The 72089-nt window shown below is 42.7% G+C and overlaps 2 protein-coding genes and 1 pseudogene across 3 annotated transcripts in view; 2 read left to right on the top strand and 1 right to left on the bottom strand.

The window, feature by feature from the left end:
• Nucleotides 1-13822, top strand: part of TPK1 (thiamin pyrophosphokinase 1) — a 396830-nt gene extending 383008 nt beyond the window's left edge. For both annotated transcript variants that reach the window (XM_025380408.1, XM_025380409.1), the window contains one exon: nt 13036-13822. In XM_025380408.1, the coding sequence (XP_025236193.1) occupies nt 13036-13154 (119 nt within the window). In that variant the 3' untranslated portion in view covers nt 13155-13822. The remainder of the gene's footprint in view (nt 1-13035) is intronic.
• Nucleotides 13823-14805: 983 nt separating this feature from the next.
• LOC112621959 lies at nt 14806-14947 on the bottom strand (annotated as a pseudogene).
• Nucleotides 14948-40371: 25424 nt separating this feature from the next.
• NOBOX (NOBOX oogenesis homeobox) lies at nt 40372-62299 on the top strand. The gene is given in 13 exon segments (XM_025381103.1): nt 40372-40526; nt 48989-49098; nt 54609-54636; nt 54638-54731; nt 57299-57320; nt 57323-57380; nt 57631-58202; nt 58928-59130; nt 59371-59477; nt 59751-59836; nt 60055-60283; nt 60648-60952; nt 61659-62299. Coding segments are annotated over 13 exon segments (2271 nt in total). The 3' UTR covers nt 61961-62299.
• Nucleotides 62300-72089: the final 9790 nt, after the last annotated feature.

The raw sequence follows: 72089 nt of genomic DNA, 5'->3' as shown, positions 1-72089 counted from the left end.
TCTCTATCTCCTGACCTCGTGATCCGCCTGCCTCAGCCTCTGAAAGTGCTGGGATTACAGGCGTGAGCCACTGCGCCCGGCCAGTAAACAGTGATTTTTACCATTCAGTCAACCGTTTGCACAGAGAGAGAGAAGCCAGAAATCCGACTGGTAAGAAATTCTTATCCTTTTGCCGGCATGCCAGGCTTCTGGGTTCTCTTTCCCTGAGCGGCCCTCGTGACTGAGCTTGGCACACCATTGCGCTGGGACAAAGCCGCATCAGCAAGGAAAATTATCTTTTTCTGTTCTGGCCAGAGTAAACTATGTGTGACAAAAACATAGACGTTCGCTACTCTGATTAGCACCCAATATCAAACTGGCAAGGCTCAAATTTGCCCCTGGTTGGGCTCCATCATTGTTAATCCAACCTCCGACCAGGAGTTTCAACCTGTGGTCTCTGGGCAAGATGGTTTCCCTGAATAATAGAAAAGATAAGAAAGGGAAAAGAGAGAGAGAGAGACAAGCATTGCCTGAGGCAGGGTGGGGAAGGCTAAATGATTAGGGAGGCCAGAGAAAGACCCACCCATTGCCTCGACACTGAAAAAATGTTCAGGCAGCTGCTTCTAGATAGTGAAGGGACCTTTTCCAGCAGTCCCGTCATCTCTCAAGTTTCCCCTTCTAGGGAGGAAAAAGCTCCCCATGTCCCACTCTCCTGTACATGCCTAATTCTGTCACCCACAGTTATCAGCAAAGAGTGCAAGGCAGATTATTCCAAAGAAAATAGCAGTTGACATGTTGTAGTGCCAAACCCGTTCTTAGACAAAAGGGACTTTACTGAGAGCCCTTGTTTTTAAAATGTACTTCAAATGCATTGTTTTTCATTTGGAACATTCCAGTGTAGGTTATCTTTAGTAAGATTTTGTTGTTTCTTTAAGACTTCACTGCCTCCCAGGCCTAAAGTGTAAGCCAGAAAGAACTTGGTTTTCCAGAAACTAAGGATCCCATTTTTACCTAAAGTATTGGCCTTACGCTCAGGTTCTCTTGATTAACTTAGCCGGTGATTTTTTTTCCTAAGTGTAAGAAAAATGAAACAAAGGGGTATAACACAAAAATCTGATTGTTTCAAAAGCCACATTTTATAGCTCCTGCAATATTACTGCTTACTACCAGTTCCTTTCTGACCCAGCCAGATGTAAGAGGCCTCTAACTGGATCCAAGCCAGTTAATTCCCAGATCAAATCCATTCCTGGACCCAGGCCAGTTTCTGTCAGGACTCCAAACCCAGTTTGGATCAGAAGTTTGCTCAAAGAAACTCAGAGAGCTCAAAACACAAATCCGTGGAGCTCGGAAATCCAAGAGGGAGCTTACCCATGATCCCCAGCAGCTGTGAGAGATCAGTGGAGCTCCAGAATCCAAGGGGGAGCTTACCCATGATCCCCAGCAGCTGTGAGAGATCAGTGGAGCTTGGAAATCCAAGAGGGAGCTTACCCATGATCCCCAGCGGCTGTGAGAGATCAGTGGAGCTTGGAAATCCAAAAGGGAGCTTACCCATGATCCCCAGCGGCTGTGAGAGATCAGTGGAGCTTGGAAATCCAAGAGGGAGCTTACCCATGATCCCCAGCGGCTGTGAGAGATCAGTGGAGCTCCAAAATCCAAGGGGCAGCTTACCCATGATCCCCAGCAGCTGTGAGAGATCAGTGGCGCTCCAAAATCCAAGGGGCAGCTTACCCATGATCCCCAGCGGGGCTGTGAGAGATCAGTGGAGCTCCAAAATCCAAGGGGGAGCTTACCCATGATCCCCAGCGGCTGTGAGAGATCAGTGGAGCTCCAAAATCCAAGGGGGAGCTTACCCATGATCCCCAGCGGCTGTGAGAGATCAGTGGAGCTCCAAAATCCAACGGGGAGCTTACCCATGATCCCCAGCGGCTGTGAGAGATCAGTGGACACAGTGGGTCCTGCAGGTACCTTGCGTGTTCACTCAGCGCTGCTGGGGGTCGCTAGAAGCTCCACTTTGGATCCCGCTTCTGACACCATCTGATAAAAGTAAAACTTCAGCTGAATTAAATTTAAAAGAGTTCTATTGAGCAATGAACGACTCACGAATCTGGCAGCCCCTGGAATCACAGCAGATTCACAGAGACACTCTTGACTGGTAAATTATAAAAGGGCATGGATTATGTCTCTTTAGCTTATTTGTATAGATACCACCTGCAGGTTTGAGATTGATGTTAAGTAATCATACTGTGCTACCGCACATGTTCCTCTCTTTCTTCACTTTTCTATGCCATTTCTGTTTGTTCGATGTACTTGTAATAATCTCCGTTGACATTTGAAGGATAGAAGCAAATGCCACTTTAAAGCTTCCTTAGTGCAGATGAAATGATAATAATACAACACATTTTCAACACTTTCCTGGAGAAGTCAAAGCTCTTCACAGACTTTAACTCATTCATCTTCACAATAGCAGTATTAGAGATAACTGGGGACAGGTGTTATTGGCATTTTACATATGGATGCTGAGGTCACCTGAGGGACTTTTAACAGAAGTCAAAATATGACAGTGCAAAGTTCAAGTCTCTGTTTTCAGGGATGGCACTGAGGCCCACCGTACAAAATGACTTGCCTTGCTCTACAGCTGGGCAGCAACAGATGAGGATGACTGCGACTCAGTCATCTTTGGCATCTGCAGGTCATAATTCTCACCCCTGTGGAATGGTTTGGGGGCAGGCCAGTGTCCACAGGAGGCAACACCAAGACACAGGATTTGAAGGCAACAGAGCAAAGTAAATCAGTTCAGAACAGCCTGCGGACAGCCTTTCTCTTCTTTGAACACACGTTTAAATGTGATACTGACTTTCCACACTGAAAATTTTCATGGAGTTCTACACAGATCATTCACTTTACCACTAATAATTAATGCAAATAGGTCACAGTTTGTGGATTTGGACTGTGGTTCTTATTTTATAAGCCCAGTAAGCTTCTCTTTTTTTCTTAAAGCAGCTCTGATTGACTCTTTAACTGGAACATGGGGCGTTTTATGAGTAGAACATGCTGATGACATAATACAGTAGGGAATTCTCTTTAACAAATAAAAATAACGATTTTGTTTATTTTAGAAAGGGCTAAATGTTTGAAAGTGATGATCTTTGTAAACATTTTCTAGCTGGCATGATTAGTTTTGACTCCTCCAAGCAGCAGCATTTTCCTGGTCTAATTGTTTTTCGATCAACAGGCTGAGTCATAACACAGAAAATGCGGAGAAGGAAGAATAATTGAACATCAGAAGCCTTCTAATGTCTTCCAGCCCTCATCCAAGGGCAAGGGAAATGTGACTTCCAAGAGAGATGAAGATAAATGCAGCCAGTTTCAAACAGAATTATAATAGCCCTTCCTTGGACATTGAGTTCAAGGAAGGATTAGTTGTCAGGAGAGGGAGGTGATGAGTGTTCACCTTGGGAGGAGTCTTAGCAGATCAGGGTTTTGAGAGATAAGGCCCAAAAAGAAAGCACAGCTGATGGCTTGTTACCAGAGACATGCATAACAATAAGTCTCGCTCTTATCATTTTCACAAGCACTAAGAAGTTCTGGTAGACACTGCACGTTAATTTCCAGGGCCTCCTGCATCAATGAGTGGAAGTAAAGGCTGTCCTTGGTGAGCTTCAATGAGTTGACAAAGGAAGGGTCCTCACCACACACAGGCTGTGTGCTCAGCATCTCTCTCTATGCTTTTCCAAGAAGCTGCAGTGCAGATATATCATCGACTAGATAATTTCTTCCTGAATTTGGCACATTTTTTTTTTTCCAACTTGGATTTATTTTGATGCACTTTAAATCAATGAACATTTCTTAATGCTTTGCGATGGCATTACTTCAGCTTTCAGGGAAACCAAGGGTGAACCAAGAGGGAAACACTTCCCTTCATAAGTTGCTAGCCTTTCTGCCCAATTTTTTTCCCCAGATTGTAATGTGGAATTTTAATATTGAATAACTTCAAACCTGCAGAAAAACTGAAGGGACAGTATAGCAAAATCTGTATACCTTTCACTTAGATTCACCAAGTGCTAACATTTTTTTCTACATTTGCATTTATTTCTTTGTATGTTTACTAGGCCATTCTTGCATTGCTAAGAGACTGGGTAATTTGTAAAGAAAAGAGGTTTCCAGCTGCATCCATGTCCCTACAAAGGACACAAACTCATCCTTTTTTATGGCTGCATAGTATTCCATGGTGTATATGTGCCACATTTTNCAACTCTCTGATTATAAAATCCAGCTTGTGTGCTCAACATAACACACAAATGTCAAATCTTCAAAGCTCAACATAACACACAAATGTCTTGGAACTCTTTTTTTTTTTTTTTGAGACGGAGTCTCGCTCTGTCGCCCAGGCTGGAGTACAGTGGCCGGATCTCAGCTCACTGCAAGCTCCACCTCCTGGGTTCACACCATTCTCCTGCCTCAGCCTCCCGAGTAGCTGGGACTACAGGCGTCCGCCACATCGCCCGGCTAGTTTTTTGTATTTTTTAGTAGAGACGGGGTTTCACCGTGTTAGCCAGGATAGTCTCGATCTCCTGACCTCGTGATCCACCCGTCTCGGCCTCCCAAAGTGCTGGGATTACAGGCTTGAGCCACCGCGCCCGGCCAATGTGCCACATTTTCTTAATCCAGTCTGTCACTGATGGACATTTGGGTTGATTCCAAGTCTTTGCTATTGTGAATAGTGCCGCAATAAACATACGTGTGCATGTGTCTTTATAGCAGCATGATTTATAATCCTTTGGGTATATACCCAATAATGGGATGGCTGGGTCATATGGTACATCTAGTTCTAGATCCTTGAGGAATCGCCATACTGTTTTCCATAATGGTTGAACTAGTTTACAATCCCACCAACAGTGTAAAAGAGTTCCTATTTCTCCACATCCTCTCCAGAACCATCATTCTTAGCAAACTATCACAAGAACAGAAAACCAAACACCGCATGTTCTCACTCATAGGTGGGAACTGAACAATGAGATCACTTGGACTCGGGAAGGGGAACATCACACACCGGGGCCTATCATGGGGAGGGGGGAGGGGGGAGGGATTGCATTGGGAGTTATACCTGATGTAAATGACGAGTTGATGGGTGCTGACGAGTTGATGGGTGCAGCACACCAACATGGCACAGGTATACATATGTAACAAACCTGCACGTTATACACATGTACCCTAGAACTTAAAGTATAATAAAAATAATTAAAAAAAAAAAAAAAGAAAAGAAAAGAGGTTGAATTGGGCTTACGGTTCTGCAAGCAATGCAAGAAGCATCGTGCCAGCATCTGCTTCTGGGAAGGCCTCGGGAAGCTTTTCCCCATGGCAGAAGGCAAGGCAGGAGCAGGCACTCCCCATAGGGAAATCAGGAGCAAGAGAGAGATTGTGGGGAAGGTGCCATGCACTTTTAAATGACCAGATCTTGAGAGAACTCACTATCTCAAAGACAGCACCAAGCCACGAGGGATCCACCCTCCTAACCCAAAAACCTCCCACCAGGCCCTTCCTTCAGCATCAGAGATTACAATTCAACATGAGATTTGGGCAGGGACAAATCTCTAAACAATATAATATGAGAGTATGAGTGTATGTGTATTACATTCTGAACTATTTGAAAATAAGTTGGAGACATGATAATAATAAACACCTAAAATTCTTCAGGTTGTATCTCCTAGGAATGAGGTCATTCTCCTGCATAACTACAGTGGTATTATCTAATCCCAAAATGTAACATTGATGGAATAATAGTGTACAGTCCATATTCTTACTCCCCAAGTGTCCCAGTAGTGCTCTTTATGACTTTTTAAAATCTGGAGTCTACTAAAAAAACATGTATTTAGTTGTCATATCTGTTTAGTCTGTTTTAATCTAGAAAAGTCCCTTCACTTTTTTGGTCTTTCATGACACTGACAGCTTTTAAGAGTTCAGGCCCACTAACCTGTCATCTGCCCCGCATTCTGCATTTGTCTGTGGTTTCCCCATGATTCAATTCAGGTCAGGCATTTTTGGCCAAAAGTATTAATGGGTGATGTTGTATTCATCCCTAGCATCATAGCAGGAGGCACATGATATCAGTATGACCTTTTATTGGTGATGCTAAGGTTGATCATTTAGCTAAGATTGGACTCATGAGATCTCTCTGCTACCTTTTTTTCTTTTGAAATTAAAAGCAATACGTGGAGTACTACATTGGAACTGGGTTCTATCCTTCTCCTCCACATTTTACCCAGTAGTTTTAGCATCCATCCATTGATGGTTCTTGCCTAAACATTGGTGGCTGCAAATGGTGCCTTTCTAATTCTCTAATTCTGCCATTCCTTCCTTTAGTAGTTGGCATTCTTCTGTAAAGAATAGGTTTTCTTCTCTCCACCTGCTTTTGGCAATTCATTATTCAATATATTATAATGCCTCTCTCTCAGGATTCTTTTCTAATGCCCCCAATTAGTTCCAGTCCTTGTGTCCTTTTGACAGGTCTACATCTGTTTTTGAGTACTCGCTTGCTTTCTGGAACAAGATGTTTCAAGCTCACTCTGTACTTTGCCTGGTTGAGACAAGGCATCTAAATAGTCAGCTTTAAATACAAAGTGTGTTCCAGGGAAGCAATCAAGTCATTTGTAAATAGAAAAGAAAATTTTTAATTTGGCCTGTAGCAGTTGGAGAATCAAAGAGTGGTACAGGGTAGAAAGTGACATTGAGTTTAGACTTGAAGGATGAAATATGCAGAGAAAAGTCAGTTTGTTCCTTGAGGGAACATGTCAAAAATTTTCGTGGAAGCAGGAAATTCCTGATCTATTCAAGGAATAGCAAGTAGCAGAGAGTGGCTGGCAAGCAGGTAGGAAGTAGCCAGATGACAAAGGGCCTTAAGTGCCATGCCAGGATATTTGGGCCAGGAAGAGGGACTGTGTTTGCTTTGTTTTGAACATTTCATTATATGCAATTAAGGTTCACCCGTTATTCCTTCACAAGGGTTAGAGGAGTGGGAAGAGAAAGTAATAATTGGGAGAAAGAAGTACAATTAGAAGATTATTTGTAATTACAAGAAAAATTAGAAGATTATTTGCAAGTACAATTAGAAGATTATAGGTATTTTTTTGTATAATGACTTCTTTTCCTCTGAGTAGATACCCAGTACTGGAATTGCAGATCATTATTCTAAGTGAAGTAACTCAGAAATGGAAAACCAAACATCAGATGTTCTCACTTATAAGTGGGAGCCAAGCTATGAGGATACAAAGGCATGAGAATGATACAGTGGACTTTGGGGACTTGAGGGTCTTGGGGGAAAGGGTGGGAGGTGGGTGAGGGATAAAAGACTACAAATTGCATACAGTGTACATTGCTTGGTTGATGGGTGCACCAAAATCTCATAGATCACTACTAAAGAACTTATGTAACCAAACACCACCTGTTCTCCAAAAACCTATGGAAATAAATGAATAAATAAAATAAAAATAAATAACTCCTTCCCCCTTCAAAAAAAAAAAAAGGAAGATTATTTGCCACATGTCCAGGCAGGCAACTATTTATTCTATACCTTATAGAATGTAGTATATATTCTCTTGGTAATTTTCAATTAGGTTTGCTTGGATTTGGGATTTTTGGTTGTCCTTTCTATAGTTCCTGCTAGATAGTTCTCAGCCCTCAAGTTGAAGGGCAGAGGACTGAGTCTGTCTTGCTGCTGAGCACATGTGAAGTATTTAAGTGTTTGTTGATCCACTCACATCATGTTTAAATCACTCGAAATGATATTATGTGCTCACTTTGAATTTAATGTTCTCTTTATAACCTAGGACTCTGTGACTGCATATCTATATATGAAATGAAAATTAGTATCTGTATAATCAAACCAAAAAAAAGTTCCTCTGAAAAAAGCAGATAATTGAATCATAAATATAGTTCCTACTTCAATAACCTAGAACTGCACTGTTCAATTCGTATAGTAACCACTAGCTGTGTGTGGCCATTGAGTACTTAAAATGAGCCTTGTCCAAGTTGAGACATGCTGTAAATGGATTTCAGAGACTTAGTATGAAAAAGAATGTAAAAGACCTCAATTTTTATATATTGATGATGTTAAAATGATTTGGGGTATATTGGGCTAAATAAAAAAGATATTAACATTTTTCCCATTTTTACTTTTTTAAGGTGGCTATTAGAAAATTTAGATTTGTGAATTACTTATTTTTATTTGGCAGTGCTGAGATAAATAAATATATTTATTTTACAGATGGTCTCAAACTTGTATTTCCTGAGATTCTAATAGAAATATAAGTACACAAAAGGCATGTACTCCACAGCTTTACATTAGGACTACTTTGAATTCTTGACTTCAAGAAAGTGAAAACACAACATATTGATTTTATTTTTGAAAATTTTCAAGAGCAGCCATAAGTATAAATGCCATTTTATAAGAAACAAATTCATTAATAACATTTCCCAGAATTCATATTTTACAGTATAAATTAGCAATTTTTAAAATATAATCTTTTGCCTCATGTGTGTACGTAAAGGACCTTTTTTAAAAATATATTTGTCAAAAATTAAAATGGTAAAGACCTATAATAGTGAACTGATGTTACAGACAGTATAGTTTTCTTTTCCTGGTAATGAAATCTGAGTCATATTTTTTTAATGTGTTGCCATTTCTCCAAATGGGCTAAGAATCCTCAGAAAGTAAATGGTGAGTGTAGACAGTCATCCCATTATGCCTTAAATAGTTAGTGATGTCTAATATGTCTAACTTAACTCTCAGAACTTAACCTAATGTTCCAGAATAGTAGGGAGCCTTAAGATTCATCATAATGGGTTCATTAAGCATTTGTCTATATGAGATGTAAAGTATTCATTAAGTCTTAGAGTGATTTTTAGGCTCTCACTAACGCATCTCCTTAAGTCTCTGTCAAGCTGCCGAAAGACAGCTCTGTACTTCAGGAAAACAGACCAGCAGCAGGTCTCTTCTTTAGAGCTCTTCAAAGAATCACCTTAACCTCCCTTACTAACTTGTTAGTGTCTGACAACTTTTATTATTGTCATAGCCTGTGATTTTAGCCTCTCTGAGCTTCATTTTCCTCATCTCTAAATGGAAGATAAAACCCAGCTATGCTCTGAGTGCCTGGTGTACTGTAAGGACTCAGATCACATCTTGAATGAATGAGGATTATGCCCATCTCAAATAGCACCTCCCAGGCAAAGCTAGTTCACTCCATTTTTCCCTCAGGATTTATTGATTTTAGAAATGTTTCCATTGCCTTTTTAAATAATTTATTTATTTTTACAAAAGAACCAGTGTCAATCTACAGATTCTTGGGAAGCCAGGCCAGTGGGCGGGCCTCTAGGGATGCCAGTAGCCCCCCCCACTGTCAAAGGCTTAACTTCCCTCTTGAATACACAACCCATCTTGGCTGCCAGGAAGGCACCTCTGCCCTCCTTGGGCCGCCTCATGCTTCTCTCCTATCTACTGGGTTTGATTGTATATCTTTCTCTTTTACTACAATGTGAGTCCTCATTTTAGTGAGGGCAGAGAAACTCATCCTTAAACCCTAGTGCCTGGCACAGAATGAGACTTTAATATCTATTAAATAAATGCATATGTATATGCAGGCCAAGGAATCACCTGAAATGACGTTAAGTATTTCACAAAAGCTAGCCTGGAAAAGTTACGAGTGTACCTCATTCTACTTCTCAGCTGGCTATAAACTAATCACTTGAATTCAGGCCTTTGCTAATTGTTCAGCTCATGACATCTCTCTTTTTGTTAACTTTAAAAGACAAACCTGATCTATTTTATCGGCAGGATAACAAGAGAAAGCAAAGAAGATGGAAATTTCTTGAATATGTATCATATGTAAGATTGGCCACATAATCCATACAACTTCCCTGTGAAGTAGATATTTTCTACATTTTTACTGTTGATGACACAAGGCCAAGGAGTTTAAATAACTGAGTTTGTAAAGCTGGTGAATGGTAGAGCTGGGGTTTGAACCTAGGTCTAACTTATTAACTTCATCATGATGGAGTCATGCTCTTTGATAGAGAGATGCCTTTTCTATAAAAGCACCTGAGCAGAAAAGTCATGCAGGTGCACAGAGAATGAATGCCTCCCACTGTTGTTTTTCAGTGCCAAAAGCATCCGAGGCCTTGCAGAGTACTCCTTCACGCTTCCAGCTCCAACCAAGGAGCCACAGTTCACTAATGTACCTTGTGGAGGAAAGATGGGCAGGAAACCAGGGACAAATGGCCCCACTAACTGAAAAGAGTTGAATAATTGGTTTCTACCAATTTGCCGGCTCTTGCTTTGTAGTCCCCTGTCTTTCCAGCTTTAGAGAAAAGCTGGGAGGACATCACTGAAAACAATGGAATATGGAGTGCTAATTCTCATCCTTACCTTTGGGAAAGGAAACAGCCTGAGATAATGGATGAAAATTGTAAAATCTATGTTAATGTGCTTATCACACAAAGTATGGTTGCTTATAAGCTTGCACATAGATCCATAACTTTTATTTTTGCCTTTTGTTAAAAACGGGACTTGATCTGATGACTGGTTGTCTTTGAGCAACTATGGTTGGCTATAGTCTACTCTGCAAACAATGCGGGAAAAAATCCAAATCGGACTTTCTATAGTTCAGCCAGCTAAAGTGTTGATCAAATCCTCTAGGGTAGAAATGAAGAGGTAATTTGTTTTTCTGCTATCTGTACGCAGCTGTCTCTTTACTAGTTTCATGTACTTACGTCATGATTGGCCTTCAGATATTTGAGGTGGAGGAAATTCATCATAATTTCAAATGTTTTTCTTAAATTTTTTTTTTTTATTTTTCTAAGGGACACTTTAAGGTTTTGTCCAAAAATGATTCTGTGACTTGAAGAAAATATATTCCAAAATAATTGTAATGACATAGTAAATTAAAATTCATGACTTTGTCTCTCAACTTACTCATCTTAGTTTTCTATCATTTTTATTGTACTTTCTATAAAGTTAGAGATAATCCAAACCAATTATTATCTTTAATTAATTGTAACATAACTGGTCTTGTTGGAAGTTTAAATATTATCAAATAAAATAAAAACATAATTTACAAGTATGGCTAACAGTGGCCTTGCTTAACTCAAATAAATGTTTCTTTCCAAAAAAAATTGCATCGTCTTATGCCCAAATACAACCACTTTGATTATTTTCCCATTTGAAAATTAATTAGGTTACAACAGTGTCTTAGCAAACCCAATATGTATAATCTAGGTAGCTACCTCTGAAATTCTGAAATCCATAGTCTGGCTTCAAAAATCAGAAAATAATTTATATGCAGCTATAAACTTGAAGCACAATTTTGTACTCCTGTTCTTTGGGCCTAAGTAAAAACTAGGATTTTAATTGAGTTTCTTGAATCATATAATGTATGTGTCAAATTCAGGTGGGTTGTGCATGCATGGGTCTTCACAAGGGAGTTTCCACTTTAAAGTTGGCAGGCCTGCTGAAGCACTCTAAATTGCCTTCACCATGAAGTGGTGTAAAGTGCTCCCTGACTCCTTCCCTCTTGGCTGTTGGGAAAAGCTTGAAACCCTAGGCCTGGGATAGGTCTCAGAAAGTACTTGGTAAGCACCTAGGTTCCAGGCAAGACCACCATTCAAGAGAGGTAGAGATGTCAATTGACTTTGCTGTGAATCCCTCAAAGATCACCACCCTGATCTACCAACTATGTTTAACAGTGTCTAGATCAATACATATTTTTGTGTGTATCACCAGTGTTCAGAAACATCATCTCACAGAAGTCCTAAATGACTCAAGAGTTAAGAGCTTCTTATATTGAAGTTCATATCAGGGCAATATTCACATGAGGTTCACTCTGTATTACTGTGTAGTTTTACTTTTGTGTTTGCATTAGTAAAAACATTAACAACTATGAAAAATAGTTTGAGTTTTAATAAATAAGCTGTGTGAACTGGTAATACTGACAATAGATTATCTTGCAGTACCTTTCCTGAATTTTTAAATCGCCTTTTCAAGATTTCCTCAGAAAGATAGGAGGCTCCCTCTAGTGGGAAGTGAACATTGTAATTGATTGATTTCCCCCAAAGCAGTGTGTATAACTTCATAGGTTTTGTTTGAAGGCAAAGGACCCTCTTCTGACTCTGATAGTTTGGGCTCCATAACATTTGTTTATTTTTCTCTCTGAATTTTGGTAAAGAAAATAATATTGGTTACCAAGCTATAGGACAGTTGTGAGTTTAGAGTCATGTTATGAAGTGAATTGCTCCTGTATCAGCAAAGAGATGTGAAGTTACCAATCTGTGCCTAGGCATTAACTTGTTAGAGAATAAAAAATATGTATATGTATATATTTATGAAATATATAAATTCTAATCTTAATTCATAAGCCTTTTACTTTGATAAGTAGGTTAAAGGATTATCTTACCATCTCTTGCCCTCACTTTATAGCTGAGCTTAAGTGACTTGCTCAAGATTACACATTTGAAAGTCGGCTTTGACCTTTGAGTTTCTATTAATTTTTACAGAATGTAAGCTGTATTCGCTTTGGCTTTTCTTACTTTATGAGAAAACAATGACCAAAATCACATGCATTTTTTAGGTAATTTTCTATCTGTCTCATATCATTTCTACTTGAAGCTAAAACTATATCTTTATAGAGTATAATAACTTATATTAAATTTTAATTCTGAATTATCAAGAGAAACTAAAATTGTACCCAGGGAAGGAAGGAAGTAGCACATTACAAATACAGGTTTTGGTTTTGTAATTAGTAAAGGAAAAGAAAAGATTCTAATAAAATTTAATATTGAGAATGATATATAACCCAAAATGGCCAATAACCACTTCCAGGAAGAATGTTTACAGCAAGTTATAGAAATTTCCCATTTTAAAGCCATACATCATATATTTCACCTACTCCCCATTTATATATTTTTTATCAAAGTGTGTGCTTACTTGCTTTTTGGTAAGTGACAAAGTTAATCTACACTGGAGGAAGAAAAAGAAATAGTTACTAATTTTTTTCCCTTATTTTCTTACAGAAAATGATGTGCTTGCTTTTGGAACATTGGTCAGTACTTCCAATACCTATGACGGGTCTGGTGTTGTGACTGTGGAAACTGACCACCCACTCCTCTGGACCATGGCCATCAAAAACTAACCTGTCGACTGGCATCCATAAATGTGCCTCTGCCATATCTCATTTCTCAACGGTTCATTGCTCAATAAGAACAATTCACCTGGGTTTGCAGGAATCTAAACCTCTCTAGGGGAAGCCCACTGGGTTTAAAGATGTTAGTGTTTAAATAATACAGGTAACATAAATGGCAGATCTCAATTTTATAGTAGTGGGAAAGATACATGCTAAGAAAGCAAATAAGCTCCATTACATTTGGTTGGAACCTAATGGGAATCATTCCACTATACATTTCAGTACTGATTATTCTTCTTATGTTATTAATAATTCCATTTATCCTAGAAAATTGTTTTTAATTTGAAGCAGAGATCATTGTTGAGGTTCCTCTTGGGAGTCTAGAACATCCTTAAATGTCTAACAACAAGGGCTACCTCTGAGTACCTTTTAGTATTAGTTTTCTATATAAGATATATATTATCTTCTACTGAAAAAAAATTCCTTTCAGATTGGGGTGTTATAAGTGCATCAGGTCACTCTGACCTTATTACTGTCTTTGGTATTGTCTTTTTAAAATAAATCAGGAATCACTGACCTAATTGTCAAATTTAAAAATAGGTAGTTATTATAAGCAAAGAGAAATGATGTGAAAGATAAATGATGATTCATGGAGCCCTACTAACACATTAACCCCCCCAACATCACAACCTAGGTGGAAAAAGCTGTGCAGAGGAAACAAGCATAAATATCAAATTCGTTTCTGACATAGCTTAGACTGAAAAACTGTTGGTTCAAAGACCAGAAGTGTACTCACATTACCAGAAAATGAGTTTGTCTATGGGGATACATGAACACCATACACTAAGGAGCCTAACTCCAAAGCCTACGTTCTCATCCTAGTCTGATATTCACCTAAGTTTCCGGACCCCTTTCGTTAGCTGTAAAATGGAAGGGGTTGGACGGATGGTGTCTGAGGTTCTTTCCCACACTGAAATTCTAAATTTTGACACTTAGCAATCATAGGGCTGGTAATACACACAGTTACTGACTTAGCCTAAACAACCTGGTGCATCAAAATGTATTCACCTTTCTTTTGTAAAGAGACCATCTTCTGTCTTCTTTCCACCTTTCTCTATGTTTTATGAAACCAACTGTTGACATACAAATCATGATTGAAGGAGAACCTGTCCAATGTGTTTTATGTACACAAATCCCTATGTTGCTATAAGAAAAGTGACAGTAACTTTTCTTTTTGGTGCTATGACAGTGTGAGACTCACGTTGTCTGTAGAGAATGAAAGAAGCAGTGACCCACGTGACTGTGGCATTTTCGGCACTTGTCATTACTTTCTGCTTGACTGGAGGTTGAGACTCAGCCATGTTTCCATCTTCAGTTTCTGAAGACTAGTTATATATTCCTTACTCAAAATATATTCATAATATATAAAAGAAGTATATCTATGATTTTAAAATTTTACTACCAAAGAATGCATGTTCTATTTGTCCTGAAAATGTTACCAGTGTTAATAAATGAATACTTATCAAAAAAGAATATAGTTTCCTGAACCTTAGTAAATACTGGGGGACAGGGGATTAAAAAAAAAAAGCATTGAGGCTTATCTCACACTACCACCTGAGTATCAGGCTGTAGCCATTGGGGGCCTACAGAAGGAGTTCTCTTAAAACATAGGCCACCATTCCCAGTTCCTGCCAGGCTACTGAGGAATTAGGTGCTGGTTTTAACCATACACATGTTGACAGGCCCGAGGGCCTCTTCCATTCTTGTCAAGGGAAGTGCTAACCTCTCCTTTCATACAGCACTACGTGCTGGTTTTATTACAGTCAGCCCTCCATATCAGTGGGTTCCACATCCATACATTCAGTCAATCCATCATGGATTGAAAATATTTGTAAAGAAAAGAACGGTTGCATCTGTCCTGAACACATACAGACATTTTTCTTGTCATTATTTCCTAAACAATACAGTATAACAGCTGTTAGCATTTATATTGTGTTGGGGATTATAAGTAATCTAAAGATGATGTAACATACATGGGAGGATGTACATAGGTTATATGCAAATACCACATCATTTTATATCAGGGACTTAAGTATCCCATCCACGGATTTTGGTATCTGCAGGTTGGGGGTTGGAGAGGTTGTCCTGGAACCAGTCCTTGCAGATACCAAGGGACAACTATATTTCCCCCCTTCCCATTCCTTAAAACTACCTAAGTGTGTCTTTCTCTTTCTGTGCTACCCCACCGTGGCAGTGAAGTATCCACCTATTTTTATAACAATACAAGGCTGCAGATGGTGAGATCTCAGGTACACCCAGTGAACTATCTGAGCCTCCCAGGAAGTCCGTCTTCTCTCGCTCCTGTTCAGTTCAGATCCTGACCTGCAGCGTGTAGCCATAAAAGAGACTGCAGGTTGGGCCCTGCTGGGAAAGTGACAGGTGCTCCTTGACCTTCTGACTCCAGTCACTTTTTATTTCTATGGGTCAGATTTATAGCATTTATAAATTTAGTTATTGTCACCCCCAAATGTCATCAGTCTACCTAAATCACTGATTAGTGAAAACATGCTATGATCTCACTTCTTGTTAGAAAGCAGGGAAAATCTGAAAATGGCTACAGCTATTGCAGCCTGGTTAAAGTCACACATGACCATGCCATGTAATAAGTTATATGTGTGGTTCGAGGAATTGGGGCTAGAGGGGGGCATGGGTGAGAATCACTCAGAGCAAAGAAGCGGTGGACACAGCCTGGGGCATTCATACAGGTAAATGCTCACACTTTTGTGTCACGCTTCTATGTGTGTGGAATGCATTTTGCGTTATGCTTCCGTGTGTGGCGCAGATCTTGCCTACTAGTGCTGCTCAGACTTTTCCACAGCTTTACTTGAACTGTGAAAATAAAGCAGCACATAGATGTGGCGTGATTGTGACTGATGATATATGCCAAGTCAGTACGCAGAAAGAAACTGTTCTTCTCTCCTCTAAGGCTCTGTCAGTGTGAGAGGCGTACGGTCAGAATGGTGACTTTCAAACTATATTTACCGTGGCCCACTAGAAATACATCTGGTATACCTTGTGACCCAGTCCATAGACACACACAAAAAATAAAACATGCGTGTACTCCAATAATTTTATTCTCAATTGAAAAACATCCAGAACTATATTCTAGATTGGAAAAAGAGCACCTAAGGGCAGAGCAAAATGCATATAAGTACCTTTTTAAAAAAGTGTGTGTGTATATTGGCAAGTGTTTTGCATTGAACATTCATTTTTTTTCCCATAAATTTAGGACAACAGGAGTGTAATTTTAAAAACTCTTTCCCATCAAAGAATCAAGATATCCCATTATTAAAATATTTTTAAAATATGTTTCAGAATTTAAATGATTTCAATAAATTATTTAAAACTGGCATATTTGAGCAAGAATATATCTGGAGATATTTCACCTTATTTGCTCATAATTTAACCAAGGTCACACACAGAACATTTTTCCACTCCTGTTCTTGGTGTTTGTTTCACTGCCTTTATCACCAAACTAATAATAGTTTCTATTCTTACATGCGTGTTAAGAGGAATAACCTACCAATGACAGCAGGTTCAATGTGATCCTATTTGGGAATAAAACAATCAACACAACTCTCTTAGGAAATAGGCAGGGGTATTCGATTATTTAAATTGTCTTTAGAGCATTCTATTCAAAATAAAATGAATTATCCTTATACCTGCGGAGATTAAAATTGAAGCTACAAGGTCAAGCCTTTCTTGGGAGTCACATACAGATTCGAAAATTCCTGGCGTGTACAGTACAAGTTTGCCCTTCCTTGCCCACAGCAGATTTCACTTATCAATCATAATTTTCTTTTCTGATGAGCCCCAGCCTGAGCCTCAGAATCTATCTCAAAACAGTTCTCCAGGCAGCCTTGATCAATGAGTCTCCATTGGGTTGGCATCCCTGGAGGCTCACAGCGTGCACAAAACAGCTCTGGGTACGACCCAGGAAAGAGGTCCTGGCAACATCACTCTTCTTCACAGGTCATGGGAAGTAAATAGATCCAAGGACTGTTCTCTAAGTGCTTAATTCTACCGCCAAAAGCAAGGACTTTCTACACAACAAATAAAAACTAACTACATCCCTGCAAATAACTTGAAAAACGTAAGCAAGGCCCTGAGATCGCCAACAGTTGAAAAGTAGGAAATTTCTCACAATGGACCCATAGCTGGTCCCCGAGAACCAAGAAATCTGAGGTGTATACAGAGTCCAGAGGTAGAAAAGCGTTTTTAACTAATAGTCAAAGGAACTGATAAATGTAGGGTGGCAAATCATACCATAACATTTATTTTTTAAAAAAACCTAAAGTCTAGTGAATATTTAATAGCCCATTTTGGTTTTGAACAATAAACATGGGAAATGAGAATAAAATTAGGCAAGAATAGAGCAGAGGTTCGTCTGAATGGCATAATTTTGTTAACCATTAAACAGTATGAACCTTCTACTAGAATATGAACCCCTTGAGGTCCTTGACTGTCATCTGCTGTATCTCCTATTTCTAGAGTAGGGCCTTGTCTGTAGCAAGTGAGCAGTGAGTATTTACTCCACTGGTGCAGTAACTAAAGTCCCCACTAGTACCCGTGCTGAAGGAATATACTGTACTGCTTCTCTAGTCCCTGACAACTATTGCTGTTTTCTTTCCTTGTTCCCTAACTAACCAAGATTTAAAGTAGATACAGACATTCCCTGACTCACAATGGGGTGACTTAGGATTTTTCAACTTTACAATAGTGTAAAAGCTAGAATTCAGTAGAAATCTTACTTCGAACTTTGACTTTTCATGTAAAATTCTTCATAATAACTTTATTATGATAGGTTTGGGGTTAGATGATTTTGCCCAGCTGTAAGGTAATGTAAGTGTTCTGAGCACGTTTAAGGTAGGTTAGGCTAAGCTATGATGTTTGGTAGTTAGGTGTATTAAGTGCATTTTTGCCTTATGATATTTTCAACTTAGGATGGGTTTATTGGGATTAACCGCGTCATAAGTCAAGAAGCCTCATGTTAATGTTGCCCTTGAATGGGTTCCTCAGTCTGAAAGATAAATATCCTAAACCTAGTCTGGTTAGATCTGGTTGTATCCTTCCTTGTTCACATATCTGAAGAAAGTGATGTGCCAAGTTCAAGGCCAGGCCTAAAGGCATGGTCCAGGGCAAAACATTCAGTTAGTAACAAAGGAAAAAATCAAAAGGCCAAGCAATTTTAAGTTGCTCAAAATGGCTAGCTAAGGGAACATGAAAGCCAGGAGACAAGTAATCAGATAGGCTTAGAATATTAGTGTAAGCTAAAAGAGTCAAAGTAAATAAGAAGAGGACATTTATTTTTTATTTTTTTTTATTATACGGGTTCTTCCTGTGTTGCCCCAATTGGATTCGAACTCCTGGACTCAAGGGATGCTCTTGCCTCAGTCTCCAAAGTAACTAGGATTACAGGCACGTGCCACCATGCCCAGCAAGTGAAGAGCGTGTTTAATTGACTTCATTTAACAGGAAAAATGGAAGAAGTAAGAGGTTAAGAGAAAATTTTCAGAGTTAGAAATCTTGTAGCTGGAGTGATTTCTTGATTTGGAAGTTCAAGGCATGACCATGGCTGTCAAGAGTTGAGGTGGATTCCAGACAAGAGTACATGTGATTTTCAAATACTCTGAGACCTTGGCATTCAATTCGAATACTTTACTTGTGTTTAAATTTACTTGTTCTACAAATTAAACCTTTAACTTGCATATGAAATTAGCCTGAGGAGTCTAAAACCATAACAAAGAAATGCTCTGTTATCTGCAGCTGAATTCCCTATGCTAAATCTTGTTATTTGTGATTCAGATTCAGTGTTTTCAAAGAAATAAATTTCACTGTTAACTCACTTTTGGAAAATTACTAAGGCCACAAAAAATGTATCCAAAAAAGTTTTTTTTTGTTTGTTTTTTTGAGACAGAGTCTCACTCTCGTTGCCCAGGCTGGAGTGCAGTGGCAGGATCTCGGCTCAGTGCAACCTCTGCCTCCCAGATTCAAGCAATTCTGCTGCCTCATCCTCCCTAGTAGTTGGGATTACAGTCACCATACCCAGCTCATTTTCTTTTTTTCTTTTTTTTTTTTTTTTTTTTTTTGAGACAAAGTCTTGCTCTTGCCCCCCCAGCCAGGCTGCAGTGGCGCGATCTCGGCTCACTGCAACCTCCACCTCCGGGGTTCAAGCGATTCTCCTGCCTCAGCCTCCCGAGTAGCTGGGATTACAGGCGTCCGCCGCCACGCCCAGCTAGCTTTTATATCTTTAGTAGAGACAGGGTTTCATCATGTTGGCCAGGCTGGTCTCGAACTGCTGACCTCAGCCTTGGCCTCCAGCCTCCCAAAGTGCTGGGATTATGGGCTTTTATTTTTGACAGGGGTCTCACTGTCACCCAGGTTGGAGTGCAGTGGCGCGATCTCAGCTCACTGCAACATCCATCTCCTGGGTTCAAGTGATTCTCATGCCTCAGTCTCCCAAGTAGCTGGGACTACAGGCATTAGCCTCCATGCCTGGCTAATTTTTTATTTTTTTGTAGAGATGGGGTCTCTCCATGTTCCCCAGGCTGGTCCTGAACTCCTAAGTTCAAGCAATCTGCCTACCTCGGCCTCCCAAAAAAGTTATCTTTTGTTTTATTTTTGAGTTAGAATTCTTATTTTATAATAATTCTTTTTTGATTGAGTTAGAATTATTATTTTATAGTTATTCTTTAAGTTTCGGGATACATGTGCAGAATGTGCAGGTTTGTTACATAGGTATACGTGTGCCATGGTGGTTTGCTGCACCCATCAACCTGTCATCTAGACTTTAAGCCCCGCATGCATTAGGTAATTGCCCTAATGGTCTCCCTCCCATTGCCCCCCAGCCCCCAACAGGCCCTGGTGTGTGATGTTCTCCCTGTGTCATCTGTTCTCACTGTTAACTCCCACTTATGAGGGAGAACATGCAATGTTTGGTTTTCTGTTCCTGTGTTAGTTTGCTGAGGATGATGGCTTCCAGCTCCATCCAGGTCCCTGCAAAGGACATGATCTCATTCCTTCCAAAAGAGTTACCTTTGGATCACTTTTATTAACATATGTGGTTACTCAGCAACTATTTGTAGAATGCACAAGAAAACTTTCTATGTAATATTATGACATTCTACTCAGCTCTCCCTTATAGAAATTCTCATGCTTTGTCCTACCACAACTTGCTGAATAACCCCAATAATTTTAGTGTCATAGGTTAGGAAATTTTAAAAACAATCATTTTGAAGTAAGGAGCCTCCCAGTATTAGAGCTATGGGACCAAATGTATGAAAGACATAGAATAAGGGATTCCTTCGAATAATATGTGAGTTTTACTTTTTTTGCGCTATAGAAAATACATAAGCACCCATCAATACTCCTCTCTCCACCATATCAACGTAATTTATTTAAGAAATACCTTTCACTCTACCTTTAGTTCCTTATTCATGAAACAAATGTCCTAGGCCCCAATGCTCCACACATTATGCTCTTTTATTGGCATTCCTTAAAATTCAGGGAAGCCTACATGAATAATGAGATGGAGAGAAATGGTGTAGAAAGGTGTTGGGATAGCTTTTAGTCAGTGAATTTATTAGGCATATTTTAAAGTTGACCTTTTAATGCAAGTTTTTATTCAATTCTATTGCAAGGAACTGAGCAGCATGGCCAGTTGGAATATTTGCATGCCAGCGGCATTGAGCAGTGAGTTTCATGAGGAAGCCATGGATTAAATCATGAAGAAGCCAATATATTATTTCAAGGCTTGAGAGATACAGGAGTGTTTTTTTTGTTGTTGTTTGTTTGTTTGTTTGTTTGTTTTGAGACAGAGTCTCGCTCTGTCACCCAGGCTGGAGTGCAGTGGTGTGACCTCAGCTCACTGCAACCTCCGCCCCCTGGGTTCAAGCGATTCTCCTGCCTCAGCCTCCCGAGTAGCTGGGACTACAGGCGCCCGCCACCACGCCCGGCTAATTTTTTGTATTTTTAGTAGAGATGGGGTTTCACCGTGTTAGTCAGGATGGTCTTGATCTCCTGACCTCGTGATCCACCTGCCTTGGCCTCCCTGCCCTAAATTTTAAGAAGTGGATATGCAAATCATTTTCATAATTTCTTCTCTAGATACTCTAGTAATTATATACCCATATAAATACATTAATAATGTTAGTCATATTGAGGCCATTGTTATTCATTCCTGTTTTGAGGATGAAAACTTTCCACAAGTTGCTGTAAGTCTTAATCATTCTTTTGGGTAGATGTATCATTTATAAGAGCCAAAGCTTCACAGAACTAAAATCAAGTAAATAATGTTAGCGTTTAAGGGGATGGGGTAAATGGATTGACTACAAAGAATTAGAGAAATTACAGAAGCCTCAAATTACTAAAGTTTCCAATTATTCATACTTTAGCCTCCTTAAAAAAATTCCATATATCAGAACCTTTTTGTTGACTCTGTGGGAGGCACTTTTCATCTTCACATAAAAAAGACTCTGCTAACAATTTTTCCATTCAACAACAACTACAGAACAGACCCATTCCCACTAGACATGGCAAGCTCCCGGCAACAGAAGTGTTCAGTCTAAGGCTAGACAAATGCTTGTGGGGATCTGGCCTCTAAATTAATCTCCAAGGTTCTGTGTTGAGTAACTCCCCAGGAAATCTAACATTTTACAGCTATATGAAGTTTGAGGGAAAGGGCAGATGTATCTGCTTCCTTCTAAAATTGTGCTGATTAGCTAAAATCATCACAAGCAACCTTAACTTTGTACTTTTTGTAAATGCATTCTTATGGCCTCACTGAAAATTTACCAATACTGCATCTACTGGTCAGGTTTCTAAGTAGATTTATGACTGAAGCGTTTGCTCTCTGTAAGACTATGGATGCAAGAATGTAGATAAAAACGAGTTTCACTGGGTAGATGAGTTCCACAGTCCTTGGCAGGAAACTAACCCTGGCCATTTCATTAGAAGTTAACTTTCAATAAACCAGACAGTCCAGTTACATGGGATATTCCAGGTTGACATGTCATTGTCCTTACACGCAAATTTTAGTACCTACTGTAAGACAGACATTAGGGTATAAGGATGCCCTCACAGAACTTACATTATGGTAAATGAATAGGAGACAAACGAGAGAAAGGGGCCAGGAGTCAAAGAGGCATGGGAAGAGAAAGAAAAAGAGACAGAAGTACCTGGGAACACAGACGGGGAAGACTGAAGAAAGTGCAAAAATGGGGCATTCACTGTGGGCACAGGAGATAGGGAAAGAAGAAGAGAGTGGAAAGTTTGCTTCCCTTTTCTAAACCACTCAGAATGACAACATTACCTTAAATCATTGTTTTGTTTTGTTTCATTTTCAGACGAAGTTTTGCTCTTGTTGCCCAGACTGGAGTGCAATGGCACAATCTCGGCTCACTGCAACCTCTACCTCCCGGGTTCAAGCGATTCTCCTGCCTCAGCCTCCTGAGTAGCTGGGATTACAGGTGTTTGCCACCATGCCTGGCTAACTTTTTGTATTTTTATTAGAGATGAGGTTTCACCATGTTGGCCAGGCTGGTCTTGAATTCCTGACCTCAGGTGATCTACCTGCCTCGGTCTCCAAAAGTGCTGAGATTACAGGCGTGAGCCATCGTGCCTGGCCTACCTTAAATTATTAACACCAAAGTTGCTATAGAAGTGGAAGACAGTCTTTTATGCATCCAGTAAAAAGGATATTTGTGAGACATTTGTAATAGACTAATATTAAGAGCATAAAGGATACAGTGCATATGTACATTTTGATTACATGTATGTAAATAATAGCCAATACTGGAAGAGAATATATTTAAATTTTTAACATGGTTGATTTTGAATAATGATATTGTAGGTAAGTTTTTTCATTATAAATCTATCTACATTTTTCTATATTTTGTAAAAATAGGTGACATGTATGTTTATAAATCAGAATTTTTAAAAACAGTTGTATTTGATTTAAAATATTTAAAATATATGTAAGAAAAAAAACCTCAGTAAATTATTATTCAAACATTATGAAGACATGAATTATTATTCAAACATTATGAAGAAACAGAGAGGCTCAACGAGGCCCACAGAGGCAGACAAAATCTGATTCTCCAAGGCCCTCATGAATAGAAATGTGTAGACAGGCCACGGAAGAAGGACAGAGAAATAGGCAGGGAGCGCAGAACAGCAGCCAGCACGAAGACCCTCATTGTCTGACTCATTCTGCAATTTCTCAGACATTGAGATGGCACTAATTCCCAAGCACATGTTTTTTCTTTTTTATAAAGTTTCAGCTTTTCCTTAAATCATTTATTCATTCAACAGACAATCATTAAGCACCTGTACAAACTCCATTTCAGTTAGAATCATGCTATTGCTTGTCCCCTGGACTCAGACTCACCAGGAAAAACCCTATCACAATCCCACCCTCTCCCTCTCCAGCACCTGAAAATTTCTGTGGGGGAGGTAAAAAAAAAACAAGGCCGGGTATGGTGGCTCATGCCTGCAATCCCAGCACTTTGGGAGGCTGAGGCAAGCAGATCACCTGAGGTCAGGAGTTCGAGACCAGCCTGACCAACATGGAGAAACCTTGTCTCAACTAAAAATACAAAATTAGCTGGGTGTGGTGGCACAGGCCTGTAATCCCAGCTACTCGAAGGCTGAGGCAGGAGAACTGCTTGAACCCGGGAGGCAGAGTTTGCAGTGAGCTGAGATCATGCCATTGCACTCCAGCCTGGGCAACAAGAGCGAAACTCTGTCTCAAATACATACATACATGCATACATACAAAAACAAAACATGACAACTATGATGTCTGACCTCACTTAAAATTGCATGCACACATCCCAATACACCTTTTTTAAGTGGGTCTTTAATGATGCCTGGCAATTCTACTGCATATCCCCAAACAATTCATTCTCCCATTTTCTTTGTTTCTATTTCATGGCTGCTCCTCTTCCTCAGACTTTCAATACCTCTTCCCCAACTCCTCACTTCCATTTGGTGACCTAGCTTCCAACTTCTCTGAGAAAATTGTAGCAATCAAAAAAGAACTCAGACTCCATCCCATTCTCCACCCACCAGCATCTGCCCCTGCCACCTTTCCTTCTGTTACCATAGATGAACCATCCACCGTTCCCATCAAAGTTGGCCATCCACTTGTGCACAGTTCTCCTTTCTGGTCCCTTCAGGATCATCCTACAACCTGCCCCTCTCTTTCCTACATCATGGGGTTTTCCCCCCTTTCCCCTGGATCATTCCGATTGGCATAAAAAGTACTTCCTTAAATTGCTTTATTGACCCTACCTCCTTTATCAGCCACTACCTCATTTCTTTATTCTCCTTTGCAGTATACTTTTAAATGTTGTCTAAGTGCACTGTAGTTCCAATTCCCCTCCTGTTTCTCTCTTAAACCCACTCCAAGGATGCATTGGCCTCCCCATTCCACCAAAACAACTGGGTGCTGGTGAATCCATGTTGCTGAAGTCAGTGGTCAAGCCTCAGTCCTCATTGGACTTGACATGTCTCATCAATATTTAATACAATTATCACATTCTACCCTTGACTCCCAGGACACTAAACTCTCCACTCTCCCACTGTTATTCCTGTCTCACTGGTCAGTCTTCTGTACCCTTCGCTGGTTCCTCATCTTTTCCCCCAGCCTTTTAACATAGGACGGCTGCTAGGGAAGGCCTCGTTCATTTCTTTTTCATTGTGTCTGCTCACTCTTAGTGGTCACACCTAGTACATATGGTCTCCAACAATGTGTGCATGGAAAGTCACATACTGAATCTTCTACTTGTCATCTCCACTCTGATATCCAATGGACTTTTCGCACTCAGCATGTCCAAGACTAAACCGGTACTCTTCTCCCAAAAGCCTGTGTCATCTCCTACTTCCCCATCTCAATTGCTGGTAATCCCGTCCTTCTCGTTTTCAAGCCCAAAACCTTGGATTCATTCTGATTTCCTCTTTCTCTTGCACTTGCTAGTTCTGCTTTCAAAATGGACTTTGACTCCTTCTTGCTGTGTCATGATCACGCTGGTTCAGGTCACGTGGTCTCTCTTGTGAATTACTGCAGTGGCCTCCCGGTGGTTCCTGCTTCTACTCTGAGCTCCTTCCTGACCGTTAGCACAGTGGCCACCTCCCGTCATGCCATTTCTCTACTTAAAATCCTGCTTAGGATTAGGAAGAAAGGCAAAGTCTTTACAATGAACTAAAATAGCCTAGATGGCCTCCCATCACTTCTCTAATCTTATTTTTTGCCCTCCCTCTTCTCACTCTGCTCAAGCTTCATGGGCCTCCCTCATGGGCCTCCTTATTCCTCAGACACAACCCTTGCAGCCTTGGTCCTAGCTGCTCTCTCTGCCTGGAATGCACCTCCCCACATGTGCATCTAGCCAGGGCTCTTGCCATTCACATATCATTTTTCAAACCTCACTTTCTCAACAAGGCCTCCTCAGAGCTTTGTATTTAATAAAGAAATAGGCCCACTAACCCAACTCCACCCCACCATACCCCGGCACTTTCAATGCCCCTTACTTAGTGTTGATTTTATTTTTTCCAAAGAATTCCTCACCTAGCATCCCACATAATTTACTTATTTATTATGTTCTCTCTCTTCCCCTTGCTAGAATGTAATCTCCATGAGGGCAACGATTTTTGTTGTTTTCACAGACGTTTCCCAGGGCTCTAGAGCAACATGGCAGATGCATTCCTTCATTCAACAAACACCTGCTGAGAATTTTCACGTGCCAGGCAATGGGAACTGAGCGCAGAATAAAACCATCATGCTGTCTGTCCCTTTAAAACCTCACAGTCTGATTCTTACTGAGATTTCCTGGACACCTAACTTTTAAAATATCTATGGGAAAGTGGAAAAGCACCAAGAAGAATTGCATCAGCCACACTCACAGCATACTAAATGCTCTCTTCAAACCCTGAGATTCTGCTGACTGAAATAAACACCAGAACTGTCCACTTGGGTTTTAGGCTTCAGTGCTATCTCAGACAACTAAGTGTCTACAAACTAGGACTCCAAGGTTCCTCAATCTGGTACGCAAAAATGTATTTGCCTTAATGACACTAGATAGAATTAATGATGGGCCGGGCACGGTGGCTCAAGCCTGTAATCCCAGCACTTTGGGAGGCCGAGACAGGCGGATCACGAGGTCAGGAGATCGAGACCATCCTGGCTAACACGGTGAAACCCCATCTCTACTAAAAAAATACAAAAAACTAGCCAGGCGTGGTGGCGGCGCCTGTAGTCCCAGCTACTTGGGAGGCTGAGGCAGGAGACTGGCGTGAACCCGGGAGGCAGAGCTTGCAGTGAGCTGAGATCCGGCTACTGCACTCCAGCCTGGGCGACAGAGCGAGACTCCGTCTCAAAAAAAAAAAATTAATGATGAACAAAATAAAGCAAATAAGATACTATGTCTTTCTCACCCCAGGATTCTAGTTTCTCAATAATAATTCTAGCATCTCAATAATTCTTCCCCTAAATTAAAAAATTAAAAGCTTTGAATGAAAATATCCCCATTAAAAAAATTCCCCTGACATGGTAATCGAGTCTTATGCTTTAGCCAATAATTAGCTGGACTGAAATTTTTCCATGCCCATTTTTCTGCAGTTCTGGCAGCAAATTGATAACCCCAGGCAATTTTTAATTAGCACCCTTTAAAAGTGGTTTGCTAAATTAGTCGACTCTGAAATCACCTCACCCAAATGATTAAGTTCAAATTGCATTTCAAATCCATCACCTGTTTTGACTGTATGAACATACTATCAGGCCAGGATGGTTAATTACAATGTTTATGTGTCTGTGTGTTCACACACGCATAGCACAGCATGCAGCAAATGCCAGCTGGCACATCCTGACGCTGCTGTTTTTAGTGTCCTGCCGGCCTTTTGGTGTTGACATTTCTATCACCAGCAATCGTTCTGGCGCCTTAATCCTGTGGAGACAGTATTTAAAGATAACTCTCCTTACATCCAAGTAAATCACTTGTTATCTTGAGAAAACCTAGGGCCTACTTTAGTGAGGCCTTGGTGGTAGCTATGCTCAGCTGGCCTGACAGCTGTGCTAACTCAGGGGAGGCCACTCCGTCCTCATACCTTTCACACCCAAATCATATTTATGAAGCACCTATTAGTAAGTGCATTCAAATTATTTAATTCTAAAGACTAGGAATGAGGTAGTTTTTGTTTTGTTTTGTTTTGTTTTGTTTTGTTTTGTTTGCTTTGCTTTGCTTTGCTTTTTTTGGGATGGAGTTTCACTCTTTTGGCCCAAGCTGGAGGGCAATGGCATGACTTCAGCTCATTGCAACCTCCACCTCCAGGGTTCAAGTGATTCTCCTGCCTTAGCCTCCCAAGTAGCTGGGATTAGAGGCACATGCCACCACGCCTGGCTAATTTTTGTATTTTAGCAGAGATGGGGTTTCACCATGTTGGCCAGGCTGGTCTCGAACTCCTGACCTCAGGTGATCTGCCTGCCTCAGCCTCCCAAAGTGCTAGGATTACAGATGTGCACCCCTGCACCCAGCTGAGGTAGTTTTAACTCTGACTCATTGATGAGAACATGGAACAACAGAAGGCTTAAATAATTCAACCAAAGTTAGTGACAGAGTCAGAACAGACTTCTGGTTACCTGACTACAAGTCAATTGCCACCACCTAGTGCCCCCATCATCTCCAGTCTCCATTCCCCCAACCATCTCCTTGTCTCCCTTTCTCAAGTTCTGTCTCCCTCTAATCATGTTTCTACCCTGCAGCCAGTTCTTAAACCACGAACCTGCTTGCAATACTCTTTTGCTTACATAGCTTACCATTGACACTGGCTAAGGTTCAAGGTCATCCTGCAAAGCCTTGTGTCATCTGTCTTCTGCCTTCCTCTTCCATTTGCTCATCACACTCCAGCCACGCTGACAACGTGCAGTTCTCTAAACTCTCTTTGCTCTCTCAAGGCCTTTGCCCAAGCGAATCCCTCTGCCTATGACCCAGTGCCTACCCCTGCACTTTCACTAGGGTTATCACTGGTTCCTCCAGGCAGCCAGTGGGAAAGCTGAGTCCAGGCTCTTCCCTTGGCCTCTCCCAGGGGAAGGCAGGCTCCAGCATGGCTCTCACTGAATCTGGCACAGTGGGAGCTGCAGCAGCATTGGTGCCCATACCTGACCTGACTAGGCCCATTGAACTGGGCCTTTGCCAATGCTGGAAGACAAGGTAGACAGTGAGATTCCGTGAGGGGACAGCAGTGATGGGACTCTTCATGGAGCCAGCAGCCAGTGGCCCAGGAAAAGGAAGCAAGGAAATCTGGGAAGGGTATAAATCTGATTCAACATATTGTTATATGGTCATTCTACAAGATCAAGATGTCTTACTTATTGTTCCACAACCCAAAGAAAGTAGATCATCATTTTCCTTTTTTTTTTTTTTTTTTTTTAGTTTTTTTTTTTTTTTTTAGACATTGATTAGAAAAAAGAATCAACTTAAGGAAAATCTGTCAGGTACTTAGCATTGTTAAAACTTAACTTGCCTGCTTTTCCATTCTACTTCTTTACATGCTCCTTGCTTACAGGGCTATTTTCTGATAAAGGGAGGTGAGGATTCCTTCCTGTTGTAATTTGTTCCATGAGATCTGTTCTAAGAGTGGGTGGTTTCTAGGAGATTTCACACCTGGCTTGGAACTGATGGGACGTGTGTTAGGTCCAGCTGGCAATAAGAATCTTAATAATTCTGGCCTCAAGTTTATTCTCGAAGTCTAGGTGAAGACTGACACAACCTCAGAGCTGGAAAGAACCCTCGAAGACAAAGACTCTGGGGCCTGAGTCTTACTTGGTTAATGAGCAATCATATTTGCAGATAGCAGGTACATGCCCTAACACAACCACAATTATAAGTCTTTAATTCCTTTAAGGTAACGGAACTATTTTGGAATATCTTAAGCATCCGAGCATACAGTTAGGTGACTAATGACTTGAGTCTTATGTGTTTGACATTGAAATGAACATACTGCAGAATTTCCCCCACTAGGTGGCAGCCAAACCTTACTAAACTATGATGTGTATATTCCACATGTATACAAGTAGTGTGTATATTTTCACTGCTTGTTGGCCAAGTAGACAATGTAAACGTTACATCCATATTTTCAGCTCAGTTCAGTGGGCCCACCATCTGCAGACCCTATGGACGGTATCCTAATGGTGAAGTACTGAAAAAACGGGGGATTGATACAAGCGGCATTATTAGGGTACCAGGGCTAAACAGCAACTCTGGGGTAGCTATTGGCAGTCCAGCCTGAATTGGGTTCATGTCTCAGATAATCTTCATTTAGCCATTGAAGTGGGGAAAATCAGATAGTGTACCATTGACACAGTCCTAAATACAAGACTTTCCGTTAAATCCCAGGCACCTCAGTTCAATAAATCCTACATTGCATGTTGGCTTTTGTCAGCCTCTCTTCTAGATACCAATGTAAGAAGGTCATAGCTATTGGGGGAAAAAATAGACTCATACACAATAAGGGAGTAAAAGAAAAAGAAATTATTCTTATGAACCATTCGTCTTCCCTTCCCCAAATAAACTCCTTGAGCAAACTACAGAAATGCTAACAGCAAGAGGTCAATGTACTTAATTCTTTCAAAAATCACGATGTGTGATGGCCAGACAAACCACCCAAGGGTTCAAAATAGGGAAGGAAAGAAAGATGTTAGTTCATGGTAGCATAATATTACCAGAGATATTACTGTTGTTCTCAGTGGGAAAACAAATATGTCAATTTTATAGGGGAATGAGGACAGAAAAAGCGGTTCTTTCCTTCACCATTTACTCCTCCTTTTAATCAAGGGTTGCCTGCCCAGTTCCCATCTCCCTGAGTCTTCTCTGAGGATCCCACATGTAAGTCTGCAAGGGAGAACAGGACAGGAAAGTTTGCTGATCAACTATATTACACTGTGTGTGTGACTGTATGTGATTTGTGGGGAAAGAGACAGGGGGCGCACTCACTGTCCCCACCCTTAACGAAGAGCAGAAACAGATGTCTCCTTGAGACAGCTGATCCAAACAGATGGGAAGCAGGATCACATGAGAAGCGAGGTTTTGAATGGTTTGCTCAATACACGTGTTCTCTCTGATGTGAGGAAAAGTTTAAAATGAGAAAAGGTAAATAATTAAACCATAGCACTATACCTCATTCCCACACTCAGATTACCATTTACCACAACATTCTCTCTCAGTGTATCTAAATATGATTGCAAGTGCTTCCCACACAATGCTTCAAGCAGCCCCTTCTGGTCGATTAATCTATCAGACTTAGCAGAAAAGTTGAAAACTATTTCCCAAATACCAGCTCTAAAGATCAACTATACAGAAGACTCTTTTTGTTCCAGAACTATCCAATATGGAAGCCACTACCATATGTGTCTACCAAGCACATGAATTGTGGCCAGTGTGACTTAGGAATTAAAATTGTATTTAATTTTAATTAAAAGTTTAAATTTAAATAGCCACATATAGTGGCTACTGGGCTGAACACTGCAGATCTAGAACGTTTCCATCATCACAGAAAGTTCTACTGGACACCAGTCTATTCCACAGCCACATCAGAAAGCTCTCAGTATTTACAGAACTCACAATTAGAACTTGGCTTCTGGCCAGGCACGGTGACTCACGCCTGCAATCCCAGCACTTTGGGAGGCCAAGGTGGGTGGATCACCTGAGGTCGGGAATTCAAAACCAGCATGGCCAACATGGCGAAACCCTGTCTCTACTAAAAAATATAAAAATTAGCTAGGCATGGTGGTGTATGCCTATAATCCTAGCTACTCGGGAGGCTGAGGCACGAGGATCACTTGAATCCAGGAGGTAGAGGTTGCAGTGGGCTGAGACTGCACAACTGCACTCCAGCCTGGGTAAGAGAGCAAGACTCCATCTCAAAAAAAAAAAAAAAAAAGACCTTGGCTTCTTCATTTGAATATACCCTTGCAAGCAGTCTTGCAACTTCTTTATAGATTATTTTATTAGTAATAACACCTGAAACAAATTAAATGTGATCTTTAACTCTCATGCAACAGCATGTTGAGAAACTCAAACTCAGTGATGTTTGGGGCACAAGAGTCTTTAGTGCAGACTGCTGCTGAGATGCTCACTGTCTGAGCCCACATCATTCATTCACAGATGGGCAGTGTATTTCATTATTCTAAGCCTAGGCCTAGCAATCCTTCTTGATACACCTCAAGAGCATGGATCTCAGAGTTAATCTCCTATTCCCACCCCAGGCATTCACACATCAGACAGAATTTTATTAACCAAATAGGAAGTAATGTGTAAATGGGGCATGGATCTTTACCATTCACAGATTACAAACACACACACACACACACACACACACACACACATACATACACACATGAAATAGTCATGGGGGGAGATTTGCATATGCCACCCATGCTACCCAGAGCCCCTTGCCACTAGCCACGTTCAACCTCACAGTATTCTTCAACATCGCCATAGCAAACCCTTGGGCAGCATCTCCTTTGAGCTGTTTGCAGACAAAGTTCCAAAGACCACAGGAAACTGTCTTGCTCTGAGAACTTGAGAAAAAGGATTTGGTTATAAGGGTTCTTGCTTTCACAGAATTATTCCAGGGTTTATGTGTCAGAGTGGTGACTTCACACACCACAACGGCACTGGTGGCAAGTCCATCTGCAGGGACAAATCTGATGATGAGAACCTTATCCTGAAGCATACGGGTCCTGGCATCTTGTCCATGGCAAATGCTGGACCCAACACAAATGATTCCCGGTTTTTCATCTGCACTGCCAAAACGGAGTGGCTGGATGGCAGGCGTGTGGTCTTTGGCAGGGTGAAAGATGGCGTGAACCTTGTGGAAGTCATGGAGTGCTTCTGTTCTAGGAATAGCAAGACCAGCAAGAAGATCATCACTGCTGACTGTGGGCGAATCTAATAAATTTGATTTGTGTTTTACCTTAGCTACCAGACCATTCCTTTTGCAGCTCAGGAGAGCACCCCCTACCCTATTTGCTCTCAGCATCCTATAATCTTTGTGCTCTTGCTACAGTTCTTTGAGTTCCATATTTTCCTTATTCTCTTCCACATCTAGCCAGATTGCAGAGTTAAGTTTATGATTATGAGACAAAAACTAACAAAAAAAAAAAAAAAAAGAGAGAGAGAGAGAAAGAAAGAAATGGTGTGGTGAACTTACCCCTTTTCTCACTGCAGATAAACTATCCTCCAGGTTTGGCCCATCAGCCTCTTCAAAGCCCTTACCTTTTTCCTCCACACTGTGATTCAAAGATTTGAGGGAATGCACTCCTCTAAATCTGCTCTAGGGACAGCAAAGACCATACTGTTACCATCCCTGGTCTTGGGTTCAAATTACTGCTTGTTAGGTAAAGAAAATGTTGGTGTGTGGGGTGAGAGGGTTGAGTTGTCCACAAAGAAATGATAGCTTCCATTCTTTCTGATTTGTTTATAGCAATGATGCTAAAATACAGATGAACACCTTAATAAGTTATTCTTCCAGATTGATCCGGTGTTGCTATTTGATAAGTAGCAATAGTATCTAACAACACATCCACCCAGCATGTAGCATTACATTGTAATATTGTAACATTATAATATTAACTGCCCTGATTAATGAAAATGATTTAATCAATGCAAATGGTATGTCTTCTTCCAAACTCAGCTGTGACATTTTGCCACTGACCATGCAAGGTTTCAAGGAAGAGAATTTTAAAGTGGCTTCTCCATTTAGAATGTTCTACTGTTCACGCAAGGCAGCCTACTCTTCTCCCTTGTCCAGACAGATTTGACCTGTCCAGATAATCTGAACATCAACTGTACCACTGTGTTAGTATTTAAAGGTTATATGCTGCTCAAGACCAACTTTTCTTCTAAAAGCCCTGATGCTGCAATCTCCAAGCAGAACTGGGACTAGCTTTGCCTCCTTTCATTCATTGCCTTGTATTACATATATAAAGGCCCATTTCCTCACCGAGCTGTAAAGGCCTTTGAGGGCAGAGCCTAGATTATTCATTGTTATTTGCCTTTCTTCATTTTCCGTACCTGGCCCCTACATATTTCTTGAGTGTTTTCTCTCATTCATCTGGCTAACTCCACATCATTTTTTTCTTTTCTTTTCTTTTCTTTTTTTTTTTTGAGTGCATGGGAGCGGAGGGGGAGTGGGGACTTCTTGATGCACCCAGCCCCTTTTGCTTAAATTTGCAAGAACTGATTTTTTTGACTGCACCCTGAACCCCACCTGATGTAGGCAAGGACCACCATATGCCTTCAATGCTTAACAGAGTGCCTAAGCTACCATCAGCACCAATTCACAAGAAGGAAAGTGTACTGAGTATTATACATAGTAGGAACTCAACAAATGCCTGGTTGTTAGGATATGAGACTTCTACTATCAGCCTTCTTTATTTTTTTCTTTGCTACACTAGAAGGATAAGATGCAAATAGATCCCTCACTTTCTGAGCATTTGTCCTTGTGTTCTCAATGAAAGGGAAACTAAATTTTTGTCATTAATGATTCAGTATAAGAACAAGGTTTCAGGGAAATTGTAGAATGGAGAGAAAAAGCAGACAGCAAGAAGGAGCTTCATAAAAGAAAGATCTGTCCCTGCGCTGAGGAGGTGGGGAGTGTCAGGGAGGAGAAGCAAGGCCTCAGAGAAGAGGACTGTGCTGCTTCTACAGAGATAGGACCACCGAACCAGTTTACAGAATATCTTGTTTTCCCAAGCAGAGAGATCTCAGACCTAAAAAGAATGTGTAGACAAGGAGAGCGGTTGTCTCTGATGATCTATAAGGACAAATAACAGACAAGTAGGTGGTCTCTCCTGTATAAGGCCCAGGACCCTAGAGAACCCCTCAGTATGACATGCCCAATTTCTAATTAGACTGATTTGGAGAACATAAAGAAAGATGTTAGCCTGTAATCCCAGCACTTTGGGAAGCTGAGGCAGGCGGATCACCTGAGGTCGGGAGTTTGAGACCAGCCTGACCAACATGGAGAAACCCTGTCTCTACTAAAAATACAAAATTAGCTGGGTATGGTGGCACATGCCTGTAATCCCAGCTACTCAGGAGGCTGAGGCAGGAGGATCGCTTGAACCCAGGAGGCAGAGGTTGCGGTGAGCCAAGATCGCACCATTGCACTCCACCCTGGGCAACAGGAGTGAAACTCCATCTCAAAAAAAAAAAAAAAAAAAAAGATAGTATTTCTCACGTATCTGAATATGTGAACCTAGATTCATATATGTTATTAAATAAATTGGAAGTGCTCAGGATACGTTCCCATATTATTCAGCTTTGGCATTGAGCTGTTGGTGGTACTGCTCTGACTGACCATGAAGAGCAGAGCTTTAGTGCACAAATGCAAGGGAGCAGTGAGACTGTGTATTCTTACAGGCTGCCCAGGACAAAGCTAATCCTCGCTCGAGGTCGAGAATAGAGATGATGTAGGCTTCTTTCTTTGGTGTTTAACATTCTTGTAAGTCTAAGGACAAATTTACGACGTAGAGTCCTCCCAGAACAAATGGTACTCTCTCACCTCTGAGCCTCCAATGATTTACTACCATCATCTTCCAACTCAGAGTTCAAAGAATCAAGGAAATTGAGGCCTACCTCTTCACCTTTTAAATTAAAATCTACAAAGAAAGTTTCAAGGTGAGAGAAGACATAAAATCATATCAATGTATAAAATACAAGACAAAGAATATGTTCTAATCTTCTTAATAAAACACTGTCAGTGTAGAGGAAGGCAGTCTCCTTATTCAAGCATATCCTTCTAACCTCTCGCTTACCGTAAAGACAGAAAGTAAAGCCATACTTTTAAGCCAGGCTAGTGAACAATAGAAGAACCCTCAAAATAATTTTCTATGGATTGTTGCACGGTACAAAACAATCCTTTAAACCATCGCGCTTGAAAAGAAAGATCTAAAGGAGATCATAAGGGCTGGATCATAATGTGCCCATACTGTGCCCAAACAAGAGAGTAAATATTCACTGCAGGTCACACAGAACATCCCTTGAGCAGGGCCAGAAGGGCACATTGACAAATAATTTGACTTATGGCATGACCTGTGCAAATCTGCCCTAGTGAAAACCTGTTGGGTTGCAGAAACAGAAGTCTAGTCAAAGTATTACTGTTCACTATGATGAGGATTCAGGCCACTTTTGCATCAGTCACCTATTGCTTCTAGTCAGTACCCATTCTAAATGGTCAGTACCTGTGCCTTTCTAGTTATCTTTTTCTTTTTCTTTTTTTTTTTTTTTTTCTTGAGACAGGTTTTCACTCTGTCACCCAGGCTGGAGTGCAGTGGCATGAATATGGCTCACTGCAGCCTCAACCTCCTGGGCTCAAGTGATCCTCCCACTTCAGCCTCCCCAGTAGCTTGGACCACAGGCTTACACCATCACACCTGGGTAATTTTCTTATTTTTTGTAGAGATGGGGTCTCACCATGTTTCTCAGGCTGGTCTTGAACTCCTAGGCTCAAGTGATCCTCCCACCTCAGCCTCCCAAAGTGCTGAGATTACAGGCATGAGCCACCGAGTCTGGCCTCCAGTTATCTCATACTGTATCAACCAAAGCAGCCACATAAAACTCAATTTCTGGAAATACAGACAAACTCCAAGGGATGCAGAAGGTAGAAGGTAGTTTCCCTGGATCTCCCTGATGCTATCGCCACAGAATAGGTAGAGAGGCCTATAAGAAGTTCTGTACTGGTGATGGTGGGACAGATAGAGTATAAAGTTAGTAATAAAGATGGCTTGAACGTAGTCTTTGCAATAGAGAAGACATACTGTTTTAGGGAAAAGATTGGGAAGACTTGAGAGATACAGCAGAGAAAACATTGGCAAAAATTTGTAATAGATGAAAACCCTGTTTCCCAAAGAGCACAGCCATTATTAGTTTGAAAATTTCCTGGGCCACCTGCTGAAAATGACAGACTCCTGGGCTTTCCTTCAGAAGCTCAAAAATCAGCATTGCAGAGGAGAGAGAGGAAGTCTAGAAAATCTGCATTTTTAACTCGTTTCTCAGGTGATTCTCAAAGAAATAGTCCGAGAAGGGGAAGACGGATGATGTGCCTGGTCATTATCCTATGTGAGTTTATCCTATGGAGCACCCAAGAGGATGCCCCTGAATGCATTTGGAAAAACAAGTGTAGATGATAAGAGCTGGAGTTAAAGATCTGGGATGAATCAGAATTTTCTGATAAAATGGAGGCAGGCAATGACAGAGAGAGAAGTTACTTGTCTATATATTCAATATCCAAATACTCTCCTATTTTGGAAGAAACTTTACTGTGTGGATCTTGGTGGGAGCAGGGCCCCACCCCTCACTATGGGAGAAGCAGCCAGTTATTCCCTCCCCCTACCCTCTAGTGACCAGGATGTAAACACACATCAAGGTGAGGTCAATTAGATGCTTCCACTCAGGACTTGGTGTATTGAACTGGAGACTTAAAGATGCAAAAAGAGTTGAGATGTCCCAGCAACCACCACTCTAGTATTAAGGTTCCCATGGTAATGCCCTACCCAGAATCTTACTGGAAGAGGAACTTCTCTTCTGCTGAGCCATTTTCCAAGTCTGGTTTTTCACTGCTGCCAGAATCTATGAGCTACTTATATATTTTTCCATAAATTCTCGTACTGCCTCAGTTTATACGATTTGAAGAACCCTAGGGGACAAAAACAGACCCATAATAAATTCCTCTGGATATTAAAAAGAAGTACAAATATATGAGACAGAGAAAGCACATTCAAAAAACAAAGAGTCAAAGAGTTTCTTGAGATAAGGATTCAGGAGAGCACAATACAGAAATTAATAAAGAGTTCACTGAAGAAACCGATGTTCTAGGGCTGGCCATTTCCTTTTCTCTCCTCCCAGATTACATTGATAGTATTTCTATTTTTAAGAATTATCACACAATATTATAATTATTTCTCCCAGTAGACTATTGGTGCCAACAGGGTAAGAACTGCCACGTATTCCCTGATAAATCCACAGGCCATTTCCAAGTGTTGTCTGCACACAGCATGTGCTCCAGAAATTCGTAAGGGAGGCAGTGAAGAAAAAAGGAAAGACTGAGCCTTGAAAAAGGAAAAACAGGTGGAATGGCAGTTCCCCTGGGCCTCCCTGAGATACAAACTAAGCCAACCTGTCGGGTTCCTCTCCCTCCTGCTGAGATGTCGCCAAAGCAGTACCTGGGTTCCCACCATGACCTCTTCCTCCTTGGGACATGTCTTTGCCCCTTTCAAAGATACTCGCCTCTCTCCTCCCCACCAGACACTTTAATATCATTTACACTAATTATGCAGCGGGATAGATTATACTTAGAAATATAAGACCCCTTTCAGACAGCCGGAAAAAGCCAGAAAGTGGAGGAAGAGCCCCTTCTTTCTAGTGAGAAGAGGCCAATGAAGCAGAAGAGTGCATGCTCATAACTTCCATTCTTGGCTTTCCAGAATGTGTTTATTGATGTTAATCTGTTCTTGTTCTATCACTGAGTACTAGTTATATGGGCAGCAGAAAACTCATCTTCTTAGCTCTTAGATCTGCAGACCAAGAAGAGCCAGGTCCTAACCTGATATGGTAACTATTGTATAGCATTCAGTGATCCTGGAATGGGTGCCAGATGCATTGATCAAATTGAAGTTTTAGGTTGTCTATGGAAATTGGGAATAAGGAAGTGATATGGTTTGGCTGTGTCCCCACCAAAATCTCATCTCAAATTCCCATAGGCTGTGGGAGAGACCTGGTGGGAGGTAACTGAATCTTGGGAGCAGGTCTTTTCCATGCTATTCACATGATAGTGAATACGTCTCACAAGATCTGATGGTTTTAAAAAGGGGAGTTTCCCTGCACAAGTTCTCTCTCTTTGCCTGCTGCCATCCACGTAAGATGTGACTTGGTTCTCCTTGCCTTCCACCATGATTGTGAGGCCTCCTTAGCCGCATGGAACTGTAAATCCAATTAAATCTCTATCTTTGTAAATTGCCCAGTCTTGGATATATCAGCAGCATGAAAATGGACTAATATAGAAAATGAGCAGAGTGGGGTGTTGCTGAAAAGATACCCAAAAATATGGAAGCGAATTTAGAACTGGGTAACAGGCAGAAGTCAGAACAATTTGGAGGGCTCAGACGACAGGAAAATGCTGGAAAGTTTGGAACTTCCTAGAAACTTGTTGAATGGCTTTGCCCAAAATGTTGGTAGCAATATGACAATAAAGTTCAGGCTGAGGTGGTCTCAGGTGAAGATGATGAACTTGTTGGGAACTGGAGCAAAGGTGACTCTTGTTATGTTTTAGCAAAGAGACTGGTGGCATTTTGCCCCATCCTAGAAATTTATAGAACTTTGAACTTGAGAGAGATGATTTAGGATATCTGGTGGAAGAAATTTCTAAGCAACAAAGCATTCAAGAGGTAATTTGGGTGCTGTTAAAAGCATCCAGTTTTATAAGGGAAGGTGAACATAAAAGTTTGGAAAATGTGCAGGCTGACAATACAACAGAAAAGAAAATCCCATTTTCTGAGGAGAAATTAAAAACAGCTGCAGAAATCTGCTTACATAATGAGGAGCCAAATGTTAATCCCCAAGACAATAATGGAGGGAAAACATCTCCAGGGCATATCAGAGGTCTTCACAGCAGCCCCTCCCATCACAGTCCTAGAGGCCTAGGAGGAAAAAATGGCTCTGTGGGCTGGGCCCAGTGTCCTTGTGCTGCGTGCAGCCTAGGGTCTTGGTGCCCTGCATTGCAGCCACTCTAGCCATGGCTGAAAGGGGCCAAGGCAGGACTTGCCTGTGGCTTCAGAGGGTGCAAGCCCCAAGCCTTGGCAGTTTCCACATGGTGTTGAGCCTGCAAATGCACAGAAGTCAAGAATTGGGGTTTGGGAACCTCTGCCTAGGTTTCAGAAGATGTATGGAAATGCCTGGATGCCCAGGCAGAAGTTGCTGCAGGACCGGGGCTCTCATAGAGAACTTCTGCTAGGGCAGTGCAGAAGCAAAATGTGGGGTCAGAGTGTCCACACACAGTCCCCACTGGGGCACTGCCTAGTGGAGCCATGAGAAGAGGGTCACCATCCTCCAGACCCCAGAATGGTAGATCCACTGACAGCTTGTACCATGGACCTAGAAAAGCCACAGACACTCAACACCATCCTGTGAAGGCAGCCAGGAGAGAGGCTGTACCCCGCAAAGCCACAGGGGCATAGCTGCCCAAGATCATGAAAACCCACCTCTTGCATCAGTGTGACTACAATATGAGACATGGAGTCAAAGGAGATCATTTTGGAGCTTTAAGATTTGACTGTCCCACTGGATTTTGGACTTGCATGAGGCCTCTAGCCCCTTTCTTTTGGCCAATTTCTCCCATTTGGAATGGCTGTATTTACCCAATGCCTGTACCCCCATCGTTTCTAGGGAGTAACTAACTTGCTTTTGATTTCACAGGCTCATAAGCAGAAGGAACTTGCCTTGTCTCAGATAAGACTTTGGGTTGTGGACTTTTGAGTTAATGCTTAAATGAGTTAAGACTTTGAGGGACTGTTGGGAAGGCATGATTGGTTCTGAAATGTGAGGACATGAGATTTCAGAGGGGCCAGGGACTAAACGATATGGCTTGACTGTGTCTCCACCCAAATCTCATCTCAAATCCCCACAGGTTGTGGGAGGGACCTGGTGGGAGGTAACTGAATCATGGGGGCAGGCTTCCCATGCTGTTTTCTTGATAGTGAATAAGTCTCATGAGACATTTTTAAAAGGGGAGTTTCCCTGCACAAGCTCTCTCTTTGCCTGCTGCCATCCATGTAAGATGTGACCTGCTCCTCCTTGGCTTCCACCATGATTGTGAAACCTCCACAGCCATGTGGAACTATTAAGTCCGTTAAACCTCTTTCTTTCGTAAATTGCCCATCTTGGGTATGTCTTTATTAGGAGTGCGAAAATGGATTAATATAGGGGGTAAATAGATATTCAGTGATCAAAAGAGCAGGCTGAGGCAAAGACAATACTGTTGTCCCAAATATTCCACTTTCTCACACATTTCCCAGGGCCCTTCCAATTAATCATGACCATAGACTAGTTCAGGCTAACAAAATATGAGCAGAAAGGAGGGGTGTCAATTTTCAATTTCCATTCTCCCAGTGAGGAATATGAATAAAGATCATCTTTTGGACCTGCAGATAGTCTTCAGGAAGAATGGAGAGATAGAGACAGAAGAAGTTGAGGCAGTTGAAAGGCCTTCATTTCTCCTGCTGGCAGGGCTGAGGAGGATGATGTGCTCTTCAGATGAAGGAGCTGTAAGATGGTCAGCTTGGGCCTTTGTGTACATGCAGCAGAATGCCCTGCTGACCAGTGATGGACATGTACTATGAGAGACAAATTAGCTGTGTTGTTTCAAGACTCTGGGATTTGAGGATTCATTTTTTTAAAATGCAGCATAACATATCCTGTCCTAGTCACACTGCAATCTTCTTTTTCCTCTTTCATAAGGTTCACACTGTACACATCTTTCATGGATGGCTCTTTTTGAACAAACAGTGTATTAGTTTGTTTTCACATTGCTGATAAAGACATACCCAAGTCTGGGCAATTTACAAAACAAAGAGATTTAATTGGACTTACAGTTCCATGTGGCTGGGGAAGCCTCACAATCATGGTGGAAGGCAAGGAAGAGCAAATCACATCTTACATGGATGGCAGCAGGCAAAGAGAGAATGAGCAAGACGCGAAAGTGGAAACCCCTGATAAAATAATCAGATCTCGTGAGACTTATTTACTACTATGAGAACAGTATGGGGGAATCCACCCCCATGATTCAATCATCTCCCACCAGGTCCCTCCCACAGCAAGTGGGAATTATGGGAATAACAATGCAAGGTGAGATTTGGGTGGGGACACAGAGCCAAACTATATCAAAGAGTAATGAATATTATAGTCCCAATCCTGCCTAAAATGTTGCAAAACAACATTACAGTCACTCTAAGCCACTTTGTACCATGTACTTTTGTCACTCCTTTAGAAAAATTCTTCAAATGTATTAGAGAAAGCTTTAAACTAGATTTGGTAAGAAAGTCTAGTGAAGAAAGCCCCTCAGACTTCAGGGCCAGATATCCATGATTGTTACATAGTCTCAAAGGCATATGCTTTTGTTTTGTTTTGTTTTGTTTTTGTTTTTAATGACACAGGGTACCCAGTTCTCCATCTTGTTTTATGGAAACTTGAGCATTTGTTGGTTTATAATCACACACATTCCTTGGTCTCAAATATCACTGTTTTCTCCTGTGCACAGAAAGAAGGACAGATCTCCCAGCCTTGGCCAACAAGTACCAAATATTCCACAGTGTTCTGAGTGTATCAGAGAAGATCTTTGCCATTTGAGTAAAATTAGAATTATGCTATAGGCCATGTAGGGCCCTGTATTGGGGACAGAGAATGAAGGGAGTAATACTCACCGGTTCTGGACATCTAAGACACTAGTTCTCTGATGTTACCAAATCTAAAACTCTTTTGCCCCTGCATTTGATGATTTGCCTTCCTCAGGGTAGTCTAATTTCCAACACCAAGCATTCAGAATCTTATAATAAACAGGAACACTGTACTGAAGTTATAATAGAATCTAATTTTAATGAAGACTATGAATTAAGGTCATCTTTTGGATCTGCAAATAGTGTGTTTTCAGGGAGAAATAAGAAATAAAATAAGTTATATATGAAAAGGGGGGTGCAAGTATAGAAGTGGAAGGGACATTGTCAGAAGGAGGCAAAGAGTGCAGGAGGGTAGGCAGGGACAGTGGAGGCACTCACATATACAGTGTGCATGTAGGTGGAGGTTTGCTCCACAGAAAAGCTATCAGCTATTCACTGTTTATGCCGTGAGAAGCAGGTAGGACACTGAGGGAGTTGGCTTACATACATCATCTCATTTAATCATCCCATTAGCTGATAAGACTGATATTTTCTGTTTTATATGAAAAAAACTGAGATTAAGACAAATGTGTTCAGAAAATCAGTGACCAAATTGCAGTGCAAAACTAAGTCTTCCCTACCGCAAAGCCCAAATTCTTTTCTTCAGCATTTGATAAATTATATTTTTTCAGTTTTATATATCGAATATCATTAATTTTCCCCTGCCAATATACAGTTCGTGTTGCGCCCTTCTCCAAGCTAAATCAGGTATGCCCCCTGCCCAAATTCTACATGGGATAAATCACATGATAACATGTGTAAAAGGACAATTTTGCATTTATAGCTACATGTGCATAGAAGAAGTCAAAACTGAGTGTTAGGTTCATCAAGACTGTTTCCAATCAGATGAAGTCATTAAACAACCATGGACTTTCAGCAAACCAACATCCCAAGCTGATAAAGGACTCAGAATTGTGAGTAATCTGGTATGTCAGAACCAGTGTACCAAAGTACAGAACACTTTGACTAATGGAACATGATTAAGCCAAACATGTGCAAACAAGAACTCATTTTGTTCCATTCAGAGACGGAGTTTTCAATCACTGCTTAGTATAACCACCTTGAAGCCCCTTCCTAGTGAATAGAGCCTTTTGATCCTCACCTTGACTCCCTCCTGTTAAGTATTCAGTGAATTTTGTTGACGGTATATACTCCTTTGTCTGGCAGGCAACTAAACTCAGGAGAGAGAGACAGACAGAGAGAGACAGAGAGTAAGGGAGTGTGTGTGTGTGTGTGTGTGTGTGTGTGTGTGTGTAGCATTCTGGTGGACGTTGTTTTATTCTGAGACATAACTGATTACGCTTCTCCCTCTTGAATAAGGAGGTGGGCTTCCAAAATGTTTGCTCTTTCCTAAATTGTTAGCCTTCAAGAACAGTTAAGAATCTTGAATCCCTAATATACATTATACCGAGACACATGCCCCAGGCAGTTCAGGGTATACCTGAGACATAGCTGTCTAAGACACCAGCTTCGATCAGGCCAGAAGTAGCTGATTCCAGCTCTTTCAGTTGAAGTTGACGCTTTGGAAGTGATTATATTCCCTTTATGGAACTTCCAAAGAACAACTCTTCCTGTGCTTACCTCTCCCAGACGTAAGTCACGGAACTCCACCATCTGTGAGAGAAAAATCCCAGCTATTGGCTATGAATTGTTTTAATGCTGAGATAAAGGCTTAGAAGAGAACCAGCACCTGCCCAGCATCCTCCGTGATTAACATAACACAGAACACCTGCTAGACCATGGCGGCTATTCCAGTCCAAGTTTTATTTTTTTAATCATTCCCACATTCCTCCAAATAAGCAAGCCAATACTATTTTCAGAAAGCAAGATTATGCACTGTGACAGGGCATTCATTCAGAAGTAGACATTTGCCAAGAACCTAAGTCAGGCGCTAAGCTTGGCTGGGAGATGAAAATGTGAATACGATGTCGAGGTTACTGCCCTTGAGGAGATGAAGACATCTCCATCAGGTGTGTAAGTCAAATAACAACACTCCATAATAGTATCCTAAGAACGTAATAAAATCATATCCTGTAGCAACTAACACTCAGGTCTGGTAAAATTTAACAGATATCCTGTAGCAACTAACACTTAGGTCTGGTAAAATTTAACAGAGGGACTGGTAATTGAGTTGGGTCTTGGGGAACAAGTGGAATTTGGAGAGATGGAAGATACAGGGGAATAAAGTCATTCTAGGCAAAGACAAGAGCATGTGCAGTGCACTAAGACATGAAAAAGTACGGATACGGTCAAGATGTGGCACGCTGTCTTGAGTTACTAGAAGTGGGTGAGGTGTGGGTAGGGGATTGTCATGAAGTCTGCTTGTAATGTACTAAGTATGCTAAACTAATGACTTTGAACTTTATTCTGTACACGGTGAAAAACTAGTCAAAATGTATAGTTTGTGGGCACTTCATCTTCCAGCCAAAATGGGCAAATAGACACCATATTTACCCTACCATCCAAACAATTAGAACACTTTACAAAATATGTAAAACAATGATTTTCAGATATTGGACAACAGCCAGTACAAAACAATCATTCTTGAGAAAAAGGAAACAAGATGAGCCCACAATTACTGTGGCTTATTGTCTAGAGGAAAGTTCCAGATTTCAGGCCAGAGGGTGGTCTACCTGAGTTGAGGATACAGAATTGAGAATTTGGGTGGGTACTGGGAAGGAGAACACCCAGACAGGAGCTGAAGGAGAGAAGGATGGAGCAAGAGAACCCTCAGATGGGGACTAATTACTGCATGTGTGTGAGGAAACTACCCTAGCCAGGAAAGAACCAATTAAAAAGAAAAGGTAAAATAACCAGTAAAGTTCACACAGGGCCAGGAATAGTTTGGATTTCTACCAGTCGGTATGGAAGGACACTGTAATTCATGGGGTATTGGGTGGAATATTTAGAATATATTGCTTTGGTAGTAGGGAAAATTAGCCTTAGATGGAAGCCTTCTTTATCTTAAAAAAACTTAAAAAGTAGGTCTTGAAAGGATGAAAGTACTTCCAAGTAACAGGATACAGAACAAGCACACAAGCACACACACACACCCTTACATACACACACACACACTCTCACACAGTAAATCTAGTAAATTCACAATGTTACAATGTATAGCATCTAATAAAACACATCCAGCCATGCAAAGAAGCAGAAAAAAAATGAGCCATAATCTGAACAAAAGTATTGATAGAACTAGAAATAAAAATAGTAGACAAGGACATTAAAGCAAGGACATTAGACAAGGACATTTCATCCATTCAGGAAGGTAAAGGAGAATATTTTCATGTTTAGACATTGAAGATATAAAACACCCAAATCAAACATCTAGGGATGAAAAAAGTTAATGTCTGAAATGACAAATAAACTGGATATAATAACTACAGACACTGAATAAGAAAAAATTACAAAACTTGAAGACATAGCAATAGAAACTCTCCAAAATGAAACATAGAAACAAAAAACATGAACAGCTTTAGGGAATTATAAGGCAACTTCAAAAGGCTAATATATGTAAAATTGGTGGCCCCAAATGAAGGGAGAGAGAGAAGGGTGGAAAAAAATATATTTGAACAAATAATGAAAAAATTCTCCCAATTTGATGGAAACTATAAACTCACAAATTCAAGAAGCTAAATGAATCCCAAACACAAGACACATAAAGAAAACTACACTAAGGCACATCATAAACTATTTAAAATCAGTGAAAAAGAGAAAATATTAAAATCAGCTAGAGACAAGAATCACCTGTGCAGAGAAACAAAGAATGGTGATAGCAGCTTTCCCTTTAGTGACAAAGGTAGCAGCTTTCTCTTTAGTGACAATATATAAGTTAGAAGAAAATGGACCAACATCTTTATATATTCAAGAAACAACAACAAAACATATCAGCATAGAATTCTATACCCAGCTCTCAGAAATGGAGACAAGATAAACACCAATCACAAATATAAAAGCTGAAAGAAATTACCACCAGATTTTTACTACAGGAAATCTTGAAGACATTCCTTTAACATGGAAAATGATATCAGGTGGAAATTTGGATCTATCCAAAGGATACAGCACTAAAAATGGTAAATATGTAAGCAAATGCAGAATACTCTTTTTCCTTATTTTGAAAATATTTTTTAAAGATAACTGACCATTGAAATAAAAAAATAACCACGTGTTGTGGGGTTTATAACATGTAGAAGAAAACTGTATAACGATAGCACAAAGGCTGAGAGGGGAGACACAGAAGTCTAATGTTGTCTGTAATCCCAGCACTTTGGGAGGCCAAGGTGGGCACATCACCTAAGGTCAGGAGTTCAAGACCAGCCTGGGCAACATAGTGAAACCTTGTCTCTACTAAAAATACAAAAATTAGCTGGGCATGGTGGTGCACACCTGTAATCCCAGCTACTCAGGAGGCTGAGCTGGGAGAATCACTTGAACCCAAGAGGCGGAGGTTGCAGTGAGCTGAGATCGCACCACTGCACTTCAGCCTGGGCAAAAGAGCGAGACTCTGCATTAAAACAAAAAAAAAAGTTTAATGTTGTAAGGTCTTATATTTCAATGAAGTGATTTAATGTCACTTTAAGGCACATTCTGATAAATTAAACATATATCCTATAAGTCCTAATGCAATCACTAAAAAAAATCAATGAATGTTATAAATCAATAATATATTCAATAAGCCAACAAATGAGATAAAATTGAGTCATAAAAATAACGACTCAAAAATTAGCAGAAAAGAGGAAATAAGAACAAATGTGACAAATAGAAAAAGAACACTAAGATCATAAATTTAAACTCAACCATATCAATAATTTTTTTTTTTTTTTGAGACAGAGTCTCGCTCTGTTGCCAGGCTGGAGTGCAGTGGTGCGATCTTGGCTCACTGCAACCTCCACCTCCTGGGTTCAAGTGATTCTGCCTCAGTCTCCCGAGTAGCTGCAATTACAGGCATGTGCCACCATGCCAGGCTAATTTTTGTATTTTTAGTAGAGATGGGGTTTCACCATGTTGGCCAGAATGGTCTCGATCTCTTGACCTCGTGATCTGCCTGCCTTGGCCTCCCAAAGTGCTGGAATTACAGGTTCAACAAATTTTATATGTGGTCGAAATGCCCTAATCAAAAGGTAGAGATTGTCAGACTGAATTTTAAAAAGCGAGATTCAACTATATGAAGCCTACAAAGCCATTTTTTGGTTGTCTGTGCCCATCTTTGTAGACTGTACCAGCCCTAATGGGCTGTAGCTCTAGCTGTTGCTTCTCTTCTCAGCCTCTGAAAAGCAATGGCCTCTGGTGACTATGGACTTTACCAAAGTATAGTGCAAGTCTCATTGTATTCCCTAGAACGGATATTGAAATGCCACATTTTATCCCTAGTTTCTGGATTCTTCAGCTCTCAAAATGGCCAACCCATATTTTCAGGAAGCATTCTAACTTAATGTGCTTACCAAATACCTGTAATGTATCAAATTGTGAACTTCCCAAAACTGCAACATGTATCATGAATCTGATAATCTTCTCTCTTCCAACTAAAAGGTCCACATTATTAGTTCATTTATTAATTCATTCAACAAATAGTTAACACTTAGAGCCCAGCCACTGTGCTAGATATGTCCTATACACAGGTATACATTGTTGAAACAAACTGGGATAGTTTCTGTACCCATGAAACTTAAAATATAGTAAAAGAGGTAGATTGTAAACAAATAAACATATAATTACATGTTGTGTTAAGAGTTGTAATGGATACAACAAGAAAATATCAGGAGGCAAATGTTAAGTAGATAATGTGGCTGAAATAATTGACATTGAGAAATATCATTTAAACTAAATCTTGCCTATGAACTAGTCACAAGAACAAAGAGAAGAGTTTGGCCAAGCACAGGAACAGTGTATGTGAACCCCTTGAAATGGGAAAACTTGATCTATTTCAAGTGCTTGAAAGATCTGAAGAGTCACCTGAGATGAAGCTGGGGTGGGAAACTGGAGCCAGATCACACAGGATCACAGCAAGAAGTTTTAATTTTCCTCTAAGTACACTAGAAAATCACTGATGCATACAAATAGGAGAAAAACATATGTGACTTAATTTACGTTTTTTTTTTTTTCTTTTCTTTTTTTTTTTTTTTTGAGACAGTCTCACTCTTTAGCCAGACTGGAGTGCAGTGGCACGATCTCAGCTTACTGCAAGCTCAGCCTCCCAGGTTCAAGCGATTGCCCTGCCTCAGCCTCCCTAGTAGCTGGAATTACAAGTGCACACCACTACGCCCAGCTAATTTTTTTTGTATTTTTAATGGAGACAGGGTTTCACCATGTTGGCCAGGATGGTCTCCATCTCTTGACCTCATGATCCTCCTGCCTCGGCCTCCCAAAGTGCTGAGATTATCGGCGTGAGCCACGGCGCCCGGCCTTAATGTACATTTTAAGACTTTCACATGCAAGTCTCTGGAAAATTGGTGACAGTGGGCTGGGAGTAGAAAAAGGGCAACAGGAATAATCTGGCAGTTTCTACAGACACTGTGTGAGAGAGAGAAATCAAGGGTGATTCCAGCTGGGTGGAGGATACAAAGATCGGGAGGACAGGAGGAGTGACAAGTTTGGGGGTGGGAATCAGGAATTCAGTTTGAAAATCAGGTTAAGTTTGAGAGATGTGTTTCCCTTGCTCAGGAGCCCACATCAACAGAGAAGCTGAAGAACTGGACCTTGGAAGAGGATCTCTAAGAGTTCAGATAATAATCTAGGTCTCCTGATTCAAGAATGCATATCCAATGATATCTAGTACATCTCCAGTTCCAAATATGGCTTCTTCCTCTCTGTTGCTCTGCTCTCCTTTTCCTTATGACTGCTCTGAATGAGAGCCTAACTGAGCTCCAGGTTGCCCACTCACAACCTACACTCCCTTGCACCACCTTAATAACATGTGCAGCATGCAGCAATGCAGCTTGTAAAACAGAAACGATCAGAAGCCCTTTGCAAAACAAAGGCCGGATCTCATAGCCTACCCAGTTTGATTGCTTCCTTCCAACCAATGGAATGACAGGTTTTGCAGGCCTAATTATTTGTCAGGTAATCAATCTAGTCTGCTATCATTGTTTAATCTCTACGCCTCACTAAACGCAAGCCTAATGTTTCACCATTCCCTCCTCCATGCAAAGGAAGTTGCTCCCAGCTTCTAACCCACACTACTGCTCTTGCCCTTGATTGACATCAAGCAAAGGAGATATTTAAAGACAAGCTCAAGTATCTTCAATTTTACAGATTTAGGATTGTCACCATAAAGTGAGCCTAAAGTTTGTTTCCCCAAAAGGATAGAGGAACCCGCTGGCCATGACACTGCTCTCCTTTTGACACTAACATCACCAGACCTGGAGGGTACCTGGGACACCAGAGACAAGGATGGCTTCGAAGCCCAGGAGGGTGAGCTCATGTCCTAGAAGCAACAGCAAAATTGTGAGCACCACACTCTGGACAGAAGACAAAGTTGTCTTCCCATACACTGAGGACTCTTGGCAGAGCACCCCCTTGGGATCCACTGACCTTAGACTCAAACATCAGAAAAATCTATCAAGCCACTGGTACAGCCCCAAGATACCGAAGGAGGAAAAAATACCTTGTTCAGGGACATTCTTGCCTCTCACTAAAGCTAAGCTGCCCTGCTGGCTGTCAACTTTATGACTCAAAATCCCAGAACTCTTCTCGAAGTTACCCTTAGCTGTCCACTTACCAGCCAGGCAGCCTGTCTATTCCTGTGAAATATACAACTTCAGGGCTTCTCACGGGCTTGGGACTATTAAAAAAAAAAATATATATATATATATAGAGAGAGAGAGACCAATAACCAAGTGGAAGAGGTGTTTATTTTTTAAAAGCCATTACGGGACAAAGATATAAGCTTTATTTCAAATTTGCCTTTTTAATTTTTTAAAATGTATAATATTTAAGTTAAAAAGATTGCTCCAACAGTTGGAAAATAGTTAAATTACAGTACTGCCACTCAATAAATTCTGAAGACTTCGAAACAATACAGAACTGTGCTTTTCATAGTACATTTTAAGGAAGAAATGCTTGAAGTTATATATGGAGTGTAATTACAATCATGAAAATCATATACAAAACAGCAATAATGGAAAAAATCCTGTGAGGAAATATGCCAAATTGTTAATAACTGATACTGTTGTTTGATGAGAAATATCATCTTTTTCCTTTCATTGTTCAGTATTTGCCATTTTTTCTAATAAATTTGCATTCCTATTATGAGACATGTTATTGTTTTACTTTTAGAACAAATTAGATATAAATTCTTCTACTTTGCCTACCCACAGCCCTGTTAAATATGTAGGTATCATTTAAATCTATATTTTAAAATTACCATCAAGCAAAGGTTAATAATGCTACTATACCAAAATGTTATTTCTGTGAATTATATTTAACCAAGTCCAGGAGAACCAAACTTGTGGTCAGAACACTAGGATCAACTTTTTTCCTGCTTTTTGAGATAATTGTAGATTCACATGCAGTTGTAAGAAATAATACAGGGATTCCATATTCCCTTTTCCTGTTTTACATCTTCTGTCACGCCAGTGCAATACCACACTAGGAAACTGACTTGATACAATCTGTGACCTTACTCAGATTTCACCAGTTTTCATGCACTAGTGTGTATTTAGTTCTGTGCAGTTTTATCTTGTGTGTAGACTTGTGGAACCACCGCTATAGCCAACATTCAGAACAGTTCCATCACTGCTGCTATGCTTTTGAACTCACAGCCACTTCACTCCCCTGTTCCCTAACTCCTGGCAATGGTCAACTTTTCGTCACTGAACAATTACCCATCCCCCATGCAGGATTCACTATGCCAGTATAGTGATGGATACAATCAAATAAACAGTGGAGGCTAGTGGTTAGGAGTGCAGGCAGAAACTACACTAACTGGGTTCAAATCTGAGGTGGCCACTGTCACTTTTGGAGAAGTATTAAACTCTTTATGCTACAGTGTCTTCAGTAAGATGGGGATAACCACATAATAGAACTGCATAGGGTAGTTAGAACTCAAGCAGTTGATACTTACAAAGCAAGAAGAAAGCACCGGGCATGAATAGCTGCATGTTACTATCTAAGAACTCCCAATCCAGTGGAGAATACACAAAGCCCTGATCAGTTCAGCCTGTGAGCAGTGATGTAATATAAATGTAAACACAGTACAAGGGGAGGCCCTAGGAGGGAGCAGTTAATTCTGGCTGTGGAAGGCTGAGCTAGGCTTCCCCAGAAAGGGAATATTTGGGTTGGGTTTTGGAGGATGAGTAAGACTTTGCCACGGGAAAAAAAAAAAAAAAGATGTTTCATGCTGATAAACAGCTTGATCAGTGACCCTGAGAAGGCATGGCCATTTCTAAGGGGTAAAAACTTGGAACAAAAATCTGGAAGAGTAGGGGAGACTGTGGGGGCAGGGGAGTGGTGGTAGCCAAACAGGAAGCCTGAGTGAAGGTTGGGGCTGGGTTTTGAGGGGTCCTTGTATGCCATGCTGTAATTAGCAATCGCGATTGCAATCCTGGAGAAGACTAGAATACAATAGAAAGAACAAAGTGCCTGCAAAAGTCAGGCACATCAGGAGGAGAGAATTAGAACGGATGTGAAAGTATGTTCTAAATTACAAAACACCAGCAGTGGCGATTAATTGCAAACACTAGCAGCAGCAGAAAAATGTTTAAAACACGGTCACCATTCTTGTTAGACGCACATTATCCTGAGTGTCTGGGGCAAAGGCATTAGAAGTTACAACGCTAATTCACGCCAGAACTTGTCCTCGCCCTGCCCGGCAGTTTCCACTCTAGCCAGGTGTTCCTAATTCCCTTCACAGGCAACCTGAAACCATCCTTTTCTGGGATTTCCACAGGAAGCCCCTGGGCAGGGACTTTGGCAGTTGCCAGTGTCTCTGCCAGTCTCTGGGACCATTCACTTTTTCCCTGTCATCGGTCCCCAGTATCTATCCAATCATCCGGCCATTTGCCCAGGCTCTGGCAGTGCTGGTCCCTGAACATGTGCCTGGCTCAGGCTTCCCTTCGCTCTCTCTGCCTTGGACATGTCATCTCTTCCTGGTGGTTTTCCAAGGGCCTTGACCTCCCATACTTGCTGTGACTATGATCTCCGGCCAGGGCCGGTGCAGATTTCTGCTTGTCTTTCACAACTTATTCTTGCCTTTCTGGTACTAAGTCTTCCAATGACCTGATGCTGCCTACACTGGGGTGTGGCCCACAGAACAAGAACACATTACCTTGTGGTTTTGCTTCAAAAAATGTTCTCAATCAGCCGCCTTCTTCTGGTTATTTTTCTCATTATAGAGAGAGAGGGAGAAGGAACCAAGAACACTTATTTCACTTACTCTTCACAGACTGAAAAAAATTAACTACTTTTTTTTAGTATCAGACACCTTCCTTTTTGTTCTGGTGTTCTCATATCTGTGAGGAAAAAAAAAGATTTTGGAAGAAATGGCTCTTGCTAAGTACATGGTGGTAATAGTATAAAGTCTGGCTCTGAAAACTAAGAAACCAGAAAAAAAATTAAAAATTTAAAAAATACCTCCCTGTCCTCTAAACAAAGTTGAGTTAGTCTATGAACTAGTCAGCTGATCACAAAGATGAAATGCAACCAAACAGGACTTAGGAAGAAATAGCCCCAAGTTTCCCTAAAACAATACCTTATTGTCCTCCATACAACTGAGCTGTCTCTTTGCATCTAGCCAGTATTTTAACCTCCGTGACAAACCTCCCTCATTTGAAGTTGATCCATGGAAGATATGACTTAACAGGATATATCAAAAACACAACACCTTCCCAACAAAACTCATCAGACATTTTCCCATGCAATGTACGTCTTAGATAAAATTCACTTGCAGCCAATAAAATTCTTCATGTAAATAAACAAAAACATCCAACTATATTATTTGTGGGGAAAAAAATCCCTCATTTCTATGTTTGGAAAAATGCCAATTTTTTTTTTTTTTTCTTTTTTGAGACAGAGTCTCACTCTGTCACCCAGGCTGGAGTGCAGTGGCGCGATCTCGGCTCACTGCAAGCTCCGCCTCCTGGGTTCCAGCAATTCTCCTGCCTCAGCCTCCCAAGTAGCTGGGATTACAGACATGTACCACAACACCCAGCTAAATTTTGTATTTTTAGTAGAGACAGGGTTTCACCATGTTAGCCAGGCTGGTCTCAAACTCCTGACCTCAGGTGATCTGCCCACCTTGGCCTCCCAACGTGCTGGGATTACAGGCATGAGCCACTGTGCCCAGTTGGAAAAAATGTCAATATTTTAAATTCCCTAAGTCCCTATGCCAATCTGTTGCAGAGTTAGAACCTGTATCTTTCACAGTTTGCGGAAGGGTGCCATATAGCCTATGGGGAATTTGGATCTTTGCTTTCTGACCTTCACCCTGGCAGAGAGGAGTCAGCCAGAGAGAGGAAATACAACATTAACAATGGCAGAGAAGGATGACTTATTTTCAGTTTAATGTGATAGGATAATCTGTTAAGAAATTAATTGCACCTCACTTCTCACTGCAGTAGACACCTCAGTAACGGACAAAAGGTCATTTCCTTTCCCCACACAGGCCCCTACCATCCCTTGCCCCTACTCCTATCCACAGGATAGTTTTAACTGACTTTGTTTTTGCAAAGTCTAAAAGTGTCTCAAACTCTGCAATGTACAAAAATTACCTGAGGGGCATCAAATGGATGTTTCTGGGTACCTCCTTGGACCAGCCAATTACGATTTCTGGGGATTGGAACCCCCATTTTAAACAAATTCCCTAAGAAATTCTGATCCAGGGGGTTTTAAGAACATTCTTTGAGAAACATTAGGCCAAAAAAGACACACACAACACCACACAACACCACTGAAATACCGCGGTGGGTAACACAGGGGAGCTGAGGATCCAGGGGAAAGATCCAGATCTCAGAGCTTGGCATTCATGCTGGCAGTCAGGGGTCACTGTCAGGTTTTAAGAGGGACTGTGATGTGGTAAACTCCACAGCTCATAGCCCACGTGTCGCCTTCTGCAAGAAGCTTCCATCCTAGTCCAGAAGGGGTTCCTGCTCCTCCATGCTCCATACTTTCATACTCCATAGCCTTTCATACTTCTAACTCACCACTGACCACACTATCCTGACATGATCATTTGATGATCTCCCCTCCACCGGTAAGCATCTGTGAGCAAGGACGTGCCTGGGTTCCATTTACCATGTCACCACCAAATGGTCCTGATTTTTCATCATCAAATGTTCCTGGAAGCAACGTCAGTGCCCCATAACTCCTTGCTCACTTGTCCTGGAATGCTTCATTTCTAGCAGAGAAACTGGGCCCCATCTGCCTGAAGGCCTCATGAAACAGAGGCTGTCCACGTTATGGAAGGCATGGAATGAAACAGGGGATGCCTGAAGTCTTGATCATATTCGAAGTTAGTTTACATTTTTGTGTTTCAGAAAGAACTAAATCTCTCACCATCCTCCAAAGTCCACATGTGTAGGCCAAGCCCCTCAAGGCAATTAAAGGAATAGGAAAATGTACCCACAGCTGATTTCAGCATGAAAGCACGTGGTGTCCAAAGTCTTTTAAATCCTTAAAGCAAAACACCTGGATTCTGTTCCAGGCCGCCCGCTCCCCACCCAGCTCCAAGCACCTGTTTCTATCTGACCAGCCCTCCCACTTTCTACCCCTCCCCGCTCAGAAGAAGAGGCAAGAATTTTTAAATTCTGATTTTGCTTGTATAAAGATGCTAAGAAACATTCTGTGAACTAGGAATCATGAGGCTCCTCCCCCCTCCCACACCCCCCACCGTGAGATCTCCCCTATAGAAAGTCCCTTCCATTTTCAGAGAATAAAATCGAAACATCAAATGGATGGGAACACAGTGACCACACCGTCCCTGGCAGGGCCGCCTCTGACTGTACCTGAATTTCCTCTGTGGACTGCACCCGATCTACGGAGTCTGTGGCTCTTTCAGCTCCTTCGTCATCATCTGGTGCAGCGCTTGTGCGCTGGAGGCCCTCAGATCAGTACCGGGGCCGAGCGCCGTGGCTCACGCCTGTAATCCCAGCACGTTGGGAGGCCGAGGCGGGAGGTTAACTTGAAGTCAGGAGTCCTAGTCCAGCCTGGCCAACGTGGTGAAACCCCGTCTCTTCTAAAAATACAAAAATTAGCCGGGCGTGGCGGCGGGCGCCTGTAGTCCCAGCTACTCGGGAGGCTGAGGCAGGAGAATTGCTTGAACCTGGGAGGCGGAGCTTGCAGTGAGCTGAGATCTCGCCACTGCACTCCAGCCTGGGCAACAGAGCAAGACTCCGTCTCAAAACCAAAAACAAACAAAATCAGGAAGGGGACTTTGAACTCTTTAATACTGAGGCTTGGAGGGGCCCTAGCATGGGATTTGGGCAACCCAGCGCTTCCCCTTTGAGGAGTGGCTCTAGAAATCGCCTTCCACAGTCCACAGGGAAGCGCTTTAGCCACGATCCAGGACTGAGTCCTCCCTAGGGTGTGGGTGAGCCCCACGGCTGGGCCCAGCCCCCTGAAGACCACCGGGTAGCCTCGCTCCCGTCCCTCGCCCCAGCCTCGCCCTACAGCCCCGCCGCGGGAGGGGCCGTCTGGAGGAGACCCGCACCTGGGCCTGGGCTCCTGGCTGGGGGGAGCCGAGCAGGCGGCGCCCAGGCCCGGGTCCTCCCCGCCCTCGCAGCTGCCCCAGCCGAGCCTCCCGGGCCGGCCTCGCCCTGGGGGTGGGGGTGAGGGGGAGCAGCCTCGGGCTGCGGCTCCCCCGGCCCGGCCCGTGCGGGCTGCACACCTGCCCGCCCGGTGAGGCTTCATTAGGCCGCGCCTGTGCATCACGGGCCGGCCGCGGCGGCGGGAGTCCAGGCCATGGAACCCACAGAGGATCCCTGCCAGGGACCGCGGGGTGAGTGTGGAGACCCTGTCCTGCGAGGGGGTCAGGCTTTGGGGGCTGTGGGACTGGGGGGGCCTGTGATCACCAGTTCAGCGTTAGCGGACCTAAGAGCTTCAGTAGGCCAAGGGCCGGGTGGAGTCGGTGGGGTAGGGTGGGAGGAGGCCGACCTCACTGCCCCTGAGCTTTGGGTTTGCAACCCATCCCCCCTCCTCCAATCTCCCAGCGCCCTACGGAGAGAACCCTGGGAGCCCCAGGACCCTTCCAGTCTGGGGTCTGACACCCGTCCCCTTCTTACAAGGGCACATCACTCCCATAGGACAAGTGCTTACGGAGCACCCACAGTGCTGGGTACCAGGCTTTTTGCTACAGTACAAGCTCTCCTAAAATGCTGTAAAACAAATTTGTCCCTGCTTCCCCACACCACCAGCCAGCTTTGTCCCTTCACTCCATAGAGGCCTGTGCATCCTCTTCACCAGCCCAGACCCTCTCATGCAAGTCGAGTCCAGCCTGTGTCCTAGGAAGGGACTTGGAAGGGCACCCTTGACCATGACCTTCTTCCTTGACACTCTGTTAGAAAGTCATTCCTACGGCCAGGCGCGGTGGCTCATGCTTGTAATCCCAGCACTTTGGGAGGCCGAGGCTGTTGGATTACCTGAGGTCAGGAGTTGGAGACCAGCCTGGCCAACATGGCAAAACCCCATCTCTACTAAAAATACAAAAATCAACTGGGTGTGGTGGCACACACCAGTAATCCCGGCTACTCTGGAGGCAGAGGCACGAGAATCGCTTGAACCCAGGGGGCCAAGTTTGCAGTGAGCCAGAATCGCACCATTGCACTCCAGCCTGGGCGACAGAGTGAGACTCCATCTCAAAAAAACAAAGCAAAACAAAACAAACAAACAACAACAACAAAGTTATTCCTTAAGACCTATCTCATGCAATTTTCATTAATATAACAATAGCTTAGTCGTTACTAAGCATTCATTACAAATGTTCCAATTTAGTTGGAAATGATAAAGCAGCTCCCTGAGCTCAGGGTTCTTGGAGTTATGAGTCAGTTGGGAGGTGAAAGTGGGGGGACCATTTGATGGCCCCAGGAAGGACTCCATGTTGTGATTAAGTACACAGAGTATGTGCTCAGGGTGCTGTGTGATCTTGGACACATTGCTGTCTCATCCTCATTCCTTCATCTGTTAGAAGGGAATATTAGCAGTGCCATTCTCGCAGAGGTTAAATATGCACTGTGCTAATCTTTGAAAGGTGCTTAGTGCCATGCCTGGAACATGGTAAGCTCCCGATGCATCAGTCAGCTCAAAGAAAGGAAGCCAAGCTTTAGGGATAAGTGGTAGGATTTTTAGTTCTAGCTGGGTTTCCTTACTCGAAAAAGAGGTTGACCAGAGACTGAGATTCTGCTTTGCAGGGAGCGGGAGGAAATGGACATGCTGGGTGGTGGTTGGTGGGGGGGCCTGTATGGGGCTGAGTAGGGTTGGCAGAGACAGAGTTCCGTGGTTGTCCCTGTTATCTCTTTTGATGTTCTTGCCTCAGCTGCTGGAGATGATCGAATCCTGCCTTGTCCCATTTCCAAGCAATAATGCCTATGTTAATAATGATGCAGCAGGAACAGCATCTCGCCTTGGGAGAAGCAGAATCCCTGTCAATCTGTTTCTCTTTGTCTTCCTGGTCCACCCCCAGCCCCAACATGATCCCTTGGAGATACTGAACAGTCCCTCAAACTCATACCCCTGGTGTCTGGGAAAAAGGGAACTCACAGGGAGTGAACACTCCCAAATTAGGAGATACCATGAACTAAGGCCTTCTCAGAATTGCATGCATTTGTCTAGATTTTTGAAAGAAGTTGGGTTATCTGATTTAATCCTCACAAGAGTCAAGCTAGGAAGGTAAGTGTGGAATTATTACCCCATTTGATAGGTAGACAAATTAAAGCTTAAGATCAAACCGTTTGCAGAGCAGGAAGCAACATTTCCTCTTGGCCAGTTCTTCCTTCGCCCTGATGCGAAGGTCAGTGGATGTTGGCTCCCCACAGGCCAGGAAGCTGCAGAGAAGGCCCTGGCTGCCGGACCCCGGGAGGAGGAACTGCTCCGGGGCTCAGCCCCTCATGCTCAGGACACTCCGAGTGAGGAACCGCCACCCTCCTGCACCATCTCAGGAGAGAAGAAGCCGCCAGCAGTCTCTGGAGAAGCCACTGGGGCTGATGCTGGGAGACCGTGCCCGCCCCCCCGCTCCAGGGCTCTCCACAAAGACAGAACTGTAGCCCGCTCCAGGCCCCAGGCGCCGGGGGAAGATTGCTCCCTCCCGGTGGGCGAGGTGAAGACAGGAAAGAGGTCCTATTCTCCAGCCCCTGGGAAGCAGAAAAAGCCTAACGCCACGGGATTGGCCCCAACATCATCTCCTGGTGCCCCTAACTCAGCCCGTGCCACACACAACCCAGTGCCCTGTGGGTCAGGCCGGGGGCCCTGCCACCTGGCCAACCTCCTCAGTACATTGGCACAGAGCAACCAAAACAAAGACCAGAAGCAGGGGCCCCCGGAAGTGACTTGCCAACTTAAGAAAAAGACACGAACCCTATACCGCTCAGGTAAGTCCCTAAAGAGAGGAAACTGAAGAGATCTGGGATCATCCTGGGAAAAGGTGGGGCTGTGCGAAGAATCTACGCCCAGGAGACCCGAGGGATGTGGTTAGTTTGTACATCACTTTGTCCCGGATTCTCTCTTGGGCCGTGGTAGTGCCACTATCTCTGACCCTCAGAGGGAAGGTTGGGTTATCACATCAGAAAATGAGGTTGGAGCTGGGCACAGTGGCTCATGCCTGTAACCCCAGCAGTTTGGGAGGCTGAGGCAGGTGGATTACCTGAATTCAGGAGTTGGAGACCAGCCTGGCCATCATGGTGAAACCCTGCCTCTACTAAAAATACAAACATTAGCCAGATGTGGTGGCCTGTGCCTGTAATCCCAGCTCTTTGGTAGGTTGAAGCAGGGGAATCGCTTAAACCCGGGAGGCAGAGGTTGCAATAAGGTGAGATTGCGCCACTGCACTCCAGCCTGGGCGACAGAGTGAGACTCCGTCTGAAAAAGAAAAAAAGAAAATGACTAGGGTAGAAAAGTAAGGAAAGTAAACATACCGCTCTCGGCTATAGCACCCAAGAGTGAGAAGGCCCAGCCCAATAGGAAAAAGGCTTTGGGAAAGTGTTGGGTTAGGGGCAGTGGCCCCATCTGTTAGAGATACTTGGTGAGCGTCTCTCTTTCTCTTTGCCTGCCTGTCACTGGCATTTGTCCTCTTCACACAAGTTTCTTCTTCTTTCAGATCAGCTGGAGGAGCTAGAGAGGATATTCCAAGAAGACCACTATCCTGACAGTGATAAACGCCGAGAGATTGCCCAGACGGTGGGGGTGACTCCCCAGCGCATCATGGTAAAGGGGGCTGGCTCCCTGGTGGAAGGGTGGATTGGCGGAGGGCCCACCATTGAAACTCTTGAATTGCAGAGTGAGTGCTTAGGGGTAGCCTGGGTAGAAGCTGAATTGAGGCCTCAGAAGTGGCTGTGTCCCTGACTGTTTCCAGAGTGCCACAGCCTGAGAGCATTAGGAGAAGGCACTGCAGACTTTTGATAAAACCAGCCTGACAGAGGCCTCAGAAGCAGAGTGCTGGAGTGACCTTCCAAAGCCCTGTAGCTCCTTGTGCAACAGACAGGACCTAAGCCTGAGTCTCTGCCCCTCTTCTCCAGTTCTTCAAGCACCTTTCCCCCGTAGGTGTGGTTCCAGAATCGCCGGGCCAAGTGGCGAAAAATGGAGAAACTGAATGGGAAAGAAAACAAGGACAATGCTGCAGCCCCTGGCCCTGCCAGCAGTCAATGCAGGTCAGAATTCCTCCTCTTTCTGTATCATCCCTGTGGGTAGAAGTGGGGTCCAAGCTGGGATCCTGAGGGTCTAGAAGGAGAGCATTGGAAGGCTAGGCATGAGTCCTGGGGTTGCCAGCTAAGATTTACAGGGATTTTGGCTGCCATGGGATTGGGAAGTTGCCAATGCTCTGTAGGAGGCAGAGTTTAGGAATTGGTGTCTCTCCTGGCAATGATCGCCTGGGCAAATCCAGAGACCACCAAAGCTACAGTCTTCATTCTTCCTGCCTCCAGTTCTGCAGCTGAGCTCCTACCTGCTGTGCCCATGGAGCCAAAGCCTGACCCTTTCCCTCAGGAGTCCCCTCTGGATACCTTTCCAGGTGAGCTCCCACCTTCAGAGCTGGGGGAAAATGGCAACTAAAGATAGTGAAGACGGACCTTGTTTGACGGAGGTGGGAGTGACCGGAGTCCTCCAGTGTTTCGGCCAGCAGAGCCTATTCAGGGGGACCTGGCATGTCTTGTGTCTACCATTCAGCAATGCCAAACCTGCCTCCCATTGCCCTTACCCTTATAGCCCCTCTTTGCTTTCTGCTCCTAGAGCCCCCCATGCTGCTGACTTCCGACCAGACTTTGGCCCCCACCCAACACAGTGAGGGTGCTCAGAGGGTGGTGACCCCCCCACTCTTCAGCCCCCCACCTGTGCGAAGGGCCGACCTTCCTTTCCCCCTTGGCCCTGTCCACACACCCCAACTGATGCCACTGCTGATGGACATTGCTGGCAGTGACAGCAGCAACAAGGATGGCCCCTGTGGGTCCTGGGGGACAAGGTAAGGAACCTACGGGGGGTAGGTCAGTCGAGTTATCTGGGCGGGGGTGGGGGTGTACATGGAGAGAAGACAGACCCTGAGAGAGAAGAGGGTTAACTGAGGGGAGCACAGAGTAGTACAGGAGTTGGGGATGAAAGAGATAAGGGGATCTGGGGAATGGCCTAGGGGATCACAGCAATAGAGCAGAAACAAGGGCAAGATGCTAGGAGCAGGAGGCAGGAGAAGAGGCAGCTGCAGCAGCCTTACAAGGCTGGGGTCACCATGGAGATGAGGAGGAGTTGAGAGGAAGGGACTCAGCTACTGTAGTAGGAATGGGGAGCTCCTCCACCCCTGCACCTCACCAGCTGTTCCCCTGTCCTTGCAGCATCACCCTGCCACCCCACTGTTCATATTTGGAAGAGCTGGAGCCCCAGGATTACCAACAGAGCAACCAGCCAGGACCCTTCCAGTTCTCCCAGGCTCCACAGCCCCCACTTTTCCAGTCCCCTCAGCCCAAGTTTCCCTACCTCCCCACTTTCCCCTTCTCCATGCCCAGTTCACTGACACTTCCACCGCCCGAAGACTCTCTGTTTACGTTTCCCTGTGGCCCCAGTGGGGGCACGTCACAGGGCTATTGCCCAGGTGCCTCCTCAGGGCAGATCCTGATGCAGCCCCCTGCTGGGAATATGGGTGAGTTGGGGCTGGGAGAGAAGGTCCCCTTGGGATTGAGGAAGGTGGGTGGGAGGGGACAAAGAGCCACGTTATCTGGAGGGTAGACTGAGGCAGGTCATGCGTGGTGAATAAAACCTTCGGTTTATGAAGCTCTTCTCCCTCGAATTCTGCAGAGGCTGCAGAGCACAGGGAGAGTTAGCAGAGAACTCTGGAGTCTGGCATTAGGAAAACAGGTTTGAAATCCAGCTCAGCCAGTTACTAGCTCTCCTGAGTCTCAGTTTCTGGGACTCTGAAATGGGACTCACAGTTCTATGTCAGGGAGGGATTTGGTGAGGATTATAAACAACAGGAGTGAAAATACTTGGCTTAGAGTAGATGGCAGCTAATATTCTGCTGGGCCACTCGGACCTCTGAAATCCCAGAAACATCTATCATATTAAAACTAGATTCTAGCAGAAGGGGAGAAAAGATCAGGTGGTTCCTGGTCTCCTTGTTGCGTGTATGAAACAGCATTGGCCTGATCCATGGTTCGCTTTGTGTCAATGTTACTAAACCACAGGACCTCGAGTGCTGGAGCCTGTGTCCTAAGGGTGGAAGACTTGCACTGAGGTCCTAAGCTGCATCTGTGTGTGTTGGGGCACGGGGGGATCTGTTGTAGAACACAGTTAATGATAGTTGATACTGTCGGTCCTGTCTGGTAATCCTACACCCTCTGACCCCACAGGCACAGCCTCCTGGAGTGACCCCTGTTTGCCAGAGCTGCCCTTCCCTGGTCCGTTCTGCCCGCAAGCTCCAGGGCATCCCCCAGGAGGGGATGGCTACTTTCCTGATCTATTTCCAGCTCCCTGCACCCAGGCTCTGGGCAGGCAGCCTTCATCAGCTCTCTCCTGGCTGCCTGAAGGGGCCAGACCAGGGACTGGGCTCTTACTCAGCAAGGCAAAAGAGGAACTGCCAGCTGCTTCCCTGGATCAGCCCTCAGCACTGGAGGAGGCCAGAGGGGATGACAAGAATAGCCATGTCCCCTAGTTGGGGGGTCAAAGAGTGAAAAGAGGCTGCTTGGTGGGACAGGATTAGGCCCGCTGAGAGGACAGGGGTTGGAGGTTTGGGAAAGAGTGTGGACTCTGTAGACTGAGGGGAGAGTCAGATGTTTCCCCTGTGTAGGCTCGTCTTGCTGATATGAGAAGGAAGAAAGAGGGCTGGCCCTTCCCTTTTCTTCACACTCCGTGTGGGGGTCCTGAAGGAAGCAGGTGGCCTGTGTTACTTCTGAATGTTGTATCAGGTGTTTTTGTTTGTTTCCTACCCTTGCTTGACAAATGAGCTGGAGTGTCCACCGTAAGCAGTAAACTAGTCCGTCCTGGGGTTTTCTCTGTGGTGATGTGTCTCCGTGATGTGTCTCCGCGCTCACACTAATGAAGAGCTCCGTTTTCTTCCTTTTATTCCACTTGGCTGAGCAGTTATTGGATGCCATTCTCAGGTGGGCACCACTGGGCAGGACCACATGGAGGGCCTCTTCCCTGGGCCCATCTCTCCCACTGAAGAAGGAACTGGGCATCTGGGGCTTTTCCTTCAGTCCCAACATGTAACCATATTCTATTCCCAAACCCATGACTGACCCTGAGCAAATCTGAGTCTGGGCCTTTCTCTGGAGGTTGGGCCCTGTAGGGACAGGATCACAAGAGAAGCCTGAGAATCAGGCTAGAGAGGTCTGATCCTAGGGAAGTGAGGTCACTTCTCTAGGATTGTGAACGATGACTTACTTTCCCACAGCTCTTTTGAGTGTGTGTGTTGAGGGCGGCCCGAGGAGCACTCCGAGGATAGCAAGTAGACAGTTCTCTCCCGCACAGGAGGACATGACAGCATCCCCAGACTGTAATGGCTCAGACCTTACTGGGCCAGAATGAAGGGTCCACAATCTTTTCTGTCTCTCCCACCCCAGCCTGCAGAGGCACCAAAAGACACTTCGCTAAGCGCCTTGAGAGATCACCCCCCTAAAATGATCACCAACCATTTCATGCTTAACTCTCCCTCATAGACTGCAATTTTACCTCCTGCATCTGTTGATGATTACCATTTGAGGTTGGGTGCTAATCTAGGGAGGTTTGGTTATAGGTTGAGATGTGGGAAGAGGAGGGAACAAGAGACAACCAAAGATGGAGAATGCTCCCTAGATGTCTGCACGAGGGGTCAGGAGCTCAGGAAGGAATGGACACTGAGTGAGGAGGTACCAGTCTCCCGTTCCATTGCACAGAGTGATTCTGCATCCACATTGAACTTGAATAGCTTCCTTCTGTCCTCTGGTGGTGAGTCAAATTAGGCAAATGACAAATTAGGCAATGAAGGAAGAAACATCAATTAGACCTTATTGGTTCTATGCTTGAGATCCTGCTTTAGGATGTTAAGGGCTAAAGGGAGCATAAGAAGGAGGGTACACAACCAATTTGTATAAAAAGAGAAATGGGTGGTGCCTGGGAGATGGGAGAGATGGGACTGAAAAGGACCAGAAAGATGAATAAAGGGTGAAGACAGTAGGTCTAAGAAGTAGCAAAACGTTGACTGGGTGATGAAAGAGAAAGATAACCACAGAAGAAAATCTATCCTAAAATACATTTAAACAGAGGAGAAAAGGTAAGGCACAGATCTGGAGACTAGAGGAAAGGGACCTGAAGGGTCTAAAGTAGGAAAGAACAGGTTAGGAGGGGAACAAAGGAAAAAGGCCAGGGGTTGGGAGAGACAGGAGATGACACATGAATCAGGAAGTGGAATTCAAAAAGAGCAGCGAAAGGCCGGGCGCGGGTGGCTCACGCCTGTAATCCCAGCACTTTGGGAGGCCGAGAAGGGCGGATCATGAGGTCAGGAGATCAAGATGATCCTGGTTAACATGGTGAAACCCCGTCTCTACTAAAAAAAAAAAAAAAAAGCCAGGCATGGTGGTGTGCGCCTGTAGTCCCAGCTACTCGGGAGGCTGAGGCAGGAGAATGGCGTGAACCCAGGAGGTGGAGCTTGCAGTGAGTTGAGATCGTGCCACTTGCTCTCCAGCCTGGGAGACAGAGCTAGATTCCATCTCAAAAAAAAAAAAAAAAAAAAAAAGGCAGAGAAAGCTGAAGGGACAGGAAGATGAATATGAAAAGGGGGAAAGTCAGTAAATAGTTATAAAGATCAATGTTCTCCTAATAAAGAAGAGTAATAAAGAAGAGGAGTGTTTAGGGATTAGAGAGATGGATTAAAGCAATAGGTAAGTGCAAGCCAATGAGAAAATGTCTTAGAGGATGCAGAAATCCACCAGAGGGGCATAAGTCAGGAGAAAACCAGAGGGTCGACTTGGCTGGTATGTGATGGAGATTGTAATAGCCAGGTTTCAGTATCCTTAATTTAGGGATTAGGATATGTATTTGTTAAATTATGAAAGGTTTTATGATGCATAACTGATAACTGAGTTTTTAAAAGTATGTATTTATATATCTCTATTTATTTTCACATTCTGTCTCATGAGGCTCATGAAATGAACAGCCTAAAAACAGACATAGGGGAAAACAGATGGAAGACTGTAACTGCTCTTTCCATTAACCCCCAGTGCGTTCTGTTGCTTTCAAAGCCCTACATGGTGGCTGGATATTTTCTCCTCCAGATCTCCACTGGTTCGTGCTCCCGCTATTCAATGATTAGTAGCACCTCTGCATGGAGCAAATACAGCATCTAACACCAAGTGAAGGGAAATAAACTTTGATATCTGTCCTTACATGCAACTCTTAGATAAAAAGTATTGATCTAATAGTATACTAAAAATAAGATGAGTTAACTGAGAATTAAAAACAAACACTAAACAAAGAGAAAATGGTGAAAACATCTTAGAAGCATAGAAACTTAGGGGTGAAAGAAAAAATCCAAGCTCCTGACTTGCAGGAATCTCTTCTAGCCACCGTTGATGGGGCACCATTCAGTATTCTTTTCCCACTGGAGGGTCTGGGGCTTGGGGCTAACTGCCTTACACAAGAGCCTGCGGAATTTTTGAACAGCTTTATTATAAAATTGTTCTACTAGAAATAAACCAATATCTTGTTTGATGGATCTGGGTTTTGTTTTCCAAGAGCTACAAAAAATAAATCACAAATCTAAGGGACTGTATATCATTCCTATTACAAAAGCTTTGCCTTCTACAGGCGATGGTGGGAGCTCTGTCTGCTAGCCCTCATGGGGCTCGGGCTCCAGGCTCTTTGCCACCCTGGACACCTCTTTTCAAATAAATGTGAGTTTGCCCATGTTGCTTTTAGGAGTGGTGTCGGAAATGAAGTCTACTTTGAATGTGGTCTGGTCAACATTTTGGTACAGCTGTCATCTCCATTAAATGGGATACTCTACAAATGGTGTCTCTATTAAAAACAGATTAGCATTTTTGTGCAGCTGGTTCATATTCTTGGTCCAAAACTATGACCTCTAGGTCATTTAAATAGAAGCTGTTTTAAAGGAAGTGCACCCTCCTTATTTTGCACTTGGAGAATTGACATTTCTAATCTAAATATACAGAGACTTATATGGCTTGTTCAGTTTCATTTTGTTAATTTTAGCCCAATATTGAGCTTAAGATGCTCTGGAGTTTTTATATAATATTAGCCATTTTTTGCAGTTTTCTTCTGCCTGCAAATCTGATCAATATGTTTTACATATTTTATAATCAAATCATTAATAAATTAGTCAACAGAATATAGGTCAGCACAGGACATTTTGGTACTCCTCTTGGAAAATACTCCATTAATGGATACTTCTTTTTTTTGTATAGACGGTTAAACTAGCTACAAATTTTCCTAAACTGTGTTATCATCCCATACCATCCTTTACTGTCTCCCTCAAGGATTTTAGGAATAAAACTCCTGTATGATTCAATAAAATCAAAAACATATTCTCTGTATAGCACTCTGATAATATAGCATTCTTGTAAACCTGAATATATAACAAATGAGATAGACTAGTTTGGAACACCTGTTGTCTTTCCTGGTTATTTTTTACCTGAGTGTTCATAAACCATTTTTCAAGAATCTTATAGAATTCCATAAGATTTTACATTAAATTTATTGTCCTTTAGTTTCAACAAATCATGTCATTGGAAATTAGGATATCTGCCTCTAGTAAGTCTTAGGAACCCTCTCTTGTCCTGTACTAGAAAGAATATAGGATGATTTAAAAGTTATAAGGCTCCAATTTGGGTTTTTAAGTTCATCTATTTTTTTTTTTTTTTTTCCAACCCTTTTTTTTTTTTTTTTTTTTTTTAAAGACAGAGTCTTGCCCTGTTGCCCAGGCTGAAGGGCAATGGCATGATCTTGGCTCACTGCAACCTCTGCCTCCCGGGTTCAAGCAATTCTCCTGCCTCAGCCTCCTGAGTAGCTGCGATTACAGGCACGTGCCACCACGCCCAGCTAATTTCTGTATTTTTAGTAGAGATGGGATTTCACCATGTTGGCCAGGTGAACTCCTGATCTTGTGATCTGCCTGCCTCGGCCTCCCAAAGTGCTGGCATTACAGGCATGAGCCACCGCGCCCGGCCCAACTCTTTTAATTTCTAGAACATTTTCATTTCTTTGGGAAGATAGTCTGAAACAAAACTCAAGTGCACCTGCTGTGTCTGTATTGCATGTTGACATTATGATGTCTGCCTGCAGGAGTATATTTCTCTTTTCTCTCTCCTTCCTGTCCCAAGTTTGGTTTTATTATTACGATTGCTAGTGTTACTGTTCATATTGGTCTTCAGCATGCTTGCAGAGTGGAGTTTCTTCCAGGCTTCTCACGTTGAGATACCGTCTTTGGAATTCCAGCGTGTGCTTTCTTTTAACTTTTGCATTTTTTCAACCTTTTCAAGATCCGAGCTTGCCTGTGTAGCCACATTGTCACCTTTTGGATGACTTCCTTTGTCGCTGGTTGTAACGATGAGTGATTATATCTTTAGAGTTTTGTTTCTGATAGTTCCACATCACTTTGAGCCATCCTCAGGTGGAAGAATATTGCGCTTCTTACAGGAAGCTCTAGCTTTTGCTCTGATTTAACGTGGAGAGGGAGCAAAGTTTCTGCATGCTGGAATGGAGCAATGGTCTAGACACTCTGCTTAGAACACGAGGCAAATGCATTTCAGCCTTGCTCCTATTCCACCTGCTTCCTCCCCTCCCTCCCCACCGCCCATGTCCTCCTCTAACAGTGCAACCTCAGGACTTTGCAGTTGGCCAGAGCAGAATCCTTCCTGGCAACTCCAGAAAAAAATAAAAATAAAAATAAATGAAAAATCTGTCTAGTCCTCCAATTTGAGCGTTCACTACTAGTATCTTTCCACTAGATGGCAATCTACCACCAGTGTCACTGTGGCCCTAAAATACTCGGTTGTGTACAGCAAGAAGAGTCCATGCTAATCTTCCTCAAGTCTTTCTCCAAGATGCTCCAGAGCCCCATCCTGTCAATAACATCAGGCTCAAAGTTGTTAAAGTCATTTGGGTTATAGCTTGGTTTTCCAGATAAAATATAGGATGTCCCGTTAACTTTGATTTTCAGAAAAAACAACAAATAATTTTGTAGCATAAGCATGTTCCCTGCACTATTTGGATATCTTGCATTTTTAATTTTAATTTTAATCTTTATTTATTTATTTTTTGCCAAACCTGGCAAATCCTAGTTGTAGCACTTTGCTAAGGACATCTACATCCATGTTAATTTCCCAGTTCAAACAGATAATCCTGAAGTTGGCCTCCATGTTTTACCCAACTTTCTTGCTGTTCAGACTCCTAGGCAGTCCTGGGTTCATTGCTGGCATTTTAGTAACCCCCCACCCTACCCCTCACCATTAGAACTCTCATACAGGCTCAACAACTGTCCAAAAAAGTCATTTCATGTTCTAAAATCTGTTTGATCCCCATTATATTTTTTGTTCCTGTAGGCTGAATATTTTATTTATTTTGAGACAGGGTCTCGCTCTGTTACCCAGGCTGAAGTGTAGTGGTGTGATCATGGCTCACTGCAGCCTTGACCTCCCGAACTCTAGCAACCCTGTCGCCTCAGCCTCCAGATTAGCTAGGACTATAGGCAAGCACCACCACGCCCAGCTAAATTTTTGATATTTTGTAGAGATGGGGTCTCACTATGTTACCCAGCCTGAGTTCAAGCAATCCTCCTGCCTTGGCTTCCCAAAGTTCTGGGATTACAGGCCTGAGCCACCTCACCTGGCCCTGAATCTTTTATATTAGTTATTTGGATAATTTTATGAGATAGCCTATTAGAAATAATTTTAAATGTCTATATCAAATATTATTTGCAGAAATGGAACACAAAATAGAAACAGGCTACAAAAGACAATTAGGCTTTTGTTGGCCCCACTCCAATTAAATGGTCTTTATTAGTCAACAGCAAATCTGCTTCCCCAGGAATGACGCATCTTCTTCATTCACCCCCAAGTGCTGATATTGAGTCCAGAGGGCCAGTCCGGGAGACTCGGCATTCCTATGTTTGTAGTTTAGTTCATACTGTTCTTTCACAAATATCCTTTCATTTGAGTTTATAACAAAGCCTTGAGATATAGGGCAGACATCCGTTCCATCAGGTGACGGGGATTTACGGGCACAAACAATACTGGGTGAGCACAAAGATAAACAAAATCTCATCCCAGCTTTCAGGGAACTGCCACTGTCTCTGGGGAGCCGGACACTCACATGACCAGTTACAACATAGGGGGCCAGTGCTGTGAGGTGCTAGCCCGAGAACAAAGAGTGGCAGGAGCTCAAATGGAGGAAAAGCCACGTAAGAAAGCTTTAAGGTCTAAGGCATTAGAGCTAGCTTGTGAAGGAACAGTGGAATTTGGATAAGCAGAGAAGGTAAGGAAGGATATTTCAGGTAGAAAGTATAGCCAGTTTAAGACCACTGAGATTGGTAATAGGATGAGGGAGAAGCTCAGAGTGACTGGGTTTGAGTGGAGGGGCTGAGGTGGCAGATGAGGCTGGGAGGGAGATCGGGGAAGGCCTCACACAATGCTGAGTGTTTGCATATTTTTTTGGGCAAACAGTTGCACTGGCAGTTTTAACTCATGGGCATGAGTTGCCCATATTTGTGTTTTAGAAAGTTGAACAGGCCGGGCACGGTGGCTCATGCCTGTAATCTCAGCACTTTCGGAGGCTGAGGTGGGTGGATCATGAGGTCAAGAGATTGAGACCATCCTGGCCAACATGGTGAAACCCTGTCTCTACTAAAAATACAAAAATTAGCTGGATATGCTGGCGTATGCCTATAGTTCCAGTTACTCAGGAGGCTGAGGCAGGAGAATTGCTTGAACCCAGGAGGTGGAGGTTGCAGTGAGCTGAGATTGCGCCACCGCACTCCAGCCTGGGTGACAAAGTTAGGCTCTGTCTCAAAAAAAAAAAAAAAAAAAAAGGAAAGTTGGAATGAGATTGATAGATGTAGAGAGAAGATGTAGGGACATAATCAAAGGCCACTGAGACAGCCTCACTAAGAGATGTGTAGAGTAGGGCAGGGTGAAGAGACAAGAGTGAACAGACTTGAGGAATATATACACACATATATATGTGTATATACATGTATATACGTATATACATATATATATTCCCCCATAGGGTAGAACTTACAGACCTTTGTTGTAAGAAAAATATAGAACTATGGTCTGTAACAGAGACGAGGACTAAAAAGACTAAAGGCAGCTCTTAGGCCTATTCAGCGTAGAGAACACTAGTTCAAGAGAAAGTCACGCAGGCGCAGCACGTAGCAGGAAGAAAAATGGTCTTAGGCAGACTCACTATGTTTCCTATGGAAACAACAACATAGGGAAGAGGCATTGGGCAGAAGAAAAAGTGGCATTGATAAGGGTCAGGGACAGCCTGAGAGTACAAGTAGAAAGAGCTCAGAGAGGTGCTGGATTGGGAAATCATCAAAAGCCCAAACAGGGCCATAGGTCCTGGAGGGGAGGGTGAACAGGTGTGAAAATATAAATACAATTATCCAAATTCACAGAGCAAGAAACAGGTTTAAATGATTACCTAAAAAATGCCTTAACCAAGGTCAGGTGTGGTGGTTCATGCTTGTAATCCAGCACTTTCGGAGGCCGAGGTAGGAGGATGACTTGAGTCCAGGAGTTCAAGAGCAGCCTGGGCAATATAGCGAGACCCCCCCACCCCATCTCTATTTTAAAAATTATCTTACAATTATCTTTAAAAAAATAAAATTGAAATAAATGCCTTGACCAAGTCTAGATGGAAGTCTTCTAGTTTTTTATTCTCCATTTCAGTAAGTGCAGAGAGAAGAATCTTGCTTTGGGAATGCTAATATATCTTTGAAAAAACGGAAAGAGCCTTAACAAATAAAAGGCTATAAATGATAGCCAATTTTGTGTCCTTGTATGTTTTACAAGACCATGAGGAGCTGAAATAGCTTAACCCAGAAATTGGTCCTTAGGCAAAATATTAATGATGATGCTAGCTATTTATTTGGCATCCATCGTGTATCTGGCTCTCTGCTAGGTAATTTTATTTCACAATCACCCTATAAGGTATTCCTTATTTGATAAGTGAAAATCTGAGACTCAGAGAGGTTGAAGTATTTGCCCAAAGTTGCAAAAGGAATACATTCTGGACATGATTTAAGCCCATTCATGAGGTGTCAACTGCAATAAGCAATGTCTAGTGATAGTTTTAGAAGGCTGTGTTAAAGGTCAAAAGCTGGGGTTGGGTGGGGTATAAGCTAGATTCCAGTTAGAATCAAATCTTTCCACAGGCCCTGGGTCTGTATTTAAATAACTTAAATGCTCAGTACTGTTTGATTTAAAAAGAAATAGACACATTATTGTGATATGTAAGCGGGAAGAGAGAATAGTCGTCAAAGAGAGCAGGAAGCTGAATGTTCTAAAACTAGAAAGGGAGTTGGAATGTGTGAGAAGAGCAGGCAGTGAGGTTAGTGAATGTGTAACCTAAGGGGCAGTGTGAGAAACAGAGGGGGCTCATGGACGCTGGATGGCTAGGTTGGGCCCAGCCTTATTACCTGGTAGACAATGAGAGGGGTAAAGAATATAAGGTCAAATTTGAGACTGTGGAACACTCTTCCAGATAGATTGTGGGTGAAAAGACTGAGAGTAGATAGACCAGTGGGGAAGTCATTCCAGTACCCAGGGATGAGGAACTCAGACCAAAACAGTAGTAGGGAAATAGGAAAGCAATCAATGTGATCAATGTTATGAAGAAATCAATGAGTTGATTGCATGGGTGGGGAGGAGAGAACGTCAAACGGACTCTGGGTTTCAGAGCCCAGGCATCTGGGAGTAAGATGTGCAAAATACATAAGCCCACAAGCCCAGGGGAGAAGTTGGTGTCAGACCCAGGGTTGTGGCTTCTGCACCCTACTTGCTTCATTCTGTAGCCTTCACATTTTGTTTCTTCATCTCGTTACCCTGGCAGGTTGCCTCACATACATTCCTACTGCCACAGTTTCATTATCTGAGAATGGAATTTCCACCCACAGAGATTCCAGGGTGCTTTCTGGTACACTTTCATTCTATTGGTTTGTATGTCATTCTTTCCACATAATTCTACCCAACGTGCCCCTTCTCAAGCTCCTGCACCCTTACCCCAACCCATATTCTTGTAGCCTGCCAGGGATACAATCCTCAGTTTCTCAAAAGCCCCTTCATCTGAGCTACCAACCACAAGCGTTTAACGTTTCCAAGCATTCCAATTTGACTATTTCATTATTTCACCTCATTGCCCCATACAAAACAGATTGTTATTTTGGTCTGACTTTTCTATTACTTCCTATAAATTACTTAAATTGGTGAAATCAGGTATACTTTCATACCTGATAAACAAAAAAATGTTCCGAGAACCATATTTCAAAGATGACTGTCAAACACTTAAAAAAATACACATTTGGCAGGTGCAGTGGCTCACGCCTGCAATCCCAGCACTTTGGGAGGCCAAGGTGGGAGGATCACTTGAGTTCAGGAGTTCAAGACCAGCCTGGGCGACCTAGCAATACCTCATCTCTACTAGAAATCAAAAAAATTACTTGGGCATGGTGGCACACGCCTGTAGTCCCAGTTACTCCGGGAGGCTGAGGTGGGAGAATTGCTTGAGTCCAGGAAGTCAAGACTGCAGTAAGCTGACATTATGCCACTGTACTCCAGTCTGGG

The sequence above is a fragment of the Theropithecus gelada genome, chromosome 3 (genome assembly GCF_003255815.1).
Source record: "Theropithecus gelada isolate Dixy chromosome 3, Tgel_1.0, whole genome shotgun sequence".
NCBI lineage: Eukaryota > Metazoa > Chordata > Mammalia > Primates > Cercopithecidae > Theropithecus > Theropithecus gelada.
This window is presented reverse-complemented; position numbering and strand designations above follow the sequence as displayed.